We start from the raw sequence: 72,089 nt of genomic DNA, 5'->3' as shown, positions 1-72,089 counted from the left end.
AAAAAGAAAGGATCCTTCAAAAATACTGCCGGTTACAGTGAATGGGTGATTTATTAATGTAATACGTTTCCAGAAAATATTCGTAATAAGAATTTTTTGATTAAGTAATCATTGATGTAAATAGCTTTTTATAAGCGTTTGAGTAATTTAACTTTTTTAAAATGCATAAGTTGACAAAGCTAGATATCGTTACGAATAATATTATGAATTTGTAATATTTCTTCCCTTCGCAATATGTCTCCTAATAAGAAAGCTAGCTTTACAGATATAATAAAGGTTGCTGAATATATATTGAATCAATGATCCCAGCCTTGCAACAAATTTGTCAATTTGGTGATGAATGTGTCGACGCTGGCAACAAAAAACAAAGGATCCAGAATATTCGAGAATCTTGGCAATACATCCATTAGGAGTTGAATTCAGACATTTGTTTCAGGACATTCGATGCCTTCCTATGCGAGCTATAAAAAGGGAGAAAAAATAAAAGCAAAAAAATAGGCGAGTGAATTCATTAGCCGTAATATACAAAACATTCAGATAGAGTGTTGACATCCGACGAATTCTCTCTGAATAATGCTTTACACTACTTCGGTTATAGACTAATGATTTATTGCTTGCTTATGTGCTTTTTAATTTTGCAGAGATGCTCTTTGTGTAAACTTCAACTGCGTTTTGTTAACTGTGTTTCATGTTTTTTGAGTCGAATAAAGCTTGTTTTCTGTTTCTGAGCTTATTGGATTTTTCACTAAACACCTATCAAGCAAATTGTTCCTTAACAATATAAAACTCATTATCCTATAGTTGTTTATGAGAAAATCAAAGGAGATAAAAGTTTTTTTTTCCAGTCTGGTGATTATTTTTGTATAATTATCATTATAAAACATTGTAACTTGCACTTATGAAATTTGTTTTTTAAAAGATAATTATCTTGACTTAAGTCATATTTGAAAGAATTAAAATAATCTTTCCAGCACTGATTGTTTTTCTATTATGTGTTTTAGAATTTTATTTACTGCACATAAAATAATCTTTCGCATAATTTTACGGTCTTAATTTGAGGCGACTTGAAAATTGACACAAGATTATTGCTTTCTTACAGACTGTTCGACTATGATTGAGGAAAATTATCAAATCAAAAGACTTAATAAAAATGTTCCAAAGAAATACTTTTAATTCAATTAGATTTTAGTTGTTGATATTTAATATTTGATTTTATTATTTATATTTCAATTCAGAAGTCTCGAAACCTTTTCCTTCCTTCTAAAAAGTTCCGAATGGAAAAGATTTTTAAAGTAGTAATGTATTCCACAAATGGAAATACTCAAAAATAATTTTGAAATAAATAAAATTTATTTCGAAAATGGATTATGGAAATTTGGAATGGAATGGACCATTTCCTTCCTTCGAAAAATTTTCGAATGGAAAAAGGTTTTTAAAATAGTAATGGATTTCATAAGTGAAAATATTCAAAAATAAATTTGAGATAAATTTTATTTATTTCAAAAACGGATTATGGAAATTTGGGAAATGGAATGGAAATTTTCTTCTACATGGATTTATTTCAATAATCAAACCATAGAGATCCAACATTTACAGATAGAAGTTTATATGCAAAAATGTTTTAAATAATCCAAGAATTTCCTTTTTTTCAAATTTTCTTGTACAAGGTGTCATAAAATAACTCTTCTATTTACAGGCTTCGGCAACTGTAACTAATGTACGGAATAAAGCCAGATTGGGAAAGCCATGGGGAGATGAAATCCATAAAAAACTACGTCGATGTGATATCTGATACACAAGATTTAATATCAACACTTTGAAATTGTGACTCTAATATTTATTTACAAAATAATTTTTTGTGCGATTTTCATAATATATAACATACAAAATGCTATATATTTGTGTGCATTTTTTTTATCCCTCGAACATTAATAAACTTTTGCACGGTCCCTTTTCTGTATATTTGTTGCAAGTATTAATTTCAGTGTTTTCGTTCGACAATGCCAAATCTCTTATTAGTAATTTTTATTACTATCTTTTTTGTTTCAATTTTTTTAGGGGAATTTTTTGTGATTTATTTAACTTTATTTTCTCATTGTTTTAATAGTCTTATATGAAATTTAGTTTTATTCCTTTCATTTATTTTAACTGCAGATGCCGCCAAACTGGGAAAGCTATTTTATGGCAATCCTGTTTATGTGTACACCTGTTTATGTGTATGAATTTGTATTTTTATGTTTATTTGTATGTATGATCAAGACTGATAAAGTGGTTACATTAATTTCCCCAATGCTATTACTTGAAAACAATAAAAATTCCTCAAAGTTATAAAAGCATTTTTCCCAAGGATTGTTAGACAAAGTAATAAGAACATTATGAAACTTGTAACATCAAATTATGCATTGCACATCTGATCACTTGTTATAGATTTAAATTTGCTTCTTAAACTTACTTCTAATAATCTTCAGATACTTATACATTTTTTTAATCAAAAAAAAACTTATCAGAAAAGAACATAATTTTAAAAATGTTTCATACTTTTTGCAGAACGTGAAAGTCCTAAAATGTCGGTCTCATTTTACAATATTTTTTCTATGCATATTTCGATTTTTTTTAAATAAAAAAAAGACAAAAATAAATAAATAAAAAACGGTTGGCAGAAAAAATTTATTCTTCCCTATCAAGTAGTGAATTTATTATCTTACCTGATAAGGGTCGTATAATGCATAATGCACGTGGAGTTCTTTTTTTCATTTCAATATTTCACATTATAATATTTTCAAAATTACAAAATAATTGCATTTATATGCAATTATTTTATTTGAATCAGAAATAATAAAGTTTAAAAAAATTTCAATAAAATTAATATATTAAATCATTTCAAATGCATTTATCAAAATAATGCATTTAATTAGAAAATTATGTGTACTTTCTTTAATATTAATACCTTTCCCCTTTTTACATTTTAATAGAGATTGGAAATAAATTGAATTATAAATTTTCCTTCACACGCATTTCAAGTTCCTCGCATGATATATGACTTAAAGACTTTTCATAATAATTATTTCTAGACAGATATCATAAATGATTAATACCTGTCTTCTGAATTTGTCTATCAAAAATATATTTCACTATTTAAACTTTTTATAAAAAAATTCAAAACTTTTTTTCAGAAAAACTTCCCGAAACTGCACAATAACTTTCAAATAAGTTTTATTTAAGAGCAGTGTCGTGACTAACTAGAAAGCATGATTTTGAGATCCTTTTAGCCTTTTCTTAAGAGTCTTTTAATTCAATTTAGGGCTTTTTTACTCTAATATTTGATTTTTATTTTCTTTTATATGTAGTATAGTGAAAGTACAGTAATCGTCAAAAATTTCGAACTCGAGATTTTGACGCTCCACGTTTAAGAATACCCTGATTTGGAAAAAACATGTTTTTGGAAAATGTCCGTCCATCTGTCTGATAATTCAAAACCGCTTTCAACTAGACGGTTGAAATTCGATATACGATCTTCACTTCAATTTTGCAGATTTCTGTCAAATTTTGAGTAAAATCGGTTTAGAGGAAGTCCGTCTGTTCGACTGTTCAAATATAACTCAACTTAACAACTACAAAACGAAGAGAGCTAGATAGATAAGATTCGGTACACAGATTTAACATGTATAATGTAGACACATGTTAAATTTTGAGCCAAATCCAACGACGGGTTGATTATCTGTCGGTCTGTACTTTCAGAAAGATGTAGACGCGATAATTCAAAAACTCAGTGACTTACATATATCAACGGAATTTGGTACTGAATTCTGTGACTACAAGTGCAGTTTTGTGTCACATATTTATTCCGATCGGTTGAGAAGAACATGTCTAAAGCGCCAATTTGATTTTAGGATATTAACGGCATGCCAGGGATTAAGCGCCAAAACATTCGCCAAGGATGACACAACAGAATCAGTAAAAATGCTACATTGATGCCAAAAGTTAATATTTTCTAACTATTGTGCTTACCTGCTTATTCGTAATTACCTGCTTATTCGTATAAACTAGTCCAGTTTCTTTTTCTTAGACACTAGTTTATCACATAAAATGTTGAATGCAATAAAGTCATAATTTTAGAATTTAGAATTTTGAATTATAAAGAATTTTTTTAAATGCAGCGAAAACAGAGAGTATGTGTGTGTAATGATATCTTTAAATCTAAATTAAATATTAATTAATTTCCTAATTTTTATCTTAATTTTACCCATATTAACTTCATTCTAAAATGTTCTCTTATTTCCTGATCCCTTTCCGCTTTTTCTGTTTAATTAATTCAAGAGAAGCTTTGTAAAATGCTTTATTCAGAGGTCCCCACTCTCCAAGTGAAGGGATAAAAATTATTGATCTAAACAAATTCTTCTAAAAGATCTCTATAATTCCTTTGTCTAATTCGACGCGTGTAGAGAAATCCCTATTTAAATCTCATAATATATAACACCAGGGATAATTAATTTCTCTCTCTCTTATTTTACCATCTGCTTTTGTGCCGTGCTTGAACGGACGTGCCCTGTCCGTGCTGCTCCTTCCGGGTGGAAATAAAACAAAGTTTATAATTCCAATTGTTTGCTCTTTGACTTCGGTCCTGACTCTGCTTCAAAATTTATATGTTTATATATATATATATATATATATATATATATATATATATATATATATATATATATATATATATATATATATATATATAAATAATAAATTTCATCTTCATCTTATTATTATTAAATCTTATCTTATTAGCAAATTATTTTCTTTCTTTGTCATTAACTATTACCATGAATTCTGAGAAAAATTCAGTTTTAAAATTAAAAAAGTTTATTTTTATTTTTCCCTTTATATTCTTTACAGAATTTTCAGGAAAAAAAAATATTAAATTAACTATTTTTATAACTACAATAATTAAAAAATTCAATTTTTAAATCCGTTTTCTGATTATCAGTACTTATTTATCAAAATATATATTATCGCAAATAAAGGAGGGAAAAAAACATTTCAGAAAAGACTGCAATATTTAAGACAAACAGAAAAAGTGAAACTTTTCTGATACCGGTAGATGTATTTTTCAGGATATCAGCTGAGCTTTACATAGTTTTCGTTAAATCTTTTATGTAAGGAGTTGAACAATAAAAAGAAATAAGTGATAAAATATTGAAAGTAATTATCTTTTTCCTCATGGCAACGATAATTGTTAAAAGAAAAGAGATCTTTATCAAACATTCAGATCAATGGAATCGCATGGCAATAATAATAATAATAAATAGAACAAAAAAAGATACATATTATTTGTTTGGACACGAATGACAATGCATACAAGTGACAAACATTTTTGTAATTATTGTAGTAAAGAAATTTTATTAATTTTATTTAACTTGAGTTGTTTTATATATTTAATGATGCTATTTCACCCATTTTCATTTAGGTAACTGAGCTGACGTTTTGTACAATTATGTATTATCGATGACAATACAACATTTAATATTTTTAGAATCATTTTTAGCTAACTGATTAATTCAAAGAAAGTTTGATTTTGTATTAATGATGGCAACCGATAATTATAAATTTAGAAAAATTGATTTCATGATTTCATAATATTTATAATAATGGATTTCAAATTAAAAACTTGAAAATACAAACGAATTGATTTAAAGAATTTTACTCACTTTACTTATTTTACTAATAATTGTATGTTAATAAAATTACGTTTAAAAAAATTATTTTATGAAATTTATGATGTCAGAATAGCTCATTTAAAAACATGTTCATTTATTACATTCATAAAATACACACAAAAGATAAATATTTATGTTAATTTCTATTAAAAGATGTATTTTCGTAACTCGGGGTTGTAAACAATAACTAAATACTTATACTTTCTCGACCTCCCACCACACATAACGCAGTTATTAGTGTATATGTGCATTTGACACAAATTTGATTTTAATTTTCATCATAATAAAGAAAAACGGGCATTTATTTAAAAAAAAATCGTGGATCTAATTTTGATTTCGTCTAAACTTTTTGGATGTCAACTTTTGTCTAAAATCCAAATTGTCGTTGTCAAATTTTGTTTCAAATTCTGATGATGTAAAAATAGTGACCAAAAGGGCCAATAAAGGATAAAGAAAAGTCAATAAATATAAAATGACAAAGAATCCTAAAAATTCCAGATTAACTAACAAAGTTCTGATTTAAAATTTATATATATAAAATAAAAATAATAAAAAATATTATAAAGAATTTAATTTAAATGTGTCTCGTATTGTTTCATCTTTTTATTTTAAAATGAATTTTTATATTAAAAATATTAATTAGATTTGCATTAAAAAGGAAAGCTAAAGAAACATCTTACAACACATTCTTCTAAAGCTAGACATATTACGAAAGACAAACGACGAAAATATTACGAATAGAATCTTGTGAAACGATATTCAAATGATAAAATTGTTTGCAAATATTTCATTAAAGTTTGTAATAGTGAACCCGAATTTTCTGCAATGGCGGTTTGTTTCCAATTGCATAGATGTGCTTATTTAAAAAGAATAGAAATAAAATTTTTATTTTTGATTTGCATTGAACATCAAGTTTTAATTCCAAATTTTGATCATAATATATTTCGTTTTGCTCCACTTATCTGTTAAAAGAGGTTGTTCACACACGCACACGCACGCACACACACACACACACACACACACATTAAAATCTGATGAAAAAAGAAGCTTATTAGTACAAATTTCTTCAGTGCTGCTTCATAGGATATAAAAATTTCATTTCCAAATAAGTACTAATAAATTTACTTTCAATAAGAAAAAAAAAAGCTTACATTTGTCTGAACTAATTTAATCAATTGTTTTCTTTAAGCTAATAATTTCATATTGCCTCATACACAATATAAACAAAAAATTTACCGTATAAACAATTTAAAAAAATTATAAAAAAATAGCTTGGTCGAGGGTAATTAAACTACTGCTAGTTCCTAATTCATAATAGAAATTCAATTAATAAAATATTGAAAAATTTAAAATTAATTTTGTTTAACTATTCAAAATTTGTTTATTGGTTTCTTTGAAGACTTCCAAATATTTTTATTAATTGATTGATTTCATTAATTAAATTGATTTAGCATAAATATTTGCTTACAACAAAAATTGCATTAATATTTCGCTTTGTATTGTCAAAGTGGCAGATATTATAGGAATATTGTCAACAAAATATATGGAAAAAAATCCTTCATAAATCTAATCTTAATCCAGGTTACCCTTCTAAAAAATGGTGATCTTTAAAATGAAGTTCTGTTTTACAAAACCTGCTATAACACTTAGATTTCCAGGAAAAATAAAGTTACAACCTGAAATGTTCGAGAACATTAACAAGATAAAGCATGTGACTGTCTGTCTTCCCATTATCATTTAAGGTCAAGAGAGATTGACTCTAAAATTTTAGTCTGGAATTTTATGTTTGTTATAGAATTCGCGAAGACGAAGGTTACCACGTGTCGGCTAAGGTTGAAGTTCACTTTTTCTATCAAAATGCAAATAAGTCACAAGACAAATGGTTTTGTCACCTTTTAGATTCTGGAGAAAAAAAACGCATTGATTAAATTTTTAACATTTTCTTAACACGAGGAACCAAACATGTTCTAAAATTTTTGAGGTGTGACAGATAATGTATTTTGTACGATAAGTAAATGCTACGAGATGATGTTTAATGTTATAGCTGATAAAATTATAGCACACTAAAAATTATTAATAAAATATTATTTTTTATCATTATTACAATAATATAAACAATAAATGTAATAATAAAATTAGGGATTGCAATACCGGACTAAAATTTCAATACCGGTATTCGGTATTTCTTAGATCTTAATACCGGGATACCGGTTTTAATACCGGTATTAGAAATTTTAGAAAAAGAAAGAAAACAAGGCGTTTCTTTGTTTTATTTGCCAGTTTTATAAGAGAGTGTAAATATCACCAAAAATAATATGGAACTTATAAATTATAACAGTATATAAAGAATCACAAAAAAGTAAACGAACAACTTATTTATTTAAATCACAAAAAAGTGTAAATATCACTATTCTGTCTGTGGTACTATTACAAATTTTTGAAATGTGATCTTAAAAAACATAATGCATCAATTGTACTGTATCGTATTAAGCCTGAAAAGTAATTTTGTGTTAAAATGACCAGCTGTTGAAAACGCTCCTTCGGCATCTACGCTAGTTGGTGATACTGTTAGCAATACGCAATATACTTTTTCCAAATATTTACCTCTAAATCCCTCATCTTCAAATAAATCAATTTCTTGTCGGATGGTTTTGGCTATAGCTGATTTCTGTATTGTATTTTGTTTCGTTGAATTTTTTTTATTTATCGCTAATTCTTATTTTTGTTCAAGAGACAATTCCTTTTCACTATCGACATTAGTGTCATAATAATCTTCGATAACTGGACCGAATTCTTCTGAATGTGGATAAGTTTGTGGGTAAAACATTGTACGAAAATTTACTATAAACTTAATCAGATTTGAATTGATTATTTTCTTTTCTTCTTTTTCATTTTCATTTTTAAAATCATTATAATTATGTAAATACCATAAGACATTTTCTAATTCGGTATGCCTTTCTTCTGTACGATTTTTCAATGTAATATATAATTCTTCAGATAGTGATGTGTGCTGTTCTTTCATGATTGCAACATGAAATTTATTATTGCATTAGCTGTTAATAAATTAAAATCTCTCCGACATAATGCCTCCATAGTAGAGCTGATATAGTTCTGGATATTAAGTCGAATTCACTATCTAAAAAATTAATTTGCAGGTTTAAGTCGATTATTGCTTTTTGGATAGGATTTCTAAATTTCAAAAACCGTTCCATCATTAGGAGTAAACTGTTCCAACGTGTCTTAGAATCTATTATTAACATATATTCTGTTTTATTTTCAGTTAGTATATATTTTTGTAATATGGCATTTTTTGAAGGGGAAAGTTTAAATATTTTTAACAATTTTTCGAACTTTATAAATTATAGGAAGCAATTCTTGATGGGTTAATATTTCATCCTCACTAGCAATATCTTCTTCCACAATTACATTGCCATTATCTTCATTGTCAATATCACTCTCACTCTTACTCTCTTCAATGTCGGAATCCGAAGTTTCTAAATCCACAATATTTAGATTCTTCTGTTCTTCATTTTTTTTGGTATAATGCATCTATTACTCCTAATTGAATTTCATGAGCATAGCACAATTGCTGATTTGCACCAATCAACTTTCCAAATTTTTTCATAAATGTTGCTCCATTAGTCGCTATGGCTACAATATCTTCTTTCAGGGATAATCCATGTTTCGCTCATTTAGATTTAAGCAATTAATTAAGCCATTAATTAGCTATGTACTTTCGCCCGTTAGGGAGACACAAAAACAAAAACGTATACTTTTTTATTAAGTTGGCGATCCCTGAACATATAGTGGAGACAATTTAAAAAATTTCTAGTAAATACCGAAAAACCGGTATTTAAACTTGTGAATACCGGTATTACGAAATTATAAAATCGCTCAAAATACCGGTATTCGGTATACCGGTATTGCAATCCCTAAATAAAATAATGTAAATAATGAAACAATTTTAATATTATTAGAATAATTTAATACAATAATGAAATATTTTTTTTCAATAAAAATCTTGAGAAGATACATTTTAATTATATTTCATTTTTACAACTTTAATGTAAGATGGCTATAAAATAACTTCTTATGTTTGAAAGTATCTCCAGCTAAAATTTATAAATGGAATTCAAACTCATTTTATAGGCAAATGGAATGGGGAAAATAAATTTTGCTAAAAAAAGATGTCGCCGATGCAATGTGTTGGATACAAAGTAACACTGCAGATTGAAAAAAAAAAGAACCCTGCTGTTAATTAATAAAAGAATAATTCTACGAATGTTATACTTGATGCCATTTATTTTTGAAAATGTATTGTTTTATCAATCGAAAATGAATAAAATTTTGGATTCCTAAAGGAATATTCCATTTTCTGTGCCTTCATTGTATTTATTGATTTCAGTATTTACATTTGGATATTACCGAAATCTTTTCGATCAATGAATTTGGTCGCGATTTCTTTTGCGGGATATTTTTTTTCCCAAATTTATCTCCTGCGTCCTTCGACAATCAATTTATGAAATTTGGCTTCATTCTGTTCATTAATTTAGCCGCAGATGGTTCCAAACGAGAAAAATTACTTGACTGCCTATCTGTATAAAATTTTTTGTTCTTGAAAATAAGGAAGGATATACTTAAGGCAAGAATTTTCGCTTAAAGTTACAATTTGTCATATAAATGGAATTGTTTAAAATTTTCTTTTAAACGTGAAAAGCATTTGAGAAATTTAGAAATATTTTCTATTGTATCTGCAAAACAGTATAACTTAGAATCAATTTGGAGTTTGTATGACTGTAATCTTTTTCTTCATCGTCTTGGCACTTTTTTTTTGTATTTTTTGGCATTTTTGTTTAGTATTCATTTACACGTAAGTTTCTTTTCTTATTGGTCATCTAGGATACAATGAATATATTTAATTCATTAAGAAAATTATTAACTAGAAAATTACTTAACATTTGTTTCTTATAATTCAATATTTATCTTGCGAGTTCTAAGAGTAAACTTTAAGAGAATAGACAAAGTAGTTTTTTCCCTTCTTAATAATATTAAAAACAAAGGATTAAAATATTTATTTTTTTATTGGTTTACAGGTTCATATTGAAATAAAGTATGCTTAAATTCTACTGTTTGAAATATATCTATTTTATTTTTTAAATGCGAATATTTTTTTCTAAATAATAATCTAATATCATTCTATTTGATTCTGGATTTATCAAAAATAAGCAGACGATATTCGTGGAAGTTGAAAAATATTCGCTACCATTTCTGCAATGCAAGATTCTCAAATTAAATTGTTTACATAGATCAAATAAATGAAATCTAAATTTATATATGCAAAAATAAAATTCATTTTTTACAGAAATATAGGTTGTGTCAAAAACATTGTTTAAAAACGAATAAAGGCAACGATAAAGAAAGCGAATGTTCTCTTCCTAACACTTAGCATCCATTCTCTGCTACCATCTTCTTACTTTGGAAGAAAGCTTGTTCGCAGTGATTATTTTCAAAACTGATTCCTGATGAAAGTTAATAATCGTTAATCAATCAGAAGTGTTATTTTTCTTTTATAAATGGAAATAATTACTCACAATAATAAGTACTTCCAAATAAGAAAATAATTTCACATGTTAATTTTTAAATGTTTTCAATTCTGGCTGAAAAGTATTTATGAAATCTAGACATTCTTATTTCACTGAATTTTTCAAATCTGAACAGCACTGAATTTTAACTATCTGCATTTGTATATGCTTATATACAAAAAGAATTCCTTCTAATGATATTCAAATCTTGTTCCAAATTCATTTCTAAAGCTTATATATTTTTTATTTTTGAATTCATAATTATCATATTTTTATTTGTTATTCATAATGTTGTGGTTTATTATTAATAATCATGTAAAATTGTAACGAAATTTTTATTAAAGATTTTGCTAAAAATGTTTTGCTTTAAAAGGAACATAAACCTAACCTAAAACATAAATAATAAAAACAAACACTCTTATAGAATTTGACTACTTTGTATGATACATTGTAAATTGAATATTCCATTAGTTCACCGCAAAATACATAAAGGAAAAACTCGTAACTTCCCGTTCACAATAAAAGTTCCTTTTAAATCTTAAAGAGAAGCTCTTGCTTTCAAAATGAAATAGATTTATTATCTGTTTTCACGTTTCTTTTCAATAAAAGAACTACTTGACAAATACTTCCTTATTTCTCTTATTATCAGAATCGAGCAAATGATTTAAGATACTTTTAACAATAGATTTGAATGAAATGTATCTGAAAATATCTATCAGCTTTCTGTTCTTGAATAAAGTGTTTGGAATGTATATAAATCTAAACAAAAATTATAAAAGAATTGGCAAAATATAATTGAAAGGAAAATCACCATCTTTATTCCCTGACAAATGGTTTTGTTTCTTGTTATTTTTAATTATGTAAGTTTATTAATAATTTTTTCAATCTCATGGATGTGTCTGAAGAAATTATTTGGCAAATTGGTAATAAAAAATATTTCATCATCAATATATATATATATATATATATATATATATATATATATATATATATATATATATATATATATATATATATATATATATATATATATATATATATATATATATATATATATATATATATATATATATATATATATATATAAGAGGAAAGAATTCTAAATAAATATTTCGTTATGGCTTACAAAAAATATTTTATTGCTAAAATAGAAAGAAACAATTTCATATTCTTGAAATTATTTTCTATTTGGGTAATAGAATATTTCATGAAAAAAATTTATATTCTTAAACTAATGTGTTTAATCTACAAAGTTAAATTGTGTAAATCTTTTCTCATCGACTTTCTCGTTTGCTTACATAAGTGTGGCTTATTTATTTATTTGTGCGTGTGTGTGTGTGTGTGTGTGTGTGCGTGCGTGCGTGCGTGTGTGTGTGTGTGTGTGTTCAGTTTCGTAGTACAGGAAAGAAAATCATAAATGTAAAATTGACCATTGACCCAGTAGATCCTGAATTCGACACAAATTTACAAGTCTGTAATGAGAATTTGAGATAAATTTCATTTAGTTAGCTACCATGCTCAAATGTGCATGAAAACAGAAAGATGGACAACTTTCCCGTTGACTCATTTCTTTCGAAATTTGATGCAGACCCATGACTTTAATATAAAGCCCACATACCAAATTTCATTTGAATAACTTTTTCCTATTTTCGAGCTATCGAATTCACCGTGGATTCATAAAAATTTTGAGGTCACATATCTATGAAGATTACAGTATTTTATCTTTGTATTCGAAAACGCAAACATATGAATTAACATTTCATTTTATTAAAAGTAAATTTTTTGATACGTGCAATTTTTATTTTAAATCTTTTTTGACGCACATTCATTTTATTTAACTGATTTTTAATCAAATTTAAAATAGAATTTTCAACTATCTGCAGAACTTGATAGCAAATATACCAAGTTTAATACGATTGTAATAAATTACAGTTCAACATGTGTTAGTAAAATTCGATTTAAAAACTAAGTATGATAAAATCATGATTTGAGCTGTAAACTCAAATAAAACTGTATTTTTTCGTACCATTTAGATAATAATATTTTAACTCTTTATTTGACATATGACCAAAGTACCTATTACTGAAAGCACGAAAGGCCAAAGATTTTTTTTTAATGATTTATGATAATTATATTTATACTAATTAGAGCTTTAATATTTACAAGGATTAAGATTGAAATGAAGATTATCTTAGAATCCAAGCAATAGCTAATTTAATTCAAAAAAATGTCCAGAAAGTTAAGTGCAGTAGAACTACCAAAATCTAAATTGCGAAACTGTGCGCCAAGAAAAGGCAACAACAAAAAAATTCACCGGAGAGAATCGGAGAATGAGACATAGATGCCAAAAAACGGAGCATGAAACGTGTTTTACGAAGGGGAAAGAGAGAGAGAGGGGTGGGAGACATAAAAAACAAACCCAGATGATATTAAAAATGTAAGTACAGTGTAACAGTAATGTTATATTTTTAACTCTCATTTAATCCTGTGATTTCATTTAAAATCATCTGATCGGAATTACATTTTTAACAGTGTTTTAATATCATATTGTTATCTGTAAATTAAGAGATGCACCAAACATGATTATAGTTCTATAGTACAGGCCTTACTACATCTGCTAGCCCTACAAATACAAAATTTATGGCGTAGTTATTTCTCAGTTATTGTATAGTAAGAAAGGGTATTTCAGAATTTCAATTAGATTTTTAAAATTAAAAATTAATCAAAATTTCCATGCTTTACCATAGTAATTTCAATGTATATTATTGCACGAAATTGTTTTTTATTTTAAAATTCTAATTTAAAATCTACTACTCAAATCACTAAAAATCTACATTAAAATTTAAAAAAATCCTTCAATGGATATCAATTTTATTTTCTAATAATACATTTTTTCTAATTAAAAATTTTTTAAAAACAATTTACAATTAATTTTTAAAAAATTTGAAAAACTTTCAATGCAAAATGCATTTGAAAGGTTTTTTTTTTCAAATGCTTATTGCTGTTATAATAATTAAGATTACATTAAAAAAAATCAGGTCTAAAACATTATCATACGATGAAGATTTAAGTTCAAATCTCCTTTACTTTTTTTAAAATAAAGTAATCGTAATAAATATTTAAAAATTTTTGTACTAATTTTACTATTTTTAGAAATATAGTTATAGAATAAATTTGAGTCAGCGAATATTTGGGCAGATTCCGATTTGGACAAATTCGAATGCTTGAATTTTAAGATTCACTACAATAAAATGAACAGATATTTCATTTTTTTTTTTTTTTTTTTTTCGTTCTACCAGGCTGAAGTTCAAAATAATAATTATTACAACGATAATAATAATCTAAATTTTGTTCTGATTTTTAAATAAAATGTTACCTTCTTTTAAATAATTAGTTTATATTTATCACTTTAAAAATATTAATTGTAAAAAAAGTTTAAAAAATAAAATACAAAAAAAAAATATTCTAACTATTGCTATTCATAGAATTTTTTTAATTATTATTTTTTGCACTCAGTATGAAAGATGAAGAAAAGGAATCATATAGTCACGCATGCAAAAAAACTAATTCAATTATAATTTCTCATTTATGCACTGAAAAAAATCTTTTGGTAGGTATAATTGCAGTATATTGTACTTTACGGCAAATCCGTTTTCTTTGCAATGATATGAAAACGGTGGCAAAAATTATTTAAATGGTTGAAACTAAAGGAAGCTCAGAAAAGCAAACGATTTATTTTGATGCTTTAATATGAAGTTTAGAATAAATACATAGATAAAAATACGAAAGATTTCTATAATTATGTAAATATTTTTATTTTTAAAAGTTTTAAATACGTCGTACATATTTTAGGACATTCGCATTCCATTTCTGTAAATTCTAAAATTATTTTTAAGTGAACTGATCCGAGCAGAGAATTATTTATAATACTTTTAAATTCATTTCTTATTTTGTCAAGATAAATAGATATAATAATATCTTCTGACTTTTTACTAAAACTTCAAAATAAATAGTGAATATCGGAAAAATATAATAGAATTTTTGCAAAAACGTTATTTTATTGCATTCTTTTTTCAATTTCTTTTTCTGAAGTGAAAATTACAAATTTCTTTCAAAATATTTTAATTTTTCAAGACTAAAATTTTTTTATTAAATTTTAATTATTTTTATTATTAATTTTTTTGGGGGGCGATGGTATTAGATTTATCCAAAATTGTATGATCGAACTGATACTTTAGATATATCCGAACGAGCTATGGATATACTATTTGAAGAGTTAAGTGAAAACAAGTTGCTAGAAATACATTTATATATGTAAATACGTTAAATTTTCATAAATGTATTTGTCAACTTGTTCTCCCTTTTTCTATCGACGGATTTTTTACAAAGAATTTTCTTCTTATTTTTATCAATTAAAAATACATTTTATATCACAGATTAAAATTTTCTTGAAACTTAAGTAGTCGAAATATAAAGTTTTTAAATTCTACAATGCAGAATTTTAGTTAAAAATTTGGCTGTTAAAATTACAGAACTGATAATCTTTTAGAAAACTTATCTACATTTTTACTTTTCAGTGTTTTACTGATTATCGTTTGCTAGGCGCTATATCCGGGAAACAGAAAACAAAATATAATATTTTAAGTACTACAGTCTTTGAAATCTTATATACAATTCCTTAAGATGTTTTATAACCTTCAACCTTAATTTCAATAGTAATTTATCAATTCATATTAAAGGTTTCGAATAAACAACAATTTTTGGTTTCAAAATTTGTTACATATATACAAAGCTAACTTGAAGTTCCCAGCTGTAGAGCTTAACAGATTGGGAAAAATATGAAGTTTCTTAAGTTTATGTTGGTAATTTTAAGAAATTAAATTTTATTTGAAGAAAATATCAACTGTAAGAGAAGATAAGCTAAAAGATTCTTTGGTATCAAATACTAATACTTTGATTTAAAGTAATAATACACGCAGATCTCTTAACTTTAACTGCTTTTAAAAATAGAATTCCAATAATTATAGAACTTAGATAAAATTCAAGTAAATAATTTTCACGGTGCAAGATGTAATATGCAAGATTCGCAAAATACCAGAACGCTTGAAAATAACTATATTTTTTGAAAATATTTAGGTGCCTTTTTATTTTTTTATTTATTGTGTAAATAGTTTTGGTTTCGTGCAGATTTTGTCGCTGGTTTTATTAGTCTTGATTTTCAATCTTCTTCAATATTTAATCAAGTATTCACAATCCATATTTGAATTTTAAACTCGGATGATACGATAATAATGGTTAACAGGGAAAAAAATTGTTCGGTAGATACTACAAAATTAGAAAAAGCAAAAAAAAAAAAAAAAAAAAAAAAAAAAATCCACAGTTTGTCAAAGCTAGAAGAAAGTCTCCATTTGCCAAATTTTTTTTTTTTTAAAAATAAGACTTTGAAACCGGTGTGATATAATATATAATTTTATAAAAACTGAGAAAATTTTCGAGTAAAATAAAATTTTATTCATTGAATGAAACGAAAAAAGCAACCATGACAAGGTACATGATATATGCCAAATAAGACATTAAAATTCGTGAGAAAAGTAAGGCCAAAGCAAAAGAAATTGGAACAATTTTAAACAGTAGTATTTAAAAATAAATTACTTCATCCGTATATTAAAACGATACTAAGAAATAAAAAGAAATGTGAAAATGTCCTGATGAATGTTACATAGACAAAAGCTGTGAGGTGAAATAATATTCCAAAGGGGAAAAAAAGAAAATTTTATAAATTTTGTTTAAATTAATTTGGAAAAGATTAAATTTATACAAACAGTTAAACGGTTAATTTTTTTTAATTTTAAGATGGTATAGTATTAATTTTGATGTAATAATATTTCAAATTTTTTTCATAATGAAGTTTTTATTTTTTTATTTGATAATCTCAATTGACTTTTGTCTAATTAAGGACCACAGGAGCAGAAAATTAAATATTTTGATTGGAAGAACATAAGCAAGCTTATTTGTTGGCATTATAGAGAAAACACCTCAAACATAATTAGAACTATTAACTAAATCAAATCTAAAATAAATATGTTTATAATAGAAAATAATTAAATGTTTATAAATAATTAATTGCCTATAGTAATCATTGAGTATTTAATTCCTTAAATATATGAAGGAAATTACATCCAAATTTTCATTACATTTCTGACAAATACAATGTTTAAAACTCGTTTAGGCATAATATTATGGGTTTGGAATTTATAATATTTGACCACATTCAGAGAGACAGACTCATCAAAATGATACCAGCTCATTTCCTAAGTTTTCATATGTGCTCCAGAACAACTGATATTTACAAGACTTGATTCAAAACTTTATATATGACATCTACATCTAGTACAGATTTGATTTGATTTTAGCACTTTTTAAAATTCGTGTAAAAGACAAACTGTCTGTGAAGATTTTTATTTTGTCATCATTCATCGAAGTTCACTCGAGGATTAATATTAATTTCTGATTATTAATTTCTAATAATTTGATCTGGAAAACCCCAGAGCCAACCTACACATCCTGGGGACCCACATTGTTTTAAGTATAAAGGGCCATTTATCTTTGAAAATTTAGTTGGAAACATGGATAGTCCGCCCCTGGTTTCTAGAAATATTTAAGATAATTGTACAATAACTGCGTTACAATAAAAAAAAAAAGCTTTGAAGCAGGTATTAATTTTAAGTCATTTGATTTACTAATATAGCAATATGCAAAAACATAATTACAATATTTTCTTTTCAGCTTTTTATTATCATATAAAGTCAATATAAAGTTCGAATGCATTTTAAAATAGTTGATATTTTGTAGGTTCATACGATAAAAATAATTCGCAAAGACAATTACGGAGTTCTGACATAATTAGTTATTTCCATCTCTATAAAACTTCAACCTTACAATTACTAATTTTTTCAAAATTCTGCTGACCTATGACTTTATAAGAGAAAGTGTAAAATCGCTTATTTGATATTTTTTATTCGAGATGGAATTCTTGTGTGGAGCTTCTCTCTTATATTGAACAGGAATTTATGTGTCGGTATCGGAATTCAGATTTTATTTAAATCTACCGTAAAAGGGGAAGTTCTTTCTCTTCTAAAATCAACGTTCATTCGGAAAAACAAATAATTTTTAACTGGCAAAGTTACAACTATTTTAAATCGCAAATGAACTTTATGGCTACTTTGTTTAACTTCACTCACATTATTGATTTTGAAGAAACATCATTTCAACCATCAGCAAGTTAAATCATCCCTTAAATAATCTAAATGAAACGGTATCAACACATATTAAGCCCAAGTCATTCATTTTAAACAAATCAAATTAGTGTAATTTGAAAATAAACACTTTTCAAATCAAATTAAGCATCTATAACGGAAACAGTAGTTCCTCCTTTGCTTCCCGATTCATTAAGTGGTCGCCTAGCAACAGAAACGAATCCGGGAGGGCTGTCCAAGAAATATATTGCAATGTTTGTTTGCACTTAATTGAAGCGAGAACCCAACCTTGAAATACTAAAATAACGCTCGTAACTCAGCGAGCCAGCAGATGCTTTCTAGAAAAACAGTTATTGGGGTGTTTTTGTTAGAGAAAGCAACCATAAATTATACCCTTAAGTGTATTGTTTAAGAATACTTGTTTCAATCAAAATCTGATGTTTAAATATCTGTGTTTTAAGTCAGTACGGTTTGTTTGTGAATTGATTCTCGTTTTACTATTTGTTGAAGATATTGTTGCGGCATATCCTCCCCACCTCGCCCACTTCATATCATTTTTTAACTCTTACATTTTTTGAAAAAATAAAAATAATAAATAATACATAGTTTCAAAATTTGAAATTTTTTGTCTTATTGTAAATTTGGATTTGAAATTGTGTAATAATTATTTTTGAAATTCAAAAAATTCCTTATTAACATTCAGTAATAAACTCCAATATTAAATTATTCCATCCTTTTCAAGAAATTCCTATATATAGTTATATATACAAAATACAACAAGTCTAAAATAACTTCTTAAAAATTCTGAATTTTCTTTCTTTTTTTCGATTTGATGGAAAAAGAATACTACTTGCAGTTTAAAAAATGCTACACTCGTCCAAAATAAATTAATCGTGATACAACACGAATGTTTTATTAATCAGCGACAATTCAACCAGACAGACATATACACATTCTGTTTAAGTTAGATTATGATGAAGTGATATTTAACTTTGTTAATTAAATTTTAATCAATTAATATAAATATTTATTTTCATTAATTTTTTTCATTTGAAGAGAGATAGAATTTTTGTAACCGATCTAAATAAAATAATTACTATTTTTAACTAAAAATTTAAGCTAAAAATAATTTGATTGGTTCTGAAAAGGATTTTTCTTCCACACTTTTTTACACATTTAAATAGATGTACTCAGTTTCGACTGTTAAATTAAGATTTTTTTAAATATAGTTCAATGTAATAAATTTTATGAAAAAATATCGGTATAAATTCAAATGCGAAAACAATTAAAATAGCAATTAGCAATTAAAAACAAACACAAAAAAATCCTAAAAATAAATTTAAAAAAGAAATGGAATATAGGAACAAGATAACAAGAACAAAATCGAAAGAAATTGAAAAGAAATAATGCATATTAAATTTTTTAGCAGATCGTTTGCGTTTTGTTAAATTTTAGGAGAATTTTGTGAATTATAAAATTCCCACAAATTAAATTTATTTTAACACCGTATGGTTCTTAACAAACTAGTTGTATGAAACAATTTTATAAAGTTTCCTTTACCAATTTATTATAATTTATAAATTAATGCATGAAGACTTCTTTATTAGTAAAAAGAGCATAATGTAATAATAATTAATCCTTTGAATTGCAATTTATTTTTAGTCAGCACTGCTCAGACAGATAGCTTATTTTTCTTAGTTTTAAGAAGAAAGATTGATATGGAAACTCATGGTCTTTTTTTCATAAATAACATTTTTTATAAAAAACAACAGCTATCTATAATTTCTGGCGAGTGCAGTTCGTCATTGTCAATTTTCCCAAGAAAATTCATGATGAGTTAGACTCATCATATCAATTCAAGGACTTAATTCCAATGAAATCAAAATATTAAAAGAATTCATATGTTATAATCACACGAATGTTATTGAATTCCTTCATTTAGTTTAATACGTTTTATATGAAATCGCATTGCAAACTAAAATTAATAATAAAAGGCGGTACTAACATTAAAAAAATTAATTAGTTCATTAAAATACCGGAAAATAGAGAAAAAATTATACATTCATACCAGACTATAATATAGAGTCTTATTGCATTAGCGGGTGCGAAAGTAAATCGTCACATTTTTTAAAAACATATAGTGAATGTTTCTGATCAATTTTCAGTATTCGTTTGCTTCCGGTAAGATATATACAATTTTCTTTTTCTTCTTTTTCACGATATTTTTCAGAAATATTCCGACATTTATTACTGAGTATGTTAATTATTTTTTTGCTTTTATTATATGAAAAGTACCACACAAAATTTGATCTTTATATTACGTGTAATATTTTTCGGTATTAAATGATATAAAAAACTTTTTTTCTTAAATAAATTTAGATGACTTTCTTAATTATTTTCATCAATTAAAAATAAATTTATGAATATTTCCTAAGTAAATAATAAACAATTTAATAATAACTTTAATACTTCTCTGCATTAAAATTTAACTTTATCTGGAAAATTATGGCCTCAACAAGAAAATTTTTCAAATGAATGAATTTTAAATATATCAAAAACTGGTTCAGTAAAAATGAATGTTCCCACAGTGATCTTAAAACCGATTGTTGAAAACCATATTTGTTGAAAAACAGTTTCATTATTATGAATAAAAGAATTATTTTATTGACTCTGATTATTAGGTGCTTTTAAAGTATATTTCTAATGTGTGAAAGGGAAAAATATTCACTGAAATAAAATAAAAAATGAGCGGGGAATTGTTCAACGTTCAAAAGATTTTTTGTTAAATTTATAACTTTCAAATCAATTTTATTATTACAATCACGGTTTAAGGTTATGTACATTTAAAAAGTACAAATGAATATATAATGTTTATATTCATTTACAACAAAATGAGAATACTTTATTATGCAATCGATTTTTTTCCTTGCTGAATATTATCATGAAATAAAGCATATTCACTAAAATCATATTGCACCTCATAAAATGAGCTTGGAACAAAAAAAAATAGCTAGTTGTATCTAAATACTATTAGCCACATTCCAGTTGCTTTAACTAAAAACAGTTCTTCTCATGAATATTTACTTAAAATAGCATAAGTTGGATACACTGGCGAGGATAACACGTATTGTTTACAACCTTTAAATTCATAATCGAACGCTCCGCATAAGCTCTCAGCTGTGAGACACGAGCAACGCCATGCAGTCTTACCCTCGCTGTCACCGTTGCCCCATGCAACTGTCATTCTACTAGCACGTGCCCAGCACCTTCGCTTTCACGCGGTGTTCACGTGAACATCGGTCTCCCATTGGCTACTCGAGCCGTGCCCTCGAAACACCCAAGTGTGCGATTGGTCCAAAGACGACATGCCCACATGGTCAGCTCAAATCTGCTTCTGTACACACAAGCCTGATTCGGGATAATAAAACCCAGCGACAAAGCGGGAAATAACTTTTTCGTTAGGTGTGTATTCCATGTAACGAATGCACAGAGAAATATGGCTAGCGTTACTATTACTCCACCTTACACACCCCCGTATTTGTTAGCTGTAAGTACCGGAAAAGAAATTATGTAGCATCTACTAGTATTGAATTAAGATTAATTTTTGCTTCAGAAGGAGAATTTTGAGTTGCTGTTGCTGTGCTGTTTGATTGCAGCCAGTACGTTAGAAAAGGTTGCGGAGTGTTTTTGTCTAAATAGAAAAAAATTAGTCAAAACATGAAGCAGCCAAATAGAAAAGATAGCTACTGAATTATTTTTGATGGCTTTCTTTCTCAAGAATTCTTTTTCTTTAGCATAATCATTAAAATGTCTTTAAATCAATGTATTTTCTGAAAATTAGCGATCTAAAATTTAATTTTATAATTTTTGAAATTTAAATTTTATTGTAAAATAACTCTTTTCTGAAGAATATTCTTTTTCTTTTAATTCTGTATTTCTATTTCTGCACTCTTATTATTTCACTGTATTTTCTAAAATGAGAAGTATGGAAATTAACTAAATCTGAAATTTTTTAAATGCTATAAGAATTCTAAAAAATTAATTTTGTAATAAATTATATATGCATTATTCTTTTCTGAAATATTTTCTTGTTCATTATTTAATTTCTGCAAAAATTTGTTTATTGTATACTTTCATATACATTTTTTTATGAATATATAAAATAATAATCGGTACACTTAGAAATTCTTGTTTTTATTAATGTGTGTGTATTATTTAATATTTAGATACTGAATTGAAAAAAAAAGTAAATTTATGTGATTTAAAAAGTTTCTTATGTGATTTAAAGTAACTTTCTTTCCATAACCAATGTGTTGAATTTTCCACTTCTTATTATAATAGTTTTAATAATGTATTAAAATGTAGAGAAAAATTTAGAAATAACATTTAAGTAATAAATAGTGAAGGTAATATACTGGTAATTGTTAGAAATATGCTAAATCTATAATTTTTTTTTGTTAGTATAAATGTTTACATTTATTCTAGTAACATTATTATTATTTTAGACACCCAGAAAGAATGAATTAAAATTTAAGTAACCTGAAATTACAATATTATCATATAATGTTCTCATAAATATTTTATAAATATTATACTTTAAAAATATATAATATTATTTCCAAATGATTCTAACTGCAATAAACTGTACTTAAAATACACTATGTTTCTAACTGCAATAAACTGTACTTAAAATACACTGTACTTAAAATACACTATGTTTCTAACTGCTATAAATTGTACTTAAAATACACTATGTGAGATATTATAAATATATCAAGCTATGAATTAAAAGAAAATATTCTGTATACTTCTCTGAGTTCATTTTCCTGAACAAAGGGACAAAGTAACAACTCACTATCTGTTTCTGTGGTTTTATACTTGTGAGTTCCCCCACATCCAAAGTTCATTTTGTGCCCCTAATCAATAAGGGAATAAGAAGCATACTAGATAAGAAAAAAGATAAAAGGCCTTCTCATGCACTCTGATGAAAAGTGAATTTTCTTATCGTGGCAAACTAAAGTTTGTTGAACTATTTCGAATTTCTATTTCCATATGATTAGGAATGTAAAATTTTACTTTTATTTCTTATTTCTATAAAAGAAGCCATTCTATAATTTAATATAATCTATATTTAAATTTGTTTCTTACAAATATATCATATAGATTTTTATTTGAAAAATTTCATTGTTCAAGTATAGTGATAGACTATACTGATTTGTCTATCAGTATAGTCAGTGAAATGAAAATCCAAAATCATAAACAATCCAGGAAAAAAAGTTCGTTTCTTTCCTGAAATAAATAATACATGGGAAAAAAATAAGGATTTCAAAAGTGTTAAATAATGGTTTGATGAGAATTAAAACTATTATGTGTTCCTGTAATTATACATATATTATTTTTTATATAAAAGAAATGGCTTGATGTAAGTTCATAAATTATAAATATTACAAAGGAAAGCATTTATTTGTAAATAAAAAAATGAATTTTATTACAGAGTGAATACAGTGATTTTGCTTCAAATTGGCTTGAAATGCAATACATTTAATTGCATTTTAAGGAATTAAATAATTTTAAAGAAATGAATATGATGTGTGCTTTATATTAACAAATTAAAATTAATTATAAATTTTTTTAGTCATCTTATTATAAAATATATCTATCTAATAAATAATTATAGTTGTAATTCATAACAGCAATGGTTTGCAAAAGTTAAATTAATTTTCACTCTTGATCCTGTTTTGGCTGAAAAAATATTATGTTTCTCCTATTGATGAAGAAAACTTTTTCTCCCAATTTATAGAAAGTAGGAGAATGAAATATTACTATTAAAAATGCAAGAAATTTAGTATGATTTTTATCAAAGAAATTTTAGAAATTACTTTAAAAGAAGATGACTTTCTCATGTATTTTGCAGATGTGCATAGAATTGTTTACTGTAGTAAATTTTCAAGTCTTAAAATTAATACAATTGACCTTACTAGGGGTTTGGATCATAATTTAAAAAGTTTTTAATTACAGCTTTTTCACATATCTTTAATACCGATTATTCATTGCATTTTTATTTCAATATATTTTATCGTGTTGATAATAATATTTCACGGAGATTTGGTCCATCTAAGATTTAATACAATATTTATATATTAATTATATGTTAGTGGCAAAGATAGTCAAATTTTAGCTATGAAAGAACCTATTAGTTTGCAATCTATGGTTATATTTTTGGCAATTAATCATAGGTATGCATATAATGCATTAATATATAAATACTATTAGCTTATTTGTAAATATATCTCATATACCATTTAAAAAAAGGTTTTAAAAGGAATTCTGTGGTTTTTGTGCATTTGGAGATATAGTTGCTTTATTTTTTAAATTCTATTTTTTCTTGTTAGGAACACTCTACTTCATCTTGTGGGTCCAGTGTTCCATTAGATCATCCAGATTTGGATGCTGTACAGACATTACTATACATGAGCTCTCAACAATCGCAAAATCTCCCTGATTTTACTAAAACAAAAGATGTACAGCATCATGTTGACCTTACTCCAGCCCCATCAGAAGATGAAATGGAAGACATCAGTTCAAGAGCTCTTGTCCAAGAATCTGAATTAGCTAGGGTAAGCATATTAAAAAAATATAGTTTAAAATTAAAAATCTAGTTATAATTTGAAATCCTTCACATTTCAGATTTTTTAAAAATAATAATAATAGAAACTTTTTCTGTTAATAAATTTTCGATGTTGAATGAAAGTGTATATAGTTTTTCTTTTTCCAGTTCAGTATCTCATTTTTATAGTAAAATACTTGTAATTATAAGTGTATTGTATTTTGATACCAAATAAATTACTGAAACTCTTAGTAAAATTAAATGAACATAATTAGTGTGACATCTGATGTCTTTTTTAATTGCAAGTTTTATGCAATTTATTTATACTTTTCTTCACATAATAATTCAAATTTATTTTATATATAAAACAGTCATGAAACCAATACTTTATTTTTTCTTTTATAGCTATTACTTACAAATACACCTCCTCCTACTCCAGTTCCTCCAGTTACTGGCATGCCAGTATCTGTTATTGTCAAAGCTCCTCCTAGTAAATCATCTGAGGAAATTAGACAATCAAAAACTCCTTCTCCAGCAGCTGAGGTCATCCGTACTAGTCCGAGTGCAAGAGTGTTTGAACCTGCCAAAACTATCAGAGACAATCCTGTTCCAACTGTGTACACTAAAGTCACTCCAGTTGCAACTGTACTTCCTATCAGAGCAGTAGATAGTTTTTCAAACAGTACAAATATATCACAAGCCACAAAGCCAATAGCCATTGCTCCCAAAATCTCTACTCCTACTATAATCATTCCAAGTGTGGCTAATTTAAATCAGTGTCAAACTACTGCACCCCAGACTCTCATTCTAACTCATGTACCACAGTCATCATCAACCAATGTTTTAACTTCATCATCATCAGCCACATCTGTCATGCAGCTGGTTGTCACATCATCTCCATCATTGGCTACTAATGTTCTTTCGTGTTCCTTGAAAGAAAGACAGAGACTTATTGCCCCAGCTTCACTGCTTTTAACTGCATCATCTCCCAAGTCTAATGATAATCCTGTGGATACTCGTAAAAGGTCTTACCAGTGTACTTATAAAAACTGCATGAAGACTTATTTTAAAAGTTCTCATTTGAAAGCTCATTTCAGAACACATACAGGTAATTAGTTCTTTTACTGTCTTTGGAAGTATATATTTTTTATTGTATACTTTTAGATAAATGTTGTAAGTTGTTGTTCTTGTAATTCAACATCAACCAAAATATGTGTCAAATACAACTGCTTTATGTCTTGATAATTTCCCACCAAATTTAAAGTTCAAGTTTTTTATATTTAGTGCTCTTGCACATGTTTTGTGCCATTCTGAAATTATGTTTCTTACCAATACACTATTGAGCTAACAGAAATGCATCAAAGAAGTATTCAGCTCTAAACAAACATATATAAAGTATTATCGTTGTGAGTATAGTCACCTGAAAAATCTTAATTTGAATAATTATGTTCCCCCCAATTAAAGTTTAATTATAATACAACTAGCCCTGCATTTACAAAATAGATTGGTTTATTGAAAGTGTCTTGAAAATTCAAATTATTGTAATAAGAATCCAATTTCACTTAAAAAAATTATACTTAATAAATTTTAACAAAATTGTAAAAGAAAAGTATTACATAATTTTTAAAAAAAAGTAAAATGAAACAAAAATTCATTAAATGAAGCAAGATTGAATTAATAAATAATAAAATAAATAAAAAAATGGAGGGGAATCATCATTATGATATTTCATCTTTATATCTTGAAATGAATGAATTTCTTGCTAATTTTCTCCCCACGTAATATTATATGTTCACTAATACTATTAATAATATGCTGGATGTTATGGTTTTCCTCTATCTTATCACATTCATGGAATTTCTGTATCTGATAACAAAACAGTGTATTGAAATCATAAAAACTGATTACTCTAGTTTCTCACAGTTTTGTATTTTCTTGTCCTTTCACGATTGCATTTGTTAGAATGCTTATATGGATCCAAACATGAATCCAAAACTAAGTAAATCAAGGAAGATAAGTGATTTATTTTTCCACATATTGATCAAATTCAAAGATTTTATAAAGTATCACTATCTAGTATTCCAATTTTATTACAAATACAGAAATGTTGCAAGTTGAACATTTATTCTTTAAAAATTGGAATATAATTGGAGTAAGAGTTATGCCACAATGTCTTATAGGAGTTTTTGGAATTGAAATGTTTTTAATAATGATTTAAAAAAAAAATTATCTTTAATTTTATTTTCCTGGACTAATACTTCAGATATTAAACTTTATAAGACTATACTTTGATTTATTCAAATATATTTTATATAAATCATGCAAAACTTTATTTATTTTATATAATAAATTAATTAAAAAACTTTTTTTAAAAATTTCTTTAGGTGAGAAACCATTTGCTTGTACATGGGAAAATTGTAACAGGAGATTTTCCCGATCTGATGAACTTTCACGCCATAAGCGTACACATACTGGTGAAAAAAAGTTTGTGTGCCCTGCATGTAATCGAAAATTTATGCGCAGTGATCACCTTGCAAAACATGTAAAACGACATACAGCTGGACGATTATCAAATACAAGGTACACAAAAGGCATTAAAGATATTCGAGCTGACATCTTACCAAGTCCTTGTTCTGTTCCTGTCGGAACTCCTCTTCTTCAAGTGATCATACCATCTTCTCATTGATTTTATACAACTCTTTCATATAAACTGTCATATTCATTGAATCCATTATATTAATTTAAACATTCTGTATATAATCCAAGTATATTGTTGTAAACCAGTGCATTTCAAATTTGTCATTTTGTAGTTATTTTTCATTTCAAAGTTGTAATTTATTAAAAATTACAGCATTAACCATACATATTTCATTTACATCATTTTCTTATATTTTTTACTCATTTTAACTAATAATCAAATTTAAAATGCAATTCTCAAGTAGTCTAATCATTGTATGCTGTTCTATTTTCAATTTATTTAATTTTCTAGTCAAAATAAATGTAAAATCAGATGAATGTTTTACTAGGAAGATAGCATAACATTCTGCAATTTTTTTTAGTGAAAAAGAAAAAATATTATTGTAAAATAAAAATCCTGCTATAGTGCTAAATTTTGAATTAGATATAATCATTTAAATATTATATTATATCATTTTTTTTATCCTATCAAATGTATATATTCAAGAGCAAAAGCAGGAAAAGAGATGTTGCTTTTTTTATAATTAATTTTTTAGTTAGTGAATTATGATGAATCTCTGAAATTGCATTGGTTTCAATATTGTATAGAAGAAATGCCTGTGATAATTATCCTGAAATTAAGTTGGGAATATACTCTTAACTCTGTAATATATACTATTATCTTATAGCTTTTCTTTACTAATGTTACTATAGGGCAATTCTGATGTTTAAAATTTGAAGATCATGTAGTATCCTATTTTGTATACTTTGTACAAATGTATTTCATTATTTTGAATGTTTACTAAACAGTTAGAACACAATTCAATCAAATTAAAGAAAAAATAAGTACTTCAAAAGCTCTTTATAAATTCTAAAAATTTCTAATGATTATTTCTATTAATTATTTAGTTTCTTCAAATATTTATTATTTATTCATTCTAAAATTTTGTTTAAGTAAAATTTAAAAAAGTAAATACTTGATATTGGGAGATAATTTTTTAAAAAATAATATTAACTGCTTTCTTTTTTAAGACATTTATTCTTTTCACTTTAAATTAGACACTGACAAAATGCAATATTATTGTGTTGCATACAATTGTAATAAATTCTATGTAATGCAGTTGTTTATCTGCAATTTTAATTTAACATTTAAGTTTTTTCAAATTAAGATGCATTTTATATTCTCATTCAAGAATTTAGATATACATAATGAATTTTTTACATCAACCTGAATACAATTTATTGCCATTCTTTTTAAAAAGTTACTTAAGACATCACCTGCCATTTATGACTTACAACATTTCTTAAGAATTCCATTTCTTATTGTTATAGAAGCTGATACCTGTGTCTTTGTTCTTTTCTAATATTTCTACTGTAATGCTACTCTTAATGAAAATGTTTTCAATAACCTAATATTAGAATTTCATAACTTCCTTTACTATATATATATATTGAAAATAAACTATTTAATTATCTGAATGCTTTCTTTTCCCATTACTTGTATATTCATCAGACTGAACACAAAGCATTACACTTTTGTAAATTTATTGGAATACTTTTTTTAAAATTTTTAAATCTATTATACAATCAGTATGTTAGAAATTTTAAGCTATAAAAATTTCATTTAGATTACAGATAAATGAATTATATTTTATGATGAAAAACTGCAAGATAAATTTATCAAATAATTTATTTCAAATAAATAATGGACACTTTCAAAAATAGACGGAAAATTATTTAAATGTAGAATTACTTTTTTAATACAAATTAAAATGCATACATTGAAACATTTGCAAATCACTAGTTGAATTTTAAAACAACTGAATGAAACTATTTTTTTTTCTTCTGAATTTAATGCCGATAAATTTGTATTGGTGCATTTTTCTTTTTTACTGATTTCTTACAGATTGAAATGAACTTCTTAATTCATTGAATTTTATACCACCATCATTTAATTAGTTTCAAATTTTAAAAATTGATAATAACCTTGTTGACTTAAAAATTCTTTTTCTTCTTAAAACATATATACTTGCCTATCAATGACTTAGGATATATTTAAAATTTACTGGAGGTACTGATGATAGACTTATTATTATTCTAATTTCTAGAAAATCATTAAACAATCCAAAATAATAAACTTTAAAATTTTATAAGCAAGGTTATGAGGAATTTCCTTTTTGAAGACATTGATGATTGAAGTAATTTTACAATGTAGTGGATTACTTATAAACTAGATGTCATTCTAATAAAGATATTTGGACTAATTAATCCGGGAAATGAATACATACCTATTTCCATGGTGAACTTGAATGCAATGCAAGAAATATTACATGGTTATTGATTTTTACTTTTAAATCTTAACCATCATTGTAAATATGATTATAAAATTTTACCATTTACAAATGTTAAAGTACATTAATAAGAAAGGACAATTGAAAGTGCTTCTTTTTATATATTAAAGTTTTTATAGTGTATAATAATAAATCTAATAAAATTTGTAACTGTTATTTTTTAAAATTTTGAGGTTTTAATAGTATTCTTTTAAAATTGGTAAGTGGTTTACCATATTTCCAAACTTATGAGAAAAATCACTGCATTTATTACTTTGAGCTACTATCTAATTGAACATCAGTAAAAGTGTAATCTATATATATATATATATAAAATTTCCAGAATATTGAATTTTCTAAATATAATGAATCTGTCCAAAATGTAATAGATTAAGATTAAGTTAACTTTGTTTAATTAACAAAATGGTTTACTTATAATATTAATACAAAAAGAAGACGGAATTCATTAAATTAGAGAAACTATACTTAAGGCACTAAAAAAATTAAATTTTGAAGGGGGAAGAAAAGAGCTAAATTGAAATAATAATAATAATCCATCTTTAATTTGAAGAAACAACAGAACAATATGGGCAAGAATATTAATTTTTTTTGTTTGTTAATATGTGTAATCCAGTGTTTTTTTTTAATTATTAAAATTTGGATTTATAAAACAAAAGCAATATAAATAAATGTGCAAGATGATAAATTTTCATTAACAAAATTAAACCAATGGAACACTTTTTAGAATATCAGAAATTCCATTTAAATGTGAATGAAAAATTTGCCATTAAAAGGTAATTTAACTTCTTTGTAGCATGTAAATTTAATGACAGCTAAAAGATACATGTCGGCATCAATATTTTCTAATTCAAACTTCTAAAAGAAAAATTGTGACTACTTATAAATAACAGGTGAAAGATTAGTGATTCATTTCAAAAACAAACAACAAAATGAAATTTTCTAAAATATATTTATACTATATATATATATACGATTTTCTTCCTGTAAAGTTAGTATAACTACAGATAAAGAGATTCTCATATCTCTTGGTTGTGTTGTTTATACCTCAGAAAAAGAGATTCTCTTTCTCTATGGTATAAACAGTGTAAATAGATGCTTGTTTTCATCTCATAAGCTAAAAGCACACTCAGGATTGCAATGCCAATTTGATTTTGGTGCTACATTTGGCAAATTTTAGCTGCTTCACTATTAATTAATAAGTACTGAAAAATTAACAAAGAATGCAAATAATTATTTAAAAAATTAAAAAAGTAGTTATTTTCCTATATTCTACATTTACAGTAACCATAATTTATCATATCCTTTTGGTGCCAAAAACATGGTATAGCACGAACAAATGCACAATTTTCTCACCAACTGTTATGATGGCTGCTATCCAAATGGACTTAAATTGACTACCAAATTTGGCAGATTGTCACTGAAAAATTCATTTGTTGAAAATATCTGCTCTAAAGGCTAATCTTTTATTTTAAAAATGGAGAATACACAATCCTTAATGAAATAATTTTGGTTACATGCTTACTATTCCTTCTGTACACTAATTTAAACAATCACTGACTGATTGTTCATTAAGTGTACTTTAAAGCAATATGTGACTTGTGAGGGACAGACTATATTGCTTTGAACCATAAGCAGAAATCGCACAATCTTAACCTTATTTCATGAGGATATCTGACTCGTTCTCAGTCTTTGATATCAGATTCAATTTTGGCAGATGCTGAACATATTCAACTTTTACAGGAAACAAGTCTTGAAATAATAATTCATCAACCAGAATTCTACCAACCAAATTCACATGTAATTAAATAATCAGTATTATATTTCATATTCTGGTTTCTTCTCAAAAAAATAATTTAAGATTTTCTTATCAGCATACTAAAATACGAAGTTATAATATTTTGAATTGTAAGAATAAATAAATATTTTGTCAAGATTATTTTCACAGCTAGCAACATATTTCAAATTCATGAGATAAAAAAATAAAAATAAAACCGATTTAAAAATATATCTAAAAATATTAATTAAACACTCCACATAAGTAGTAGGATCTTTTAAATATGTAATATTTTTTTTCAGAAAAAATATTAAAAATATAAGTAATCACATATATTAACCATCATATATATATATATGACGTATAAGTATGTAATATATTTATTTCCCTCTGCATATTTAATGCATCTAAAATAAAGGAAAGCAGAAAATAAAAAAAATTAAAAACCAATACCTTCGGCAAATATTAACTAAATGATTTTTTAAAGACTATGCTTTACTTGAAGGAAAAAAAACTTAATTTGCGGATTTGTATATTATAGAAAAGAATCATAATAAGATATTTTGCGCAAAAGATGAAATCGAATTTAATTTTTTAAGATATACAAAATGGTAATTTTTTAAAAATCATCATTAGAATATTGATTATGGAATTCTCAATAGTTGAAAGCACAATTTTTCCCATTTAAAAATTGCCTTTATAAATATGATAAGCTGAAAACTTATTTGTATTTGTAACAATTTTCTGTTTCAATTCGATCCATTAGCGATATTCTGATTGATTGATTCTAGCGTACTTTTTAAAAAGAAATTACATGTCTGATGCTTGACAATAACAAAGAGAAAATATTATTATTTTTAAAATGTTAGTTAATTACCTGAAAAATAATATTGTGATGTCTAAAAAAAAGTATATAAGTAAATTTTTTTTTTTAAATACAGTATATGCGTCTTAATTTTGTTACTTTATCGGCCTATCATTCTCACATGTCACTACTTCGCTTTATCAAAACTTATACTTTTCTTCTGGCATCATTTCCTGTTGTTACTAGCGATTAATGTAATAAAGTTTCCTTTCAGTATTGCACTTCCATACAAAACAAATAATAATTTTTCATATAATATAAAGTAATAATGAAATTTTAATCGGAAGAAAGATTTGTTTTTTTCATTCCGCAATATATTTCGCCGTTGCTGTACAAATATAAAGCGGCGACATTCGATCGTCTTGTTACACCCTCTGTCACAAGTAAATATTTACGTCGTATCGATAATTTTAAACTTTTGGATATATTTTATTCATAACTTTAAAATAGTTAATTTGTACAGAAATTTGTTAAAAATTTATTTGTCTAATTAGAAATATTTGTAATGATTCCGAGGAATCATTATTTAATTTTCCAAATATATATTTTCGTTTTGTATTTCTGTATCAGCAAGGAATAAGACAGCTTTTATCTACTTAATATATACATATATTTTCGCGAAGCAAATAAAATTTGAATTCATTTATTAGGTTTGATATTTGTAATCGTTACATCAATTGACTTTTTTTTCTCATTTAATTTTAAAGTATATGTACTATATCATTGTTTTGACATAATTATTACAGCGCAAATTCTTTGATTAAACAATATGATTGCGTGAGTTTCATATATTTTTTTCAACTGTTAAGATTTGTAATAAATTCTTTATTTTATTATTTTTAATGAATTTATTTTTTAAAAATTTAAACAAATTTTAATATTGTTATGCAATTTTTATCACCATTGTTTTGCTTGCATTAAATTAATTATGGTGCGATCTGGATATGGATTTGATCATGCAAATGAAACTTAAGAATATGAGTATTCATTGCTTATTAAATGTTTTTTACTATTCAGTGCTTAAGTCAAGAAACCTGCAGTTTTCAAGTTAATGAAATTTAAAAAAAAAAAAGAAATTATTTTATAAAAGGTTGATTGTTTGTTGAGAAATTATTTTTCTTCATACAAAAACTGCCTTTAGTTGATTTATATTAACATTTGGTACTAGTGTATTAACTGAGTGCCTGTAATTAATTGCCGAAGATGTAATGTTTTTCTTAATCTCGCAAAAGTATCATATTTGTCTATTGACTGTGTTTGCCAATGGCATGTTTCTTGTGTCAGATATTTTTTGCGAGAACAGTTTTTCATTCTTCTAACTTGTTGCATTATATTTTTTAAAAATATTGTAATTTATCTAATGTTATAGCATTTTACCAATATTCTCTTGTTGTTTTTATGTGGTAAGAAGTCATATTAAGTTGTTGTTTGAATTAAATATCATATCATATATATTATCAGACTGTCAATTTTTTTTGGGGGGGGGGATCTCAATTTTAAAATTTAGAATTTTATTTCAAGACTATATTATTAAAATAATCAATCATAAGAATTCTTTAAAAAAAAATTTCTACATTGTTATGCTTAATTTATTGTTCAATCATGAAAGGATATATGGTATTTGATAAAATGAAATCAGGGCTGCTAATATTTTTTTTTGTCAGAAAAAAAAAAGATTTAATGATTATATAGTTTTGTTCAATAACAAGTAATTTTTAACATTGTCGGTATATTTCAAAAAATTACTGTAGGTAGCAGATCTGTATTCTGTGAATTAGTGAGCAAATATATAAAAGAGGATGAATTAATGATGTACCCTTTCTTCTTAGCAAAATAAATTGCCATATTTGTAAAGATTTTTAAAAAAATCCTATTTGTGTATTGAAATCTCTATATGAAATGTATAGATATATATTAGGTAGTTGAGAAAAAAAGCTGATCTGTGTAATGATAAATTTTCTGATTATATTTTTGTATTAAGATAACATATTAAATATCAAGTAAAAAGGAATAAACAATTGGAATAATATATTATAAATTTTGAATTAATTGTATTAGACTATAATTATTTAGTTAATTTTTTTCAAATTATTAGATTTACAACATTTTTTTTTTGCTTAGCAAATTTTTTTTTATTAAATGAATTTCAAAATGCTCTTTGAGTTATTGTGGAGCTATTGCAAATTAAAAAACAAACAGAGGTTGGGTGGAGTTATCTTTTGAAAAGAGATTTATGTGTTTCATTTGATATAGAAAATAGGCAATTTATTTCATTAACTGTCATTATTTTTTTAATAAATAAAAATCATAAATATTCATTTTCTTGAAAATCACTCTTTAAAAACTATCTGCCCATGTAAATAATCATTCTTTAAGATATTTCAGTATACAAAATTAAAAAAAAAAATGTTTTATCTTTTTAAAATTTTAGATACTTTACAATTTTTCTTTCTTGCATGTGGAGAAAGTATTTTAATGTGCAGAACATTTTTGAAAATGCTACTCTGTCTGCCTGTGAACATGCTAATTCAAAATCTCTTTTAGCTATATGAATGAAATTTAGTATGTAATTTTTGCATTAAGTTTGTAAAAATCTTTTAATTTGTTTTTTGTCTGTTTGATAACAAATGAGCATGGTGATGAAAAAACATCAATAGATATTTAAAAAATGTAAGAACTTAACTAGATTAAATTTGGTATGTGATTTTGCAATAAAAATTGAATTTCTTTGTCAAATTTTTGATTTTGTCAGTTAAAAAAAAAAAAGAAAAGGAATCTAGAATGCATATTCAGTTTTATTCATTTTAATATACAGTGGCAGTCAAAAGTATTCGTACACTTAAATTACTAACTTCAAAAGTGAATAAAAATTGAAATTGCGCAAAAATTAATAGAAATTTTCAAAAAATCTTAATGTCTTTCAAGTTGTTGCATGAATGATTTGAATTTTGAAGAGGAAATTTTTTAATTTGGTCATAAAGAGCTTCTCGATAGAGTGAGAATTTGAATCTCACCACTAAACCTCGTGCTTCAAAAGTATTTGTACATCCACATTTCAAGTTGTAAAATAATATAATTAAGACAATTTGTACACCAAATATCATTTGTGGGAATATATGTGGCGAGATGTTATGTTATTCTTACTTTTACCGCGTTATCTGTTTCATTCTTATGTTTACTAGCTTTAAAACTCGCATTTTTTGTTGTTAATCATACAGCCTTAAGTTGAAATGATTCAGAAGGGGAAAGAAACTTCTTGTGCTGAAAGAAAACTGATAATGAAACTACATAATAACTGTAACTCTTTAAGAAAGATATCATGTGCTATTGGAAGTCCACGATCTACAGTGCAGAGTGTTATAGATCGACATTGCCAATGCAATACTGTTGAAAATTTTCCACAAAGTGGACACCCAAAAATACTCAGCAGTAAGCACAGATGTTTACTCCTAAGATTGATTAAGAAAAATCAAAAATTGAGTGCCCCGGCAGTTAAAGCAGAACTGTTCAAACTGGGAATTTCGAACTCGGTAAGTACTATACGCCTCACTTTTAACGAGTCAGGATTCCATGGTCGAGTATCTCGAAAAAAGTTTTTTTGTGTCGGAAGTTAATAGAAAGAAACGTATGTTTTTCGTCAAACAACATGTTAATAAAAATCCTGATTTCTGGAACAGGGTTATATTCTCGGATGAGAGCAAATTTAACGTGTGTGGATCTGATGGCAGACAAATAGTGTGGCGTAAAAAGAATGCAGAGCTACAACCAAAAAATTTGAGTGCGACAATAAAGCATGGCGGTGGTAACATTCTAGTTTGGGGGTGTATGAGCGCACATGGAGTGGGTAAATTGCACATCATTGATGGAATTATGGATCACAAAAAGTACATTAACATTCTAAAAAGTAATTTGAATTCTAGCGCTTCACAAATAGGTCTTCAAACTAACTACATATTTCAACAAGACAACGACCCTAAGCATACAGCTGATAATGCTAAGTTCTGTGTATTATATAACACTCCCGAAAGACTCGACACACCTCCATAATCACCAGACATGAATCCTATTGAACATTTGTGGAGTATTTTAGACGAAAAAATCAAAAATCAACAAGTAAAAAATAAAAATCAACTGAAAACTGCCATATTGGAAGAATGGGCATCAATTACACCAGATATCACAAAAAAAGTTAGTAGATTCAATGAAAAGTCGAATGAAAGCAATAATTAAGGTGAAGGGGTATCCTTCTAAGTATTAAAATGTGATAAATTATATAATTTTAGGGACATTTCTTAAATGTACGAATACTTTTGCCACAAAAGTTTTGATAATTAATTTCTATTTTTTCTATTTTTTTTCTTTAATTGTTTTACAAGAAAACTTTTTTTGATGAAATTGCTCAAAAATACAGGATACAAGGCCTGGTATCTGTGTTTAATGGCATAGTATAATAAATAAAATACTATGAAGCGATGACCACTTCAAAATTCGGTGTATGAATACTTTTGACTGCCACTGTAAAACTGAAAATGCTCGTCCGGAAGATTTCTGAAAATAAAAATCTGAGCATTTATGCTATTCACTGTATTGTCGAAAGTCTGCAATTTCTATGTGAAGGAAGCAGAGGGGAGATACTAATTTAAATCTGTTGTTGATTTTTTTTTTTTTCAGATACCTGACATATCAAATAAGTTATTAGCTCAGAATTTTTTTTTCACTTCTGTTTTGCTTTTCAAGCACGACAATCATTTTTACATCCTTTTTAAAAGCTGATAAATATTAATGACTACAATTTCTGAAAATTCCATATAGGAAGCAATTTTAAGATTTGAAAAATTTGTTTATGCATAAAAAATATTCTTCATTTTTTAGAGTCAATTTTTCAATTTTTTTTTAATCGCAATAACGGTCTACATTGACATAGTTAGCATAGTTGTTATTTGCATTTTGTTTTGAAAGAACTTGGGAAATAGAAAAGAAATTAATACATTTAATCTAAATTTATTACATTTATTATTTACCTAGTATGCATTCAAATGATATTTTAAAATATAAGAACAAGGATTGCTATAAATATTTATTGCATCTATTTTTGAAACCTGAATTATTATTTTCATTTTCAGATAACTAATTAAAATGGCCAACTCTTATTCAAATGGATATCAGTATTCATCATATAGCAGTCCTGATTCCTCTTCAGGTAAAAAAAAAAAAAAAAAAAAAAAGTATTTATATGAAATCTTTTGCAAACATTAATTTTCAGGAACCTTTCTGATATCATATTTTATTAAATTAAGTCTAATGTTTTAATTTTTCAAAAATAAAATTTTTTTATCAAAGATGCCACACATTATTCTGTTTTATGCATAGTGTCTGATTTTATTAAAGTTTTCTTAATATGTTGAATTTTTCTAATTCAGTTTTTTAGTGTCTTGTAATAGTAGTTCTGAATAGCATAAATTAATATAAACAAAAGATTATTATGTTACATTTTTGGTAAAACACAATGGTTTTACTCTCTCAGCGTACTTGCATTATTTTTTTAAAGTTATGTTTGGTGAGGTATTAACAGTTTTAATGCATACAATTCATATATTACATTTGTCTTCATGTTTTTAAAATTTATAAGCCAATAAATTGTAATAGAAATCATTCTTTCAATCAGTCCCTTTCTGGATTTGATAATAGCTTTAAAAAAAATAACACTATGCTTATTTCTATTTGTAATTACCTAGCAATAATTTAAATTATTGTCACCATTCTTTGGTGCCTTTTTAAATATTTAATAAAAAAGTTAAATGGTTTGAAATTGAATAAATGAGTTTGACATAAATATGGTGAATTTTTCTATTTCTTTCATTTATATTTGCCTTTTTTTATTGCTTTTGTAATTTAGGAGGATATGGAGAATTTTCTCGCTTGTCTGATGTCATTAGTACTAATATTCAGAAAGTTTCTCAGAATGGTAAATCCATTTTTAATCTTCTCTTTAATTTTAATATTGCATGTATTTAATCTTAGCATATTAATGTTTATAGGCTGGCTTACATTCTATCAATTGCAATATAGATATTGCATTTAGAATATTGTATGTGATGAAAAAAATTGTGGAAAATGCTTTATGAAATGACCTTTGGATCTAGAATGATCTCCATTGTCATCTTGACAAATTTTTGGGTAGATGCTTATTTAGAAAAAATTTTAAAAATTGGATTTTTTTTAGTTAAAAATATTTAATAATATTTAATATTTTTCCTCCAACCTATATTATTGCATAAAATGATTTTTAAACCATTTTGAATTTGAATGAAAGAACTCTTCCATCAATGCTAATTTTAATTCCATTTTTCCATTTCTTTCGTGTATATGAAGTATAGAGAAAGTTTTGTTGTCATCAAGAAACTCAAGAGGATTTCCATATTTTAGACCTCCCTGAGTTTGAAAAACACGTTTTTAGAAAATGTCTGTCTTTGACAAAGATAACTCAAAAGTGGTTTCAGCTAGATAAATGAAACTGGTATATGTCATATAGTTTCGTAACTAATATGTGTTAATGCCATATAAGGTATTCTTTGGGATAATATCTCTATTAGAGAGTATGTAGGAAAGTTCGGGATGACCACTCTTACTGTTTATTTCCCCCCCCCTCTTCTAACTGTAATAAATTGAAGGAAATGGAACAAATTTTACAACAGTTAGTGTTTAATTAAATCTATGAAAATATTAATTTTTTTGTGTGCAAATTATTACAATTGCATAACTATGAAGTGATAATGGTTAGACTTAATATAGATGAATTGAATCTAATTGTTATCATCTTCTGATATTTTGGAACTTGGAAGCTATATCCTTTATTAGTTTGATAATGACTAAATTTTGTAAGCTGATCATATAAATAATTATTGTATAAATGGTTTTTATATAGAATTTCATGGACTATTAAATATTATTTATGTGAGAATACTTAGGAAATATTTCTGTATTGAAATGATTGTAGTCAGATATAGGATTGTTATTTTAGCATCTTGGTACGAATTTACCATAAGTTTAAGCTGGTTCATTTCAATTTTTTAATAAGTGGACTGTAATCTTATTTAAAATCAAATGGCAATTCGAAAGTCAACTTTTTATTTCATCGAGGTGCAATGACCCTGCAACGAACTCAGTACGAAACTGTTTTGAAAACTGATCCCATGTCAGCAGGGTTACAATAAATTTTATCGCTGAAGCCAAGTCAGCGTATGGTTGCAAACATTCTTTAACTAAAAGCGCCAACGAAGCGGTAACACATCTGAATGTGCATATTGTGTTGCAGTATGCTTGTTAATATTAAATATGACAGCTTAATTGCTGAGCTCAAAATTCTAAATATACACATTTTACAATCATTATAATACACAGCTGTTGAAGTTTTAACTGAATGATGATTTAAGTTATGATTTTGCTCTCTCCTCCTTCTGTATTCAGATTATTGGAGCCATAACATATGATAATTTAGTTTGCCCTATATTTTATAATTGATTTCAATTACTTTATATTAATTTTTCTGCGGATAAATCCATTACTGACAAATTTGCATATTTAACATTTATCTAAGACGTAGAGCACATTATTAAATTCATAAATATACAGTTGCCAATTAGACTTTGGCACCAAAGTTTTAAAATGAACAGAAAGTTTTAAAATGAGCATGTATTAGTTGTCTTAAGTCTTGATATTTATTTTTGACATGACTTGAAATATTTATTTATGTATTTATGTAAATTGAGATATTTGTATTCAAGAAATTGAAAATAAATAATTTAAGCAGGTCTTTCAATTTTCGTGTTGTGTGATAAATTTATACAGTGAACAAAAAAAAAAAAAAAAAAAAAAAGAAACTACAAGGATAGCATTAAATTCAATGAAAATGTAATTTATTTTCATTTCATCTTAATTAAATTTTTGTATATTTGACTTCTGTTATATAATTTTATAATACATCTTATAGCCCATAAAAACAAGTATTAGATAAAATTGATTTTATCACAATTATCACTAAAGGAAATATGGAAAAAAGGTATAGCAACTTGTTCCAATATACTTAAAATTTTCTTTATTAATCAAGAAAGCTACCTTTTTTTTCCCAATCACTTGAATATGCCAAGAAATCATGGATCCTGAAAGCTCTTTTAAAGTAAAAATTTGGTAGATCACACCAAATTTTTTTTCAAGCATCTTTGATAACAAACACAAGATCCTGTTTGCATTGATATTGTATGCTATTTTTATAAATTTCTCAGAAGCACTTTAAGTTTTCGATCAGATTCAGATCAGGACTTCTTGTTGGCCAATCAAGTAAATTGATAGAATTATCTTAAACCAGAATTTTATGCTCGCATAAATATGTATTGAAGTATTATTCTGTTAAATATATAGTTCCCTGAAGTATTATTGGTACTTCAGATAACAAAATTTCTCCTAACATATTAAGATATTCATTAGAATTCATTTTACTTATGATAAAGACTAGTGGAGTGGTTCCATTTGCTGCAAAAGTGCCCCATATTGTTACTAAACCACCACCATACTGTCGTTTAGAAAAGACTTCTTGGTAGATCACACCAAAAATAACAAAAACCATCACACCCATCAAAATTGAACCTTTTTTTTTTTTTTTTTTTTTTTTTTGGTCAAAAAAATTTCATTGGTTAATTTTTGATTGAGGGAAATGTATTTTTTAGCAAAGTGAACTTTTCTTCTCTTTATGTTGATTTGGAAGCTGCAGATGTTACACTAATTTTCCATTAAAAAAACATGAGGATTTTTATTCAAAATATTTTGAATAGTCTTCGATGAGCATAATAAATTCAAATTTTGCCTGACTTCATTTGCAGTTCCGTTTTTTCTGGAATGCTGTCCTTACAATAATTCTTTTCTGTGTACGAGTGAAAATTTCTGGTCCTCCTGTTCATTTTTTCATTTCATACTTTCTATGTTTATTTGGAAAATTGTAAATTAATATTGTAAATCTCTAGATTTTCTTGGATATTTCCTGTCCATTTAATCCCATTTTCAAAAAGCAATTATTTTCTCCTTTAATAGTCAAAAAGATTATTTCCTTTGGGCATTGTTAAAAAGTCTTAAAGTTTTAAGTAGTTTACAGGACATAAGAAGTAATTTAATTTTATTCCTATTTTTACTTCAAACACATGCCCACAATTCCATGAGCAAGACTTTTAGATTTGGCAATTTTTCATGTGTCCTTATTATTATTATTTGTACTGTAACAGAATTTACATCTAGGTATAATAAAAAATAATAAATTAATAAATAACCATTAAAATATATACAGTTCTTAGAATTTAGTATTCTGAAAGAAAACTTATAGTAAAACAATTTTAGCTAATTCTTTTTAAAATGAACAAGTTTTTAAATAGTGTGATACAAATCGTTTTATAATTTCACCAATGCTTTTTTAGTTGCTTCAATGCAGAAAATGGTTAATCAGCTTGGGACATCTCAAGATTGTGAAAGCCTCAGAGCTCAGCTGTAAGTACATTTTTTTATATATCAAATTCGAAACTTCTGTTGAAAATTTTAATTTGGAGAAATTTTTTATTGAGTTATGGTATTTGTTTTGGAAAATGTACATATAATTTATCTAAGTATCAATATATGCATAAAAGTATCACTATTGTGCATATATGGTCAATAGTTATCCTCTGTTTATTTTGTATAAAATAATAATATAATATATAGAATAGTAAGTAACTCTAAATAATTTATTTTCAGCTCCTTAGAGCTTTTTTTTTCCCTGCAACCATTAGAAATAAATAATTATTAGCTGTCATTCAGATCATAAAATAACTATAAATAAATTTGATGATTCCTTGATTTGAAGATTTTATTTAAATCCATCTGTTTTGTAGGCATCAAGTGCAGCACTATACCAATCAACTAGTGAAAGATACTAATAACCACCTGAAAGAACTTTCATCTTTACCAAACCCACCAAACCTTTCAGATCAAGTAAGTGATCCTGTAGTTTCATTCTATTTGATTACTTAAAACTTGTTAATGTTTCATGTATTTTGCAATATAAATCAATATTATCTAAATTTTTCATGGCTGTAACATTAAAAAATCAGGAAACCTATATTATATCATCATAAATATACTGCTTGCTTTGTGGTGACAAATCTTTAAAAAAAGTTTCAAATAATATTTTTTTCTTTTATATAAAAAATTATTTTAGAAGAAATAAACCTAAATATTGAAAGATAAACTTTGTTAACACGGAACTAATTTTAAATTAATATGAATTTAAAAAATTTCATATTTATTGCAATTTTTCATTATTTATTTATTTTAATTTGCAACTTTCATAGTATGGAATTAAAAATCTTTTCATTACCAAATTCCATTTTACAAATAAATAATTTTTTTCTAATGCAGAAAAAAATTAATTTCAGATTGACAGTTAAGAATTGTGAGTTTTATATAGTTTTATCTTTAATTACCCTAAAAATACGAGAAATAAAGATGTGTTTATTCAACAAATGTGCCGAATTAGCTAAAATGATTTGATGATTCTTTGTTTTTGTTCTTATTGCTTTACTGATTGTTCATATTTTGGTATAAAATCTTGTGTATTTATCATTATTGATTTTGTTGGTGATGGATTTCTTGTCTTATTATGTTACATAGCACAATTTTATTAAGTTCCTTTGTATCTGAATGCTGTATTTTGTTTTTTCTTTTAAAAAAAATACATTTCATATATTTTCTCATTCTAGAAACAAAGGAAAATTTTAAAAGAAAGATTAACTAGTCAGTTTTCGGAAGCTTTAAAGAATTTCCAGCTTGCACAGAGAAATGCTGCTCAAAAGGAAAAAGCCAGTGTTATGCGAGCTCGAGCTCATTCTGGTCTTACTGGAGTAAGTTTTATGATTTTTTTTTTTACTTTATTTAATTGTGTCATTTAGATAGGAATGAAGTTTTATGATTGATATTTTTTTTTTTTTTTTCATTTCTCTTCATATGTTAAAAACTTTGAAATTTTATACAGGGGGAATTTGTGATCGCTATTGTAATATTTTTATCCTAATTATCAATTAATTTTAATCAAATTTTATTTTTTTTTATAAAATGTACTACTTGGTATAAATTTGAGAAGAAAGTTTGGCTTTGTTAATTTTAGTAACATTAAAAAAGAATTAGACATGCTAAACATTATTTCAAAACAAAAATCATAAAAACGTTAAGTACCTAAAATATGCTATAAAGAAATATTGTGAGAAAAAATAATGCAATGAAAAATTATATACTGTTAATGTCTGTTATAAAATGTGATAAAAATGCTATCTTTTACTTTAAACTTAAATAAAAACTTAACTTAAAATAAAAAAAGTACTTTTTTCTGTCATGTAATTAAATAGTGAACTACTTGTAGTAAATTTTTGGATGTACTTTTACATACATATTTTATTATTTTGAATGTTATTTAATACTTTTTTATTAGTTTGATGCTGAAAAATCTTTTCTGTTGTATTTAATTTATTTAGAATTCATTAAAATGATTATTATATTCCTAATTTAAAATTTTTTCCAGAACCCATTTGGTGATGATACTCCGTCGAGCGGTCAGAATCTTATTGATCTCCAAAGGTATGTATTTTTATTGAAGAGTATTATTTTTCTAATTCTATGCAAATTATTAAACACGTTTAATATTACATGCCTTAAATATTCATAAAATTTTATCATTTAACATGTTTGCTGGCATGACTTGCATCTGACACTGACTATTTATCTAATTAAACGATTCTTTTTTTCACTACTTCTCTATAATAGAGAAGCTATCATCTAGTTAGGTAATTAATTCGGTACAATTAGATAGTAAGTGGAGACCACAGATGATTTGCACTGCAATCATCATATTAAAATTGCAATAGTTATGTTTATCTGATAAACTTTTTAGATTTTTTTTAGAAGAATGTAAATTTCACCATCCATTGACAAAGATTTTGTATCTTGAAGCCCTAAGATTTTAGTTAGATATGCAGGATAAAAGGAAAAAAGCTGTAGTACAGGATAAAAAAAAAGTTATTATATCCTCATAGTATTCCAAAAAAAAAAAAAAAAAAAAAAAAAAAAATCATAAAGTTTGTTAAATAAAATTATTGAATCTAAATTCATCATCTTTATACTTTTTCCTTGTAGGAATTGTATAAAAAACACTACTTTTATTAATTACTTCATAATATACAAATGTTTTTAATTTAGGAGGAATTAAAAATAACACTATCTTGTTTAACATTCCTGAACATCATTTGAAATGCAAAACAGTTGTTAAGTATAACAATTTAGTCGATAGGAATTCATGTAAAGTAGGACAGTCCTTTCTATTTTGAAAAAATACTCTATAGAATTTAAAATTATGTAATTTATTATTTATAATGCATGTTTAAAAGATGTGTTGCCTGAAAACATTTGTCTTTGACTATACTTCAAAATTTGGCAATTATCATTAAAAGATTTTGTAGCTTGCATAGCTACTGCCTGATTAATGTTGCTTCTCAATGTACTCCAGCATCTCTCTTATTTCACTGAAAGATTATTATTCTTTTGGCTCTATTATTTTCTTCTTTCCTCACCCAATTTCATGTACAACTTTTTATATGACACAGAATGTAGCTCTGTAAGTTCTTCGGTAATTTTGGTTATGTTTTTCCATCAGTTCAATGATATCATTGCTCTCTGCCTTTATCCCAATAATCTTTACGAGATGCAATCTTCTCAATTAAGGTAGAAATACTTGCTCATTCCCATTATGCAATCTGTTTGGCCCAACCTCTTCCTTACAGAAATTAGGATATCTTTTAAACAATTGCTTGACCCAGACTAACATCTGAGATACAGGCTAATCCTGGCACATGGCAGTATGATTTTATAAAATATTTTTTATAAAATCATAATAATAAGTCTCATTTTATAAAATATTTCTTGTTAAATAAATCAGTTTTTTTTAAATTTTGCATTTTGTTGTGCTCGTTAGTTTACTCTTAATGCAAATTACTTATAATTAGGTTTGAGTGTTTTAATATATATCATTCAATTTCCTATAATTTATTTGAAACAATTTTATCTTTAACTTAGATCTTCCATTATTACAAAATCTATTGCTTTATGTGAATTTTTCAACTATTATTTTGAATAATTTTGTGTTTAAATATGATTTGTTAGTAAATGGAAAAAATTATATGCTGAAATGTCAAGTCTAAAGGAGGAAGTGTACAATAATTTATATATATAATATGTGTGTGTGTATTTATATCTGAAAATTATGTATTTCTTTTCAAGTTAACTTTGCATTCAATTTTTGTTTTTGTTTTTTAGAATGCTAGTTGAGCTTACAAACTATTCATTTCTTAGGGCTATACAAATTCTATTTAACAAAGCATTGATTTCAATTTTACGATTAGTATATGTTGAAATAAATATATTCATTCTTTGCACACTTTGATTTTTTCCCCTTCATTATTTTCATGCATTTCTAATTTATTTATAGATGTTCATTTCTTCAATTAAAATATTAGTTGTTTAGAAACTTTTTGAACATTTTTCATTTTTATCCACTGCATAATATTGGCTTTTAACATTTGTAAATTAGCTGAATTTGTTATTGTTGTTTTATACACAGAACTGACACTTTAAAATTATGAAATGTTTGACAAATGTTATTTTAAACCTCTAATTTTGTAACTGTTACAATTATGTATTTTTCTGTGAACAGAGAACTAAAACATTAGTCTTGGGAAAAGGAATCCTATTAAAAATGAAATAATTTCAATTTAGCGATGTCTAACTATACAGGTTGATTACCAAATTTTTGTGTTATTTGTAATTTAAGATATATATTTTAAATAATTTATTATGCCTTTTTTTTTTTTTTTTTTTTTTTTTTTTGTATTTTCAAATGATTTGGATAGAGACATATTGAGATTGTATTTTAGAAATTATTTCAAGTATATTTAAAAATAGTTATTACTTCTGAAACTCCAAAAACTAAATTTGTGATATTATGACACATATCAAGATAAAATATTCTTGATAAATATCACATTGACATATCAAGATAAAATATTCTTCGTAAAAACATGGTGCACATTTGCTATCTGTAATTTAATTCAAATGTCTATACAGTTTCCATTGTTATGAAACTCTCTCCTCACAATTTTGTATGATTTGTTTGGTTCTTTTCTTTTTTTATAGTCCTACACAAACTCAAATGATGACATCATTACAAATGGAGGAAGAAGTGAATTTAGAACTACTCAGGGAAAGAGAGGAAGCTGTTCGTAAATTGGAGGTAATGTTCTATTTTGTGTGTACTATTTATTTAAAGACTTAATTTCAATTCCTTATCAACCTATATCACAGTATTCTGGCAGTTTATGTGATTTAACCTGAAAGCAAAATCATGTTTTTTAGATATGATTCCTACTGTGTGTTCACCAGAACACTTCCAGACAAATGTCTATGTTTACAGCAGGCATTTTAGAAACAGATTTCTGTAGGGAAGATCCATTTTGATTAGGAGGAATCGGATCAAAGTCTGGAGGGTTATTTCTTTTTTTGGTGTCAATTTGAAGCGACATTGAGCATTGAGAAGAATTTTCAAGCCCTAATGATAAAATGAATGCAGGAATTTAAGGATCCTTTATTGCTACTCTGCTTATGTCTACTGATATACATTGAAAAGAAAGGCTCATTTATCATACTATTATTTGAAATGATAGTTTGGGAGAAAAAGTTTTATTTGAAATAATTAGATTCCTTTTTCAAACTGGGGGAAATTAATAAATTGTCCTCTGGATTACTGTCCTAAAACAAACTCTTACAGCTTTTTTGGCAAATAATGTAAAGCAATGCTGAGTTTTCCTTGACGTCCAGGAACTCTGGCATGTGCCTGAATGAACACTTGAATTATTTTCAAATTCAGAATACTTTTACCTATAAACTTTGCAAAATTAATTATGTTACATAAAGCTTGTGGATATTGAAAATAAATTACAAATCAAAGTTAGCTTTTTAAAAAATCTAAAAATTGATAGTACTGTAATTGTTAATTTTATGTTTTGGAAAATAATAGTATATACTTCTGAAATAAATAAATTTCAAAAAGTTTCAAGCATATCTAACAATGTACATTTTACTTTATATATTAGAATATAAATAACCTTTTATAAAAATTATAATTAATTATTATTGTTTTTATGTTAAATTTGAGATTATTTCATGTTTGTTTTGGAGAATTTGATATTAAATACTTATATAAATTTAAAATAAATGACATGAAGATGATCAATTTTTGGTGATGCATGACTTTACTTTAGATTTCTTAATTTTTTTTTCTTTTCTTTTTGTGCAGTCATTAGACATACAAATAATTATTCAGTTTTTCTATTTGATTTGCATTTTTCTTTGTATACATATAATAGGAATATCAGATATTTCCAATATTACAAGTATTCAAATTAGTAAATTATTTTTTGAATATGTTTTTAAAAATTAAATGCAATAATAGCAAATTTCACCAATTTGGCACTAAATGTGCCAATGTAAGAAACTTGAATTTCTACCAATGTGAAATGAACTCTTCCTACAGTAACCTGTTTCTTTAGCGACGTCCGTAAACATAGACTTTTGTCCGGAAGTGTTCTTCTGGTGGACAAACAATAAATGTATTTTATTTATATTACTTTTAGGCTGATATTGTTGATGTGAATCACATTTTCACTGATTTGGCTGCTTTAGTTCATGAGCAAGGCGAAGTAATTGGTAAGTGTTCAGTAATTTTGTATTAAATTTACATAAAAATTTAATAAAATTAATTTTAATAATAAATTAATTTAATAATTAATTAACAAATAATTTTTTCTTTGTTACATAAAAATCTAATATCAAGATGCTTCACCAACTGTTAATATTTTAACTCGTAACTCAGTTTAATATATATGTATGATTATGTATAGAAATACTTTTGCTTCAACAAAAGTATTTAACTTAAAGCATTATTCTTTTTTAAATTAAAAAACATCATAAAGTAAAATATCTAGAACAGATACTTTTAAATTCTTTGCATTGTCTCAAATATAAATCATAAGGAATAAAAATGCTCTAAAATGGTGACAATGTAATTCCAAAATATATTTTAAATATAATACAAGCCAGTTGAAACTTTTTTAAGAATTTTTATATACATATTGACTTGTTAGACAAAGCAAATAGAAACAGTGTGGCCAGTTTAGTTACCAAAGTAAAATGCAACTTTCTAAAATTTAATATTCTGTGCACTGATAGGTTATATTATGTGTTAATAACAAAAAGAATAAAATAAGCTGTATTGATTTAAAGCATGTTAAAATGTTTCTTTTTTTTTTTTCCATCATACAAGGGTGAAATATTTTAGCTTTTAAAATGAAGTCATAAGCCTGTTTTAAGTAATTTCAAAGTTTAAATTTTTTTAAAGCCTTATTTAGATATAAGTTTTCTAAACATTACATGAAAACATATATAAAAATTAGAAAATCACATTCTACCATGCATTTTAGTCCCCCCCCCCCCTCCTTGATCTACAACAGACAATTTGAAAATCTGATATTGGAAAAAATTATATATGCATATGATAAGTTGATTATTTTTAATGTAATAACTAAATCCTTTTTTATGATACTCTCATATCCTTTATGTCAAAAAATCAACTTATCTTGTATTCTAGAACTATAAATTTAAGAGGAAATTTCAATATATCATTTAAATGTTTAGTTAAAATTATCACTTCATTCTAAAGTTATAGACTCCTCGTTGACAAAATTTATCTCACAAACATTATTTTATATGTTACTTTGGACACTTTTTCTATTATAGGACTATAAACTAGCAATTTGAATTTTAAGTATCCTATTTCATGTAATATATATTCACCATCTATAAACCGTAAGTTAAGGAAGGCTAATAAAAAAAAATTATAATTGCATTTAGTGACCCATAGTATAAGATGGTCTTGTATTTAGGATTACACTCTCTTTTAGCTTAGATGCTGTTACCCCTGTTCCCCAAAAGGACTTGATCTTTGTTTATATTTATTATTTTTTTAAGAAGTTTTCAACGTGGTTGGAGTTGAAATCTGTCGTCTCTGATAAACTTGTCATAAATAATCTCAACTATTTTTTTCTCCCTCTCTTCATTTATTTGTTTAGTTAAATTATTTTTATGGGTCATTGTGAACCTATGCCACATTCCAAACTTTTCTATTTGTTAGATGAAAGTAGATTGACAGAACTCTTTTTCACAAAATATATTTCTAGTATTGTTCTCAAATTTAAATGCTGCCAAATAGAAAGTTAAATCCTTTACATGACTTTCTGATTAAATTTTCTTTTAGTTTTGCTCTATAGTATAACTTGAAAAAGAGTATGGTAATCAATATCATGTATCTGTTTAATGATCCGTGGCACAAGACGTGACAGTTTACAACTTTTATAGGTTATGTATGAACCTAAAAAAAATATACATTTTTATTTACCAAGTTATATCCCGTAAACAGAAAAGATATGAATGTAAACAATACGTTTCTTTTGAGTACTAGTGACAATTCAGCTTTTTTAAAAGGATGACATTTCATACCGAAATAGGTTAGTGATCCAAGATATAACTTAATGGTGTAAGCCATCAATAATATAAGCATCTATTGAGGAAAAATTTTTATTTTTAAAAGTCATAAACAATATTGTATCATTTGAAAATGTAATAAGAACCACTTACAAAAGGCATATAATATTTTTGTGAGAAGAAAACTATTATACAATAGCAATATATTTTATTTTTACAGACAGCATTGAAGCAAATGTTGAACAAGCTCAAATCCAAGTTTCTGAAGGGACACAACAATTGGCAAAAGCCAGACGCCATCAGGTAAAGGATAATTGCATGAGTTTAAAATGAGAATGGGTGATTTTGTGTTACTTTCATGGAAATGCTATACCTTCCTTTGTTTTCTTTATTAAATTTTAAAATGTTGTAGGAAATTTGAATATTTAATGAATTGGCACTGATAAGAAGTTTAATATAAAGAAAATGCCTGCTCTGTAGGCTTAATTATTTTTCAAAAAAAAAATGATTTATGAAATAGTCTAGTTTTTTCTAGCCAAAATATATAAACTGAGCACTTTTTTTTAAATATTACAAAATTATCATTCAGTTGTTGCAGATTTAAAAAACACTTAACATTTTGAATTTGCAAATATCATTAATGTAATTAAAATTGAGTATATTTAAATACTGGCAATCAATTTTAAAGTACTGAAGATTAGCTTCGACTAATGCCATTTCTATGTGTTCACTTATTAAACTAATATTATAACTAGCAGATGCATAAATCTCTCATATAATCAGAAGTTGAGATTATACCTAGTTATTCAGAAAGACAATTCTAATATCTACCCTAATATAATTTTATATAAATACCATCTATAAAGAATCTATTTTATAGTTTTTCTAATTATTTTAACTTCTTTTTTTAGGCTGCTGCAAGACGTAAAGCATGCTTTTTAGTAGTTGTTCTGATTTTGGTGGCTGTAGTCATTGGTCTGATAATATGGCTTTCAAATTGAAATCCATGAGAATAACACTGCAAATTGACAGTTTATTCAGTATGGCAGATTTAGATGCTTTTTCAACATTCAAGTTTTGTTCTTCAATTAATACTTGCTTCTGTGAATAAGAATTCTCTATAATAATCAACATTGAGATTTGTATTTAAAATTGTGTATACATTCCAATTGACTTGTACAGAAAAACTAAAACTTGAAATATATTTATTTAGGATATGTTTATTCAACTTTACACCTTGTAATTATGTTATTTCTTGTAGATTGAGATTTACATGGGTTTTATTAACCATTCTTTCAATGTATTAGCCAGCATTTTATGTTATTAAGTGGAAGAAAAATAAATGTAATTTTTTAAAAATATTCTGAGTCTAGTTATAATAAATTTTACTATTCTTAGATATAGTAGAAAAAGTTTTAACATGATAACAGTAAATATTTAACTGTTTACATTATATAAATGACTTGATGTATGATAACTATGTAAAAAAAAAATCATTTGATGCGTATCAAAGGCGGATCTAAATTGTCGGTTGGCAACCATCTTGAATCATCTAGTGCTGTGTAAAATTCCTAAAAAAGAAAGTAATTCATAAAAAAAAATTGAATAAAAAATTTTTACTCTATAAATGATTATTATATGCATTGCATCCATTTTAGTGACTTCTAAAAAGATTTCAAGGGTGGGGGGGGGGGAGAAATCATACACAAAATAAAATTCTATGAACCATGACTTTTATGGAATACTTTTGTTGAATGTCCTTTGAATTCTGAAATTTTTTGCTTTAGACAATTAAGAGTCTGTGATGCCTTCAGCTTTTGAGCAAACTTTTAAGAATAAATAGACTTATCTGCATAAATGAAGTTAAACTAAATAAGGATTCTGAAATTTCTTTAAAGAAAAAGAAAGGCAAAACTTTAATATAGATGCTGTTCTATCCTCACAATAAATACTGCACCATATGGTCATTGAATTTTCCAGTATAATATTTCTGATAATTGCAATTATCAAACATCTTTATTGAAATAAGGATTAATTAGAACAAGATAATACTTAAATGAATTTCAAAAAGCTTGAACAGACACTTTTAATTAAATTAATTCCATAAGAATTCATATTACCTTTTGTAAGTTCATTTTAAAAATAAGTTTTAAATAAAAATTACATATAATTGCAAATATCACTTGTTGAGCAGTAAACAAATCAACATTAGGGTTGCAAGTAAATTTATTCTGTTTGCTTGTTTGGATTATCTAATTGGCAATAAACTCAGAGGCACATTGAATTAGGTTTTAATCCTCATTTCTTGTGAACAGATATATTTTATTGTATTTAAATGCTAAGATATAAATCAGTGATTTATAGATAAGAGTAGAAATACATGTTTTAAAAATCCACTTATTTACTTTAATATATTTTTGCTATTATAAGCATAGCTAAAACATTAAGCCATCAGTAGACTTACAATGAACTGAATTGGTCTAAAATAATTTCTATAATTTGTACATACTACTAACTACTTTTTATGAGAGATTTCTTTTTGAGTCTAAAAAAGTAAATAAGAAAATGAAATGCTTCAAATTTTTACATAAGAAATTTTAACAAACTCTTTTTACCATGATTTTTTATTTGAGATTAGAATCCAGAATTATTTTTTTTAAAGTGGTATTAATAGGGAATAAAATCTGCCATTAGATGAGTAAGTACATAATTGATTCTTAATGTACTTCTAAATTTGCTTAGCTAATGAAGTTTCAAAACATAACATCTGACTTCAGTTAACATTTTAACAAATCTGAACATTTATAGGAATAACATTTATCTTTTGGATGCAATACAGGATGAAATGTCAATTTAAGACTTCAGTTCAATGTCAAATATTCCTTCAGAAACACAAAAATATCAGAACTTACCTCATTTCTTTGCATGAGCTCTAAATTTAACTGATCGACATCAAGAGGTATATCATGTTCTAAATAAATAAAAAAGGTTTTAGACAGACTATATTTTTCAATGTTCAATGTCAAAATAATACATAATATTTCATACCATAAACTTTATTCTGTACAGGCACAATGTTACAATTTTTTTTTAATTAATAAAGCTTATTTTATTAATAATAGTAGGGGGGAAAAAAGCGAAGTTTAATTAATAAGAAAACAGCTTCATGAAATATGCTTGTTTTCAAACCAATGTATAAAAATTATGCAGTAACCAAATTTATTTCCTGGAAAGATCAATTATTCAATGAATATTAAGCAAGGTATTTAGATTATGAATGTGAAAGAATATTAAACTATTCAGTTCACAAACAAAATTTAAAAATTCTTTAACTTTTTAATCATGAAAAATAAATAGTATTACCTTCAACAATATTCTCAGCTGCTTCATAAGCTGCTTGGGTGTACTGAAAAGTGAACAGAGATATATTGTTATTGCACAGAATTTTATTAATATGTTTACATAGGATAATAGGACATAGTTTAGCAATATTGAATCAAATGTAAATAATAAGATATAACTGAAAAACATTACTGAGAAAAACAAATGTTGCATTCTTCTAAAACATTAATTTTTATAAGTAATTGTATATACAACTGTTTTGATTTAATAAGATAAATTTCATGCAGGAAATTCCCAAGACAATCTTCAGTTTACAATAGTGAATCCAAAATCCATAAAACGGTAGTTGATCTTCTAGCTACATAATTTCATACAGATTTGATCAATATTTATGAACAGATTAACATTAATTATAATCAGTGAGTTCAAATTGAAATTACGTAGAAAGCTACAGGTGAATGATAGTTATTTTATAAGACTGGAAAAAGTTTCTAAAAATTCGAAAATAACTTTCAATGTAAAACTTTACAAAACATATACAAGTTCAAAATACAAATAATAGATATGTTCAAATATCTAATTTTCTCTAAAATTTTATATGATATACTTTTTTTTGTGTACTATTGCAATTATGTGATTGATGTTCGAAGATAGTACTATAAATACCCAGAAATGTCTACTTCTATCGTTGCTGCATAAAATAAATTTTTAAAGTTACTATTTAAAAATTATATTAGATATTAATTTCCCCTCCCCCTTGAATTCTAAGTTTAGCTACCAATTTACCAAATGTCAAAAGCTTACTTGAGCAGCAGCTTGTGTGGTTGCTGCAGTAGCTGTAGTTTGGGATGGATCAGCATATGAGTACTGTGCAGGATATTGATAAGCAGTACCATAAGCAGCAGCATACCGCTGATCATATCCATAGTATGGATTCTGTGATTGGTAATTTTGCCATGCTGCATAATAACTAGAGTAATCATAACCTGGATACTGTTGCTGCCATTGCTGTTCCTCTTGACCAGGCACATTCGGTGTAGAAGATCTATAAATATGTAAGATAATTGGTAAAACATTTTTTAGGTGGCAAATGCAAGCAATTGACAAAGATTTGCATATCATTTATAAAGTTATGGCTAAAATAAGTAGCATAACAATGTTAAAACTAGCATAAAAGCTCGATAAACTAGCATAACAATGTTAGCGATTAACCCCTGACATGCTATTAATACACAAATACAATATATGTATTAATTTTAATTCATACACTTAAGAATGAAGAAAAAATATTATTAAATATTAATACTATATAAAATATTAAGTTTATTAAAACAAAAAAAAATCATCAACAGCTGAAAACAAAATCTATTTATCAAATTTATAAATTAAAATCTATTCGAAAGTAACAGATAACTAGATATTTTAATTTTTCACTAGCAAGTGCAGAGAGAGATAATATATAATTCCTCTTTTCCTAAAACAATTATAAGTAAAGATTAGAAATTTTATACATAAGCTTAACAGTTTTTACACTGAAGGAAACTGAAATGGGAAAAAAATTATTTATTAGAGTTAAAGAAAATAACTCAATATAATTAAAAGCCATAATTATTAATTCAAACCAAATTTAAATTCAGCCATTAAATAAAATTCTGAACTAGTAAAAAAAAACATTAATACTTTATAAAATTATATTAGAAACTAAATCCAATAATTTTTTGAACTCTATATAGAGTGAATTATTTTAAAATCAGCTGAATTTTTAAGTTAATTACCCTATTAAATTTTAGGCTTAAAAATGCAAATTCATATAAAAAAAATTGTATTATTTTTAATTTCAGAGGATAGAAATTATTAAAAAAATTATTTACCTTTTTTGTTGAGCAGTGCTTACTCGAACACTCTTTGAACCAATGTGTGCGTTCTGCATTTCAATTAGAGCTGCTTCGTATTCCGACTTGCTTGAAAAATGAACAAAGCCGTAACCTTTACTTACTCCAAAGCTGTCGTATATAACTAAAAATGCAAAATAAATTTAATATATATTTTTTTAGGAAAGAAATCTGTATACAAAAGTTTCTTTTATTTTTAAATGAATGATAAAGTTTATCAAAAAGTTTAGAGGCATCCAATTTTTTTAGATGATGTTGGCATCAATAAGTCAGCAAAATGTTCCACCTACAAATTTTGTAGCACCACCAAGTGATGAAATGATATAACCCTTGAGTGAGTGTGAATACCACAAAGCCCATTAATACCTTAGTCATCTGATCCAAACAATTTTTAAATTTTGACCTCAGGCCATTTACTAATCAGCCGTCCCATAAATAGTATTCCTGATCCAGATTATTCAGAGAGAAAGGATAACCTTTTATCGCAATGGCAAAGATTGTGCAAAATGGTCCAAATAAATGGAAATTAGATTATTATAAATGGAAATTAGAAAAAATGGAAATTAGATTACTTAAATAATTTGCAAACAAGACACAAATGGCAGATTGAGAAACAAAATGTTTCAAAAGATCTTAGGGTTCTTTTAAAAGATGATAATCTTCCCCCTTGCCAGTGGACAATGGGAAGAATATAAAATTTAATTTATAGATCAGACAGCAAAATCAGAGTAGTACCTGTAAAAACTCCACAAGGAGTCAAAAAAGAGCAATTTCAAAGATTTGCTTATTACCATGTCAATAAAATCAATGCATATCTGGTGTAATTAATTATTGTATTTAATATTTAAAATGATATATAATGCATATTCAAGTTGTTCATCATACATATTGAAATATCTCATATCTTTTCTTTTCAGAAATGTTTTGTGTACAATATTCAAATTTATCTTAAATGCGTAATACTTTTTGTATTTTGTGCAAGATAATTGTTGAATTTTTGCATTGTCTAATTAAGTAAAGTGTTAAATTTTTATTTCTGTAATGTTGAGATTTTGAAATGATATTTCAAGGGAGGGGGGCAGAATGTTGGCGCCAATAAGTCAGCAGAATGTTCCGCCTACTAATTTTGTAGCACCACTGAGTGGTGAAAAATAAAGCAATGGTGATACAATTCAAGAGTTTGTGTTTGATTTATATGTGATTGAATTTTCTAAAAATTGAGCTTTCATGGGTCAAAACAGATGACTTAGTCAAAGATCAATACAAAATTATTGAATTTGAAACTCAATAGAAGCAATGTGGTTGGTTTGAAATTAAAAAAAATTATCTTTCTGTAAATTTCTGCATTGCATGTGTTCCACAAATTTCAAAACCAATTCAATATCCAGGCATGATTAAAGGATAAGTATTATACAACTCAACACTTAGGTATTTGTAATACAAACTGAAGAATATATCATCACAATGAAATAGGTTGTTGTAAGAAAAATATTTTACCACAATGAATTCTAAACAGAAAGGACTATTTCAAAAAGCCTTCTTACAAGACACTTGGAAAGAAAATATCTTGTTAAAGTTTAAAAATCAATAGTTCATGTTGTAGAAGTCAGTGAAGAATAACATAGGATTACATACATTCAGTCTTTACAAAAAAGTGATGCATAATTTGATCCAGACAGAATGCTCTCAAAATCCATAAAGGTATTTTGGAAATTTTAACCCTTTGGGACATATATGTTCTATCTTTTTAAATCATCCAAAGGGAAAAGTAAGTGGGGAATTTATTGAAGTGCATGCCCCAATGATTTTCTATGACTAAATTCATATGTTAGTGTAATTTTTAACTACATCTTAGAAATAAAGAAACCCAAATGAAAACTGTATGTACCATAAGTAAAGTTACCTCTGTAAAAACTGCTTTGAAATGAATGAAACAGACTAATAATGTTGGATATGTAATTGGTAAGAATTTTCTTGGAATAAAATTGTTTTAAAATATTATAAAAACAGGAGACTCAACTTGTCACTATATTTTATATGGAAACAGGTGTCCCATTTAAAAAGACCACTGTGACACATATGATCCACTTCGAAAATTGCATCTATAGTTAATTTTTATTTTAGCAGAATATAGCTATTTATATTTAATTTGACCCATTAGAGCCCTAAATTTCTTAATTTAGGGCTGAAAGTAATTTTGGTATTGAAAGGGTTAAAAAAAAAAAACAGAAAAGTAATAGGCTCATGTTCTCACATAGAAAAAAAAAAATGCAGTAAAACATTTTTATTTGCACTGAAGTGTTTTATTCTGAGAATAGCATAATTTCTATGGAAAAAAAAAAAAAAAAAAAAAAAAAAAAATATGGATGAATTATTGCAATCTTCAAGTTCAGATAACCATTAAAAACATAATTAATGACAATGGCATTTTTAATGCCAAATGCATTAATCGAACACAATTCTATCTAACGACCCCAAGGATTTAATGAAATAGCACAAATTTTAAAACAGATTTTTGTGCAGACCACTACAACTACATAATATTCTTCATATTTTGGATTTTAGATGCTCATGTTTGCAAAATAATGCCTGCCTGAAGTGTAAATAAAAAATTCCAAACTACAAAACTTTCACCTCTTTATATTATCCTGACATTGATTTAATCTCTCTCTATTCTTAAGATTATGAGGCAGAATCCAAAATCAATTCTAAAGATGTAATTAGCAAATGTATGTTTTTAAGAAATAGTATACTGACTATTAAAGAGAATATTTCAAAGATTGCAACCATTAATAGTTATTAAGTTTAACTTCATAATTGCATTTTCTGAATTTGAATTTACGACAAAAGTTATTCACATTATACAAAATTGCAAAAAATAAACTGAAAATAGTTATTTATTTGTTGTGACAGAGCAATATCAATTTTATAAATATAAATTATTTTTATCTGTAATAATTTGCAATTATTGCTTTATTGTTAAAAAATTATCAGATTTATACTTGAATATGCTATTAATTTATTTACGATAGAAATATATATAGAATACAATAAAAGTATACATATATATATATATATATATATATATATGGAAATGATAAAATAAAAACAAAAGAATTTTTACTGCATTATAATAAAATATTCTTCATTCTAAATATAAAAAAAGACAAATAAAAACTATTTTTTATCACTGATTACCGTCTAAAGAATACAAAGGACAAAATATAATTACTATAATGCATTTTATAAAAAAAAAATTATCCTCCCTCCCCAAAGGAGAAGGGAAGGGGATAGATTTTTTTCAAATACAAACATACATTCTGTTAAATGTCTGAATTCATAGCACTTTAAAGTTAAATCAATTTTTAAAAAATTGTACACAAAATAAAATAATTTTAATATAACTTATCTCTGAAAATGTATACATATATATATATATGATTTCTTTACCTTTTGCTAATTTAACAGTCTTGTATCTAGCCAAAAACGCATCAAACAGAGCTAAATCGTCAACTTCAGGACTGAGATCGCCCACAAACAAGGAATAATCTTTCCTGTGGAAAACCCAAAAATAACTTAAGCAAAATGTTAATGACAAACTTTCTGAAAGTGAATTGAAAAATTTCAGCATGTTCAGAAATCGGTAATTTTCTTAAATATTACCTTCCCAAATGTAAGCTTGGTAGTTACAAAATTTTCTCAAAATTGAGAGGGCTGCTACCTGTTAAAATGAAGGTCATTCAGCAAATTTTCCACTGATTCAGTAGGATATAGAATGGCTAATGATTCACAGATCAGCCACAGAAACTAGCTGGCTACAGGGAAAATGTCAGCATAAATTATTTAACAATATTGTAAAAACACACATTTTAAATTTGAGGAGCTTTAACATCAAGGGAAATATAAAACGCTGCTCATCAAGATAAGAACAGCAAACATTGATAATTTTCTTTGCAGATTTTCAGTAAAAGAATGTTTTAAATGCATCTGGTCTAATTAGTCCAATTCTGCATGGGATACTGACGAAATCTTCAAATGAAATAAATACAATATTGATTATAACACAAATTCATAAATTCTAGAAGAGGGAATTAAAAGTTTAATATGCATTAAGTGAAGATTATGTAATATTATTATTAACAAAACAAAAGAATTTGGAGTATACAATGATGTTTAAATATTTGCAATAGAATATCTTTTCTTTATCTACACTTCAAAAGAAAATACAAGAGACCAAGACACCTAAGAAAATGTTCATTTAACCATTTTCAAGACATCTCCAGCTCAAAATGAAACAATCCTAATATTTTAGTACAGTTAAAAAAGTCCAAAATTACTGAATAAAATCTTAGTAACAATAAGGGCCGAATTATTTAAGCCTTGTTACAAACATGACTGAACCAATTACATACAAAGTCACAGCAATTCTAATAAAACAGAAAATTCCCGCACTTCTTAGTGAAATTCCAAAACAACTGAATGCAAATTCTGATTTCAAAAGACAAATTCATTATAGTAATCAAGGCAAGCAAATTTACCATAATGTCTACAATAACATGCTAAATATACAATACAAAAAATGATTTTTGTAAGTACTGAATCATTAAAAAAAAAGAGAAAAAGAATGTATTCCCAACAGAAAATTTCCGAAAATAATCATTAAAAAAAGCAAAAATTAAACAAGACAAAGCTAACAAAGAAATATAATTTATATAAAATAAAACATGGAGCTGCACACAACAGAAAAACATTTTTTCACATGAATAATTTATAAGTTGTAATTAAACATAATAAGTTAACAGAATATCTGCAAATAATCAATATTAAATTCTTTGTAATAACATTAAAGAATTATTAAAAATCAATAAATAAAATACAGCATTAATTTTTTAGTAAAACACAACATTTTTGCACACATTTTCCCTGTTGCATGATTGTGAAAATATTTTATAAAAGTCTGAAATATGAAAATTCCATATTATATGTATTTATATACTAAGTAGGGAAAAAAATTATAAATTAGAAAGATTTCATTAAAGGTTACAGAATATCACATCCTTTTCAAATAAATTTACATTAAATGGATGTATACATGTGCGCACACACAATCAAGCTTCTATTTCACAAATAATAAACCCTGAATTAATGCATTATTTCAATAGCTGAAAAAAATTTGAATAAGGAAAATATTGGATTGCTTTTTAAGTTATTACAATATCCATTTTGTCTAGAACAAATAAGCAATGAATAAGTCCTTGCAAATGAGTTATGTAATCTGTCAAGTGGGTAGGACAGGAAATTTCTTATATCCTAACAATACAGAGAAATAAAGAGGATTGAAAGCTCACTTTTACAAAACATTTATTTTTGTAACATTGTGAAGAATAACAGATTATTAGAAGCAAAAATGCTTTTCATTGAGGGAAAAATTTAATATTTCATATGCATTTGACATAAACATTAGACCATAAAATACTTTGAAATCTTGACTTCAAAATTAGCTACAATTGTTAAAGAATGAATAAAAATTGAAAAGACATCAACAGAATATGGTGAAATTACGCTATTCTCCTTTCTGTTCTTGTAATGTTCTAGCAAATAATTCGAAACATTCTGAGTGAAAAAATTAAAAATTGGCACTAAAATAATGCAGTTCAAAAATTACTTTACTTTGAGTGGATTTACAGAAACATGCATATATACAAAAATGTATGTGAAAATTTCAGTATACATTTTCAAATGCACAGATTATATAATGCAAAATCTAATAAACCAAACAGATAGTGGTATCAAATCTTTATAAAGGAAAACTAATGTTCAAAATAAGTGCTACTTTTAAACACAAATGTAATAAAATTGAGTCATTTCTTTAAACTTTTTATATGGGGGAAAAAAAAAAACTTTTAAAAGAGGAGGGATTCCCCTCCCCTAAAACATTCACAATTACATTTTTACCTTCCCTTTTACATTTTTAAGGTACTTAAAGATTAAGTTATAATTACAGCAATTTTTTACTTCTATAGTACATGAGTAAATCTCCAAGATGTTTTACAATCTAATATCATTGAAATTCAGGACATCAACATTTCCATTTATTACAGTAGCAAAAAATTTAGAACACAAATACAATAAAGTATTTATAGATATTAAGTACATTTTCAGATTTTTATTTTATCATTTAAAATATTTCAAAGAATAAATTATTGCAATTTGACCATGTTTGAAAAAAAAAAAAAAGCACCAGTACCATAATATGTTGTGAATTAAAAGTACTTTACTTTACCTTTGACTGATATCCTCATATTACTTGGAAACAATTTAAGGATCAGAAAGCAAAATAACCAAAAATAGATAAAAATATAATATTGGTACAAATACCTTAAGTAATGAGTAAATTAGAGATTTAAATGAAATGAATTTTCCAATTACTTTAATGCCACTGAAATCAGAAAGAAGATTTGAAAAGCAGATTCAAATGTAAGGACTTTAATAATATTCTATAAATGATAATTTTAATAATATTTTACAGATGATAATTTCATTTACCACAGATTTTCTGACTTATAAGATAATGCGATCTAAAGTGGCATTTTTTATGAGTTTTTTTAAAAATTCAAATCATTATTATATCCTTATTTTTTTCCATGGATTTCTGCTTTACTTCTATTCATATTTATAATCAAGGTTAAAATAGGAAGTGTTTAATAATAATAAATACATATAATTCCAATCTACAATAAATGTTTTATAAATATCAAATCAATGTTTTAAATGAAAATGATTATCTGATTAAGAATTGATAAATCTGAAAATAACATGAAACATTTTCATAGCAACAAATTTTTTCTATTAAAACCAATATTTAAAGTTGAGATCAGTAAATAATTTGCTTCAATTTATTAAATTTTTTTTTCAAAGAAAGTCAATTTAAATTCATTAAAACAGATTAGTACAATTCCTAATCTGCACTAAAGAAAACTTATGTAATCTGAAGTAAAATGTCAAGTAAAACTTCTAATTCAGAGATTTTGTTTCATTTTAAAGATATTGATTTGAACAGTGTGATAGAAAGAGAGACATTTCCACCCCCTCTTTTTTTTTTCTTAAATGAAAAAATGAATTTATCAAGAAATCAAATCACAAAAATTTAACAAAATCCATATTCTACATCAGGTGCTAAGATATGCATCAAAAGCTTTAAAAAAGTTCTATTAAATACTTTTTTAAACATATCTATTCTGTAAACATGTTATTGTTAGATTTTTTTTTACAGACATGGATACAAAAAGGAGAAAAAAAGAAATCAATGGGCAAAAAAGTCATCTGGACACTAATTGATTCAAGCAATTATTGTTAAAAGAATTCCTTAAATATCCTTATGCTGTATTAACATGAATCAAGTTTCACATGCAATGTATACTAAAAAAAAAAATAATAATAAAAAAATAAACTCACTGCGAATTCCCGTCTTTAGAATAGTTGGCGTGGTTCAATTTAAATCGTTTGGACTAAAAGAAAAAGAAAATGAGTCAATAATTAGCAAATGTTGTTAGCAGTAAAATTTGAAGATCTTTTTGATCTTCATCAGTAAAATTATCAATAAATAATGGCCATTTTCAATACAATATTTTATGTCATTTTCGTTAAAAATTAATTTATTATATTGATTCGAAACCAGCATTAGGTCATACGTTGTAATAATAATGCAACTTATATACTTACACTAGTATTTGGAATAAGTTTTCCGTTGTATCTATGCAAGACCCTTTGTGCACTCTCTTCGTCAGGAAATTCTAGAAATCCATAACACATAGATCTGAAAAAACAGAAAAACATTCTCAAATGTATGATATACATAGATAATATTATGATTTTTTTTTATAAAGTAGACAAATTAATAGTATTTCACAACTGTGACTGTTTTTTAAAGTAATATTAATTGTTAATTAAAATAAAAATTTAAGTGTAACATAAGCATTTTCTTTAAAAATTTAATTGCATTCATATTAAATATGCACAAAATAACTTCTCTTAAGAAAAAGCCTTGTGTTTTTATCATTAAAAAAAATAAAATAAATATTACATAAATTTTTAACAAAAAGTTAAATATTACAAAGGGCCTATCTTCTTTCATTAACTACAGGAAACATGAAACAGTGAATTCCCATAGCAGTTTGATGCCAAAGTGATGGTTTACAAGATTCAAAATTAAGAAGAGAAATATTTGAAATACCGAATTAATTATCTTTTGACAGAAAACCATACAGATAGCACTTTATGAATGATTAAATATTTCAAACACTGTGATAGCTTAAATATTTATATAAATTGTATTTTCAGGAATTAAGCAGAAAGATAATTTTTTAAAATTACAGTTTTATTTATTGTTTTCATTCCTAAGAAAAATTTCAACTCTTAAATGCTCTTCGATTAAACCACAGTCAGAAACTTGAATGTCATGCTCACCATAGTGATGCAAAATACAAAAAATATTGTAGAAACATATTGTGAGCTTACAACATTCAAAAGGACATTTTACTGAAATCTAGTTGGGCAAGTACTTATTTCAGTTACAAGAATTTCATGTGATACTGCAGCTCAATATTATGCAATTAAAGTTATAGAAATTCAATGATGATGATGATTTGAGTATTATTTTGGTGCAAGATCTTTTATCAAATAAAAGTTCTTAAGATTTAGAACATGACTGGAATTTTGTTCAGAAAGAAAATAAAACATATACAAGAAATAAAATTATAAATAGTAGAAGTTAAATATATTATATATATATATAAGTGAAGCTACTTCTTTTAAAAATGCAAAGATGTCAATATGTGTATTTTGTCCAATTAAAATAGGGTAAATCAAACTATTTGAACTAATTTAAATCGACAAAATCAGGCCAATACAATCAATTATACACATCATATTGTTAAAATGTTGCTGCAATGACTTTAAGTTGGTGGAGGTTCCGAGAAGAGTAAATATTTGTAGATAAGCCTTGATGAACCAATCTTTAATCAGGTCAAGAAGACATATCTGTGGTTTAGAGAAGAAATACATGGCGTTATCATAATTTTAAATTGCAAAATTTATTTTCAAATGTATGCCCTGACATGAGCATAAACCTATATACTGATTATTTCCAGGTGCATTTATCAACCTTAATGACAAATCTCAGATGTCAATCAATTTTGCTTGATCTTTATCAACTTAACTTGGCTATTTAAGTGATCTAGCTACCAGCCACACTGGAGACCAATAGCACACCATGCATCTAATGAGTCATCAGTATGACTAACATGCGATTTTTTAGCTGTCCGAGAGGAGCATGATACACACAAAGTGGTTACAGCTTCTAATGGAGAGCTGCCTCACCTACCATCAAGGGAAGGAAATAGAAAGCTGAAGGCCTAGAAGAGGAGAAATTTACAGACAGGAAGAATCCTGGGTACCTCAGGATTGAAATACCTGAACTCATCTAAAGAAGAGACTCTAAGGATGAAACTCAATCCTGAGAAGTGTGAGAAAGCCAGAACTCTAAGCAGCTCTGAAATTAATGGGAAGTTTACAGGTTTACCAAGGTACTGACCCCTCTGAGAAAACTTTTCATTAGTTTTCTTCAAGAAAATTAGTGCTGTACTTTATAAGAATATTTTAATTTTTACATACATTTATAAGATATATAATTGTAAATCTTATCCTTTTCTTTTTTTAGTTTTGGAGGAATATATATAGTATACCTACTTTTAACGAATGGGTCATTTTGACAATTCAAATAAATATTATTGAGAATACATATATACATTTATATTTAAATATGTAACAGCTTGATAGGGATGCACATAGATATGGGTATAAATATAGAAATAAGTATGTGTTAGTAAAATGTGTGTATATAAGAAGCAAGAAGACAAAGCTGAAAGTCAGTCAGATAGAAGCAATTATAGGTTGTTAGTAAGGAGGCGTTTGTGTCAATGTTTTGGTAGAAGAATAGATAGAAAATGAACTCCTTTTTTCAATAAATAAACACAGAACTGCCTTTTCATCACACCACACTTCGACAAATATATTGGAAACATAAGTCCCCCCCCCTACTTTAACTTCATAATAGATGGGTCAATTTATATTTTTTCTAATACTGAAAGGGGTCATTTTGACCCTTTTGGTAGAAATTCCAATTCATGGTAAACCTAGTGTTAAATTCAAGGGATTAGAAAATCTTTTTAAACATAGGATGAATTTATTATATAAATATTGTTGTAATGATTTTGACTTGGCAATTAAATTTGGTGCAAAATCTCAAAATCTGGTTCCCAAGAAACAAGGAAATCTCCAGCATGTTTGATCCTCATCTTGCAAGCATAAAATACAGACGGGTGTTCAAGAATTTGAGTTTCACAGTCAGTTCAGCAATTGAATATTGTAGATCTTAGCAAACTATGCTTCTATAGAGATATAATTCAAAGAATTGTAACTGAGGTTTTGAATTATATAAGCATACTTGTTCACACATTTCTATTTATGACTTCTTACTGTAAGTTAAGAATTGTTTTAATCCAAGGAATCTTCATCACCTTTTGTGACCTTTCCCTCAAAAAATTATATTATGTAGATAAAAACTATTTAAACATTTTTGAACAAAATTTTATTCTTTAAAGGAAAGGGTGTTTGTTTCCTTTGCTCATTTTAAATTAGAAAAGAGATGACTTACTCTGTATTCTTTCTGATAATTTTCACACTACAGAGAGGCTCTCCTAATATTCTAAAGGCATCAATTAAAGAGTCTTCGTCAGTATGTGAATCTAGCTGGAATAAAAAAGTTATTTTTACAAAAAGCACTACAACATACAATTTGATATTCACTTTCAATAAGCCTCAATTTTTACTTATCTATAAACATTAAATGCTTATGTGGATTCAAAATCAGGGCAAATTTATTTATCATCATTTGGCAACAGTCGGCAAATTCCCGGCAACAGTCGGCAATGTTTACATACTAGCCTTGAGACAACTTTTTTTTAATAGTTGGATAGTATGAAAAAAAAAATGAGTTTAAGTAATTAAAAATCATAAAAAAAGAGAAAGAAATGAAAATGTTACAGAATAATTTATAAGATCTAATGAGAATAAACAAAATAGAAGTGCAAAGTAATTTTATGTACAGAGTAAAGTTTCTGAACTCTAGGAACATCAACAATTTTTATCGCCAATTAGTATTTTTATTGTGTAGTATAAATAATTACTCAGAATGCCTTATCATTATTACTCCAATATAATTTAAAATAATACAGTAACTTTTTGTGATATGTTGTTTATCAAAGTTGAATGATATGATAAAATTAATCGTCCATGATTAAATATTAATACTAGTTACTTTCAGAAATCATTTCAATATTGTGTCTATCAATTCTGATGAAATGTATAATAAAACAGGAGAAGAAAAGCAAGCTCAATTTTGATTTTTAAACCTCCTCGTATTATATATTTTTGCTTTCTAATATTTCTATACACCTTTTTCTACTACCAGAAAAATTTAATTTAAAAAAGTGGTAATTTAATTTTTAATAATATATGAAAAATTAGTGTTAGTAGTTTTTGCAATCTAAACAATTAAACTCTATTTTTAATAATGAATGTACAAACAAAAATGCATAACTACAAAACAAGTGAGTGAAGCAAGCTGGAATCATGTAATGATCCAAAAAAATAAATAAATAAAATTAAAAAAAAATCACAACATGATTTTTAGGGGTTGATGAGTGGAGCATGCAGGGGCTATAACCCTCTAGTTTTACATACTTTTTATTAATTAGTATCTTAAATAATGAATATCACAAAATGTACTATATTTATGAATTATGCTAGATTAATTATTTCAAAAATACTTTGAAAGACAGATTCAATAGGTAATTATAAATCAATATGTAATTATAAAAAAGAATAAAAATTTTATTAAATTAGAATATGTGCATGTTTAACAATTAGAATTCAAATCTGCACTCAAGTTAAACTCAAAGTTCCATGAAACAATAAAAGTCTTAATATAGTTTTGATTTTTTTTCACTGTCAACATAATGCAGTTATGCGAAATGCTAGTGTTTTCTTTTGCAGGATAACAAATACATCCAGGATACATTTAAAAATTATTACAATAAAAGATAAAATTTGATGAATTAAAGCTAATAAATTAGAAATAATATTTTGCATTTGAAGTTAATATGAAAGCTTATTTTCAAATAATATTTCCTATTTTTTAAAAATTTATGTCACAGATTAAAATATATATAGAACCTAAAATATCAAAAATTCAACAAAAAATTAATTAAAATTGTAAAAAAAAAAAAAAAAAAAAAAATTCTGTAGTACACAAGATTATTAATTACAGCATATTTGTGCCTACTTTGGTACATCTAATTAGATAATCTTTAAAAAAAAACGTAATTTTATAATTTATTGAAATTAACAAATTTTTTTTGAAATACTGGAAATTATTAGTATAATCTACCACCCTAAACTACATAAAAAAAATATAGAATTTTTACTTACATCTCCTATCCAAACAGTAGACTTCCTATTCATAGCGCATAAAAACAAAATCTGATAGCCTACAAAAGAAAAAATAAATAATAATATTACATTTTATTGAAAATTTAGAAGATTTCCAGCAATAAATTACAGACAAATTACAATGATCTAGTTTAGGCTTCAAGTTAAGTATATGTAAACAGAATTTATGAGACATAAACTATTTATGAAATTGTAAACTTTGGTTTGGCATTTGGTTATTAAATAGCATCAACATTTATTTAAAAAAAGCATATTTCTTTTTGAAATAGAAAGCAGTTCCATTCTTTTTGCCTGATTATATGTTGATTTAAATAAATCTTTTGCTAATCACAATTTATTCTTATCACATAGTAATTTAAATGCTCACTATACATAAAGAACATAGATTTTACACATATAATTTTAAAAGTATTTTGAATCATGAGAAAGAGAGAGAATAAGTATTATGTTTGCATTAATATTCATACACTAATTAATTGAATAAATTAATAGTGATTAAATTCAAAGTCCTCAAAATAAAAGACTGACAACACTATAAAAACGAAAGAAAAAGTTAAATTTCAAAAAAACAGATATAAAACTGCATTTTAAAGAATTATTAAAATTTGAATTACAAATATACACTTAACATATTTTGCAATATCACGAAAATATCAATTTTTCACAATAGAACCTCAACTAAGAAAATGTTGACAACCATTTCTTTCACAAAAATTGAAGAATTGATGCTCGTTAATTATTTCTATCGAATGAATACTACACTCCCAGAATAATCCTTAGAATATGAATTTTAAAATTATATCTTTACGTAACACTTAGTTAAATTAATTTGGAAATAAAAATGTACTAAATATGACTTAATTTAGTCTTGTCATAAAATCCTTTTTAGTTATTAATGTAAACATAACTCAAATAAATAACATCAACCAAATAAACGAACTCGGCGAAAAAGTGTATTCATCAGAAAAATTGGATGTGGCAGACATAAAAACTTAGCAAACAAATAACTTACTTACCGTTACGATCTCTGTGCAAAATAAACCCAATATTTATTTTGCACAATCCATATATTTATAAATACAATACTTTTTTGTCAAGATTACGCTAGACCGGAATCAAATTTTCTTCACTTCCTCCATTAAAATGATGCCATATTGAAAAGGTTATTTCTAGAAATAAATAAATCTTTGGGACATCGCCGTCACCACACCAGCATAGTAAGAGACGTAAAATTACTTAAAGATAAGGAATAATTTAACACTTTTTATTGTTCTAATTCGCCTTTGATAATACATCGATTTGTCAGAATTACTGAATGAGAAAAACTTTCAATAATTTTTAAAATTCTTGAATACTTCAAAAAATTTCTCAAATAAGGAATTTTTTATATTTCAATTATTTTGGAAGTCTTTTGTCTGCTGTCTAGGTTTCTCTATCAATCATCTTATCTACAACATGAACTTTAATTTGAAAAGGAAAGAGATTAAATTTCTGTTAATCCGATAGCTTTGTGGTGACGCTTTATAAGCCAGATAACAGCTACGAGACATGAGAAATTTCTTTTGTCTAGTGGTCTTGTTACTCGGCTACGAACCGAAAGGTTGCGAGTTCGATCTTCGCCTATCGCTAATAGCAACATTGGTGACTCGATGACGCAAAATACGCAAACCTTCATACAACTGTTGTGGCGCCCTCTACCAGAAATAAATAAGTGAAAAAAAAAAAAAGCTGATAAAAAATCAGCCAATAAATTAAAAAAAAAAAAAAAAAAAAGAAGCTGATAAATAATCAGCCAACAAAAAAAAAATGAAGCTGATAAATAATCAGCCAATAAATAAATGAAGCTGTTAAAAATCAGCCAATAAATAAATGAAGATGATAAATAATCAGCCAATAAAAAAAAAAATGGATAAGACGCTACAGCCAATATATCACCACTAATATCAGCAAAAACAGGACAAAAAATCGTTCGTCTCACCTCCGACGCACTGAAGGGGGAGTAATGTGGTGACGCTTTATAAGCCAGATAACAGCTACGAGACATGAGAAATTTCTTTTGTCTAGTGGTCTTGTTACTCGGCTACGAACCGAAAGGTTGCGAGTTCGATCCTCGCCTATCGGCAGTAGCAACAGCTTAATGAATTGGAACATGTTCATTAAATATTTAAATAGATATCATTCGGGGATTTTTTTGTGTCATATCAGTCATATCTAAAATATATTAATTTACTGTAACAATTTAAACGAAACAACTTCACTTTCAAGGAATGACTCTCATTGTATTAAAGAAAATAACATGTTCTAAAAATATACAAATTATATTTTCAAAAATTGAGGTTAGCCTTATCTGCAAGTAGCCCAATATCTAAAGGGGGAAAAAAAAAAACATTTAAAAAGTGTATGAAAACCAGCGGAAATGGTTCTGCCCAAAACTTTCTAATGTATTTTCTAATAAACGTATGTATTATAAACTTATAACGTAATATAACTAATACTTCTAATACTACTAATTACTTCTAATAACGCAATTTATGTATTATTAATTGCATGTCACTGAAGAACAATAATTAAGAAAGATCCTAATGGTGCGGGATTTTTCGTGACATTTTTCAGCCAATAATCACTGAAATGTAGTTAATACACAATTACCAGAAAATGAAATGTGTATTTTGGACTTTTTTTTTTTTTTTTTTTGTATGATTAAAACCAAGCTTTAATATAGAATTCCAATGGTAGTCACAAAAATTACATACGAAATTTCATATATTTATTTCATTATGTTTTTGAATTATCACATTTATCTCTTTTGAAAATACAGACTGACAGACGGTCAGTCCCTTGAGAAATCTGATTCCAATAAAACTGTACTCAAATTTTAATAATCTAACTTTCTTCGTTTTGTAGTTATTGTGCTTATTTATATTTAAATGATCAGACAGACAGATTTTCTCCTGATAGATTTTGCTCAAAATTTGAAAGGAATATACAAATTTGATGTAGAGTCTGTATAGTAAATTTTTTTCTGTCTAAGTGGAAACGGTTTTTAACTATATTGTTCTGAGAGAGACAGATAACTTTAAAAGTATGTTTTTCGGATTCAGCGAGATCTGAAAAGGAGAGATTTGTTAGAATCTCGAGTTCGAATTTTTGGACGATTATAATACTCTTCTCTTTGTATACCTCATGTGCGAGATGCGAGAAACTAATAAAAGAAAATCTCAATATAAAAAAAACACATTCATTTTGGTTATTAATAATGGAAGAAAAGAAAAAAGAATGTAACAACGATATTTGAACAATATTTAAATTATATTATAACAATGAAATGTAATATTGCAACATATACCTAAAAACTTTATTAATGTTTTTCAAAAAAATTACATTAAAAAATTTCGTATGGCAATTAAATTGATATCACGAATATATATATATATATATATATATATATATATATATATATATATATATATAAGTAACCAAAAATATAACCATTAGATAATTAAAACTTATAATTGAAACAATCAATTAATTAAAAAAACCAATTTTTATTACTATTGTATAATATATATATATTGAATTTTCAGAATGTTTAAAAACATCTAGATTAAACATATATTTGGAAATAATGCAATTAAAAAAGAGTGCTCTATGTTATTGCTGCAATATTTTTACAATATTGAACGGTATTTAATTACCAAATTTTCGTTAAATTTTAAATTTATTAAAATTACAAAAAAAAAAAAAAAAAAATCCATTAGCTTCAAGCATTTCTACATTTCAAAACGTATAGTAAACTTCATAGTTCTTGCTC

At 25.9% G+C, this 72,089-nt stretch overlaps 3 protein-coding genes across 3 annotated transcripts; 2 read left to right on the top strand and 1 right to left on the bottom strand.

The window, feature by feature from the left end:
* Positions 1-21,931: 21,931 nt before the first annotated feature.
* Positions 21,932-28,701, top strand: LOC129972621 (Kruppel-like factor 3). Its single transcript, XM_056086823.1, has 4 exons — positions 21,932-22,090; positions 24,936-25,160; positions 25,556-26,258; positions 27,535-28,701. Exons 1-4 carry the CDS (start codon positions 22,040-22,042, stop codon positions 27,834-27,836), a joined length of 1,281 nt encoding a protein of 426 aa, XP_055942798.1. The 5' UTR covers positions 21,932-22,039; the 3' UTR covers positions 27,837-28,701.
* Positions 28,702-32,987: 4,286 nt separating this feature from the next.
* LOC129971159 (syntaxin-7-like) lies at positions 32,988-51,525 on the top strand. Its single transcript, XM_056084674.1, has 11 exons — positions 32,988-33,199; positions 37,940-38,016; positions 38,713-38,781; positions 42,278-42,347; positions 42,728-42,827; positions 43,595-43,735; positions 44,410-44,465; positions 47,073-47,169; positions 48,569-48,641; positions 50,695-50,777; positions 51,386-51,525. The coding sequence occupies exons 2-11, from the start codon at positions 37,953-37,955 to the stop codon at positions 51,473-51,475; spliced, it is 843 nt and encodes a 280-aa protein (XP_055940649.1). The 5' UTR covers positions 32,988-33,199; positions 37,940-37,952; the 3' UTR covers positions 51,476-51,525.
* LOC129971158 (tRNA selenocysteine 1-associated protein 1-like) lies at positions 50,552-69,433 on the bottom strand. The gene is made up of 11 exons (XM_056084673.1): positions 69,295-69,433; positions 68,258-68,316; positions 66,423-66,517; positions 63,431-63,524; positions 63,164-63,216; positions 59,159-59,262; positions 55,688-55,832; positions 54,621-54,861; positions 53,838-53,880; positions 53,387-53,445; positions 50,552-52,045 (listed from the first exon to the last, which is right to left on the bottom strand). The coding sequence occupies exons 2-11, from the start codon at positions 68,288-68,290 to the stop codon at positions 51,968-51,970; spliced, it is 945 nt and encodes a 314-aa protein (XP_055940648.1). The 5' UTR covers positions 68,291-68,316; positions 69,295-69,433; the 3' UTR covers positions 50,552-51,967.
* Between the last annotated feature and the right edge of the window lie 2,656 nt (positions 69,434-72,089).

The sequence above is a fragment of the Argiope bruennichi genome, chromosome 6, assembly GCF_947563725.1.
Source record: "Argiope bruennichi chromosome 6, qqArgBrue1.1, whole genome shotgun sequence".
Taxonomy (NCBI): domain Eukaryota; kingdom Metazoa; phylum Arthropoda; class Arachnida; order Araneae; family Araneidae; genus Argiope; species Argiope bruennichi.
Note: the sequence above shows the minus strand (reverse complement) of the source record. Positions and strands in the feature narration are given on the sequence as shown.

Excerpts from the sequence above, each read along its gene's own strand:
- LOC129972621 (XM_056086823.1), top strand. The coding sequence starts at position 22,040 with ATGGCTAGCGTTACTATTACTCCACCTTACACACCCCCGTATTTGTTA. Across the intron at positions 22,091-24,935 it reads CACCCCCGTATTTGTTAGCT|GAACACTCTACTTCATCTTG; the intron begins GTAAGTACCGGA and ends TTTTCTTGTTAG. Across the intron at positions 26,259-27,534 it reads TCATTTCAGAACACATACAG|GTGAGAAACCATTTGCTTGT; the intron begins GTAATTAGTTCT and ends AAATTTCTTTAG.
- LOC129971158 (XM_056084673.1), bottom strand. The coding sequence starts at position 68,290 with ATGAATAGGAAGTCTACTGTTTGGATAGGAGAT. Across the intron at positions 54,862-55,687 it reads AGCACTGCTCAACAAAAAAG|ATCTTCTACACCGAATGTGC; the intron begins GTAAATAATTTT and ends ACATATTTATAG. Across the intron at positions 53,881-54,620 it reads CCACACAAGCTGCTGCTCAA|TACACCCAAGCAGCTTATGA; the intron begins GTAAGCTTTTGA and ends TTCACTTTTCAG.
- LOC129971159 (XM_056084674.1), top strand. The coding sequence starts at position 37,953 with ATGGCCAACTCTTATTCAAATGGATATCAGTATTCATCATATAGCAGT. Across the intron at positions 42,828-43,594 it reads CACCAAACCTTTCAGATCAA|AAACAAAGGAAAATTTTAAA; the intron begins GTAAGTGATCCT and ends TTCTCATTCTAG. Across the intron at positions 44,466-47,072 it reads AATCTTATTGATCTCCAAAG|TCCTACACAAACTCAAATGA; the intron begins GTATGTATTTTT and ends CTTTTTTTATAG.